The sequence below is a fragment of the Aristolochia californica genome, unplaced genomic scaffold (genome assembly GCF_029961685.1).
Source record: "Aristolochia californica isolate CCGP_79_NKW_82.1479 unplaced genomic scaffold, dmAriCali1.0.hap1 SCAF_11, whole genome shotgun sequence".
Lineage (NCBI taxonomy): Eukaryota > Viridiplantae > Streptophyta > Magnoliopsida > Piperales > Aristolochiaceae > Aristolochia > Aristolochia californica.
In genome coordinates, this window is record NW_027181782.1 from 32,057,521 (window position 1) to 32,108,085 (window position 50,565).

The 50,565-nt window shown below is 37.0% G+C and overlaps 4 protein-coding genes across 7 annotated transcripts in view; 3 read left to right on the plus strand and 1 right to left on the minus strand.

The window, feature by feature from the left end:
- The first annotated feature begins 2,300 nt into the window (after positions 1-2,300).
- On the plus strand, positions 2,301-3,365 carry LOC137944394 (auxin-induced protein 6B-like). Its single transcript, XM_068790068.1, has one exon. The coding sequence runs from the start codon at positions 2,436-2,438 to the stop codon at positions 2,904-2,906; it is 471 nt and encodes a 156-aa protein (XP_068646169.1). The 5' UTR covers positions 2,301-2,435; the 3' UTR covers positions 2,907-3,365.
- Positions 3,366-5,507: 2,142 nt separating this feature from the next.
- On the minus strand, positions 5,508-12,116 carry LOC137943789 (probable fatty acyl-CoA reductase 4). The gene is made up of 11 exons (XM_068789223.1): positions 11,795-12,116; positions 11,565-11,668; positions 11,300-11,502; positions 11,134-11,234; positions 10,849-11,041; positions 9,519-9,680; positions 8,823-8,904; positions 8,450-8,716; positions 8,229-8,356; positions 7,549-7,657; positions 5,508-5,690 (listed from the first exon to the last, which is right to left on the minus strand). The coding sequence occupies exons 1-11, from the start codon at positions 12,114-12,116 to the stop codon at positions 5,508-5,510; spliced, it is 1,854 nt and encodes a 617-aa protein (XP_068645324.1).
- Positions 12,117-21,610: 9,494 nt separating this feature from the next.
- On the plus strand, positions 21,611-30,032 carry LOC137944811 (filament-like plant protein 4). 3 transcript variants are annotated; one of them, XM_068790571.1, is made up of 8 exons: positions 21,611-21,656; positions 21,761-21,802; positions 22,390-22,510; positions 23,336-23,467; positions 24,824-25,055; positions 25,400-27,761; positions 28,187-28,247; positions 28,991-30,032. In XM_068790571.1, the coding sequence occupies exons 4-8, from the start codon at positions 23,351-23,353 to the stop codon at positions 29,381-29,383; spliced, it is 3,165 nt and encodes a 1,054-aa protein (XP_068646672.1). In that variant the 5' UTR covers positions 21,611-21,656; positions 21,761-21,802; positions 22,390-22,510; positions 23,336-23,350; the 3' UTR covers positions 29,384-30,032. The 3 variants fall into 3 exon arrangements, with proteins under 3 accessions (XP_068646672.1, XP_068646671.1, XP_068646673.1); XM_068790570.1 differs by lacking the exon at positions 21,611-21,656 and having other exon boundaries at positions 21,663-21,802; XM_068790572.1 differs by lacking the exon at positions 21,611-21,656 and having other exon boundaries at positions 21,663-21,802; positions 23,343-23,467.
- Positions 30,033-40,080: 10,048 nt separating this feature from the next.
- The window catches only part of LOC137944814 (cell division control protein 48 homolog C), a 10,521-nt gene continuing 36 nt past the window's right edge, over positions 40,081-50,565 (plus strand). The window contains exons 1-11 of one of the 2 annotated variants that reach the window (XR_011110855.1): positions 40,081-40,396; positions 45,066-46,055; positions 46,865-47,637; positions 47,735-47,851; positions 47,982-48,086; positions 48,621-48,686; positions 48,825-48,889; positions 48,980-49,181; positions 49,263-49,406; positions 49,534-49,688; positions 50,336-50,565. The exon at positions 50,336-50,565 is cut by the window's right edge and continues 36 nt beyond it. Coding sequence is in view for 1 of the 2 variants with exons in the window: in XM_068790575.1 (XP_068646676.1) it covers positions 45,143-46,055; positions 46,865-47,637; positions 47,735-47,851; positions 47,982-48,086; positions 48,621-48,686; positions 48,825-48,889; positions 48,980-49,181; positions 49,263-49,406; positions 49,534-49,581 (2,433 nt within the window). In the remaining variant the exon portion in view is untranslated. Of the gene's footprint in view, positions 40,397-45,065; positions 46,056-46,864; positions 47,638-47,734; positions 47,852-47,981; positions 48,087-48,620; positions 48,687-48,824; positions 48,890-48,979; positions 49,182-49,262; positions 49,407-49,533; positions 49,947-50,335 lie in introns of those variants that run through there. The other variant, XM_068790575.1, reaches the window with a different exon arrangement.

Genomic DNA, 50,565 nt, shown 5'->3' on the forward strand with positions numbered 1-50,565 from the left:
CATCTTAATTCTTTATGAACAAAATGAAAAAAAAAAAAAATGGAGGCGCAGAACGAAAAATAAAAGCAAGAACTGATGATCCATCAACCCAGAAAAAACACAGAATATAAGGTTTGTGGATCAATCATTCAAGAAGATTTTGGTCAGTAAAGATATTCTCCTCACCAAAGTCACCCCATGATTGCTGTAGCAAATTATTGGAGCTATGGGTCTCCGCAGGAGTTGAAACAGCAGGGGTCGGGCGGCGCGTTTACGGAGAGAATGACTGAAGACAGCCATGAAAGAGTAGCTTAAATATAGAATCCTCGTCAGGTATGGGGTTACTTTCATGGCCGTTTGGCCTCATTCAAAGCGTTTAATAAATTTAATCCGATTCCTGTTTTCAAATCTCTAATACACGAGAGAGTTGGAGAAGATGGGTCTTTCTTTTGAGGTTGGTGGATTATGCCTCACTGCATGTGCGGCTTTCTTTCTTTATCCGCTACAATCCATTCCTTCTCTTCAAAATTTTCCCTATATTCCGGTTCAGAACATGCTCCATAGAGTAGAGCCTCCTCCTTCCTCTTTCCCTCTTCTTCTCTGTCTTTTCTTTCTCTTTCGTTTTGTCCGGCCATCAAGTACGTACCATTTGGTGTATATGACACTTACCAAATAATCTAATCTTACCCACCAGCACAGATCTCTTCACTCGAATTCATCTTCTAATAAACTCAAGATTTTCGTTAATCGAGTCAAATACGAAATCTATACGACTAATGGGGAAGTAGGTTAGTCCTCAGGTTGGCCAATGATTAGATGCTGTTAATCATTGGAATTAGTAGATAATATTCATTTCGTAGTTAGCAGGAGATCTGATTTTTTTGGTTTCATATTAGGTAAGTAAACTTCAAACTCGCTAATTTGATTACAGTGGGCGGCCACTGGAATCAAATTTACGGGCACACAGATGACCTCAAGCACTGTCTTCCCTCGGGAAATGATGAACAGGCTTTTTCTTCCTTTCTTTTGTTGTGGATAAGGCGATCTTGGGCGATGTGGTGCCAATGAATGGAGACGCTCTCGTGGGATCCTCAACATTAAAAAAAGAAGAGAAAAGCCGCCTGTAATGTCTTCACTTCTGTCACTGGAAGAGTCTTCTTCTCTCCGTGTTTTCTTTTTTAATTTGTAGCAGAAGAGCTGAGTTTCTGGAGATGACAGGGGTTGCGGCGTCCACCCTGTAAAGTACAAACAGATGGTCCTCGATGTACAAACTGTTTCTAGATCAAAGTCGTCCAAATTTTCACTCCTTTACCTGGTTTTTCTCTTTCTGCTCACGGGACGAATAGTTTATAATTTGTATTCTTATAGAAGGTCTTCTTCGATCGTGACAGGTCGATTTTCTTAGAACAAAGGAAAGAGACGAAGCGGTTCGACAGTTTAAACCGGTTTGTTAAAAAAACCGGTTAACGCTTCGAGCCACAAACCGAAGCACTCTTCGACTATGGAGTACAACTAAGCACCCTCCGAATCTGGACGCTTTCGTGGACCCACCACGAGCCTTGCCGCTCGTGGCCCCGATCTCCCACGTCAGACACCCCCAGCTCTCCTCCTTTCGGTGGCGGGTCAAGGCGGGGGTTTGTACCACGTCATCCGACATGTCAGCTCCCGCTCCCCTTCCCTATTGGACGCTCCGGCTATCTATTACCCGTACGTAATTACCCCTGACCTTTATTAATAATGTCTGACAGGTCCCTCGATTTCACAGCAAGTGGGCCCAGTGCAATCGCTTCTGCTTCATGTCCTTATAATGTCTATTTTTGACCAATTATCTTCACATGCGTATATGGGACTCATTAGCCGGTAAAAAGCTACACCGAACTCGTTTTATAATTTTTAACCCTGAGAGGTCAAAATGGTCATTATCGTATTTTACTACCTTTGCACATGGGGCGTGCAACAGAGTTGCTATTTTTCTTTTCTTTTTTTTTTTAGAAAAAAGGATCTTAAATTTTATTAAAATAATAAAAGGGAATATTCTGTCAAGGCCGAGTCACTAACTACCTTTTTTAACAGCGAAGGACGTTGCTTTTTTCACCTTTGCATGTGGTGGGTTCCACTTTTGTTTACTAATCCGACCAGGATTTTTCCATACGTCATACAGTAACTGCCCCTTATTTCTTCACTAATTACGAGTTCTGCCCTACCAACCAATCTCGTCCAGGTAGGTTATAGTGTGAATATTTGGAAAGGAGAGGGTACTTTTGAGTTTCTGTGTTATAAAACCACTGCTCCGCCCTCTCAGCCACCTCCCGCCCTCTATCTCATCAGCCTTCACTTCAAAGTGAACTAGCGGAAGCTCCAGCAGCCTTTCACTAGACTCTTCACGGGTTGTTTCCTCCCCCCCCCCCCCCCCTGTGTCTCTCTCTCTCTTTATCACGTTTTGCTGTCAAAGAAAAATGTCAGGCGGCCGCGGTAAATGCTGCAGAATCCGGCATATCGTGAAGCTCCGGCAGATGCTACGGCACTGGCGGAGCAAGGCCTCTTCAGCGGCTCGGATCGCTGCCGTCGGCTCTGTTCTCGGTCGCATCCCGTCCGACGTGCCAGCAGGGCACGTCGCCGTCTGCGTGGGGTCGAGCTCTCGGCGGTTTGTTGTCCGCGCCACCTACCTGAACCACCCCGTGTTCCGGAAACTGCTAAGCGAGGCGGAGGAGGAGTTCGGGTTCACCAACTCCGGTCCCCTCGCGATCCCCTGTGACGAGTTGCTATTCGAAGAGATCCTCCGGTTCATCTCCCGGGCAGACTCCAACTCCGGTCGGTTCGTTAGTTTGGAAGATTTCAAGCGCTGCGCGCATGCCGGACCGGCCAAGGACGGGTGGCCGGAGTCCAGACCGTTGCTTCATGGGTTGGCCGAGAAATCCGTCTGGTGAAGCTTTGAACTCGGATGACACAATTGAGCCGACTCAACCGGGTCAGGACTCGGAGAACTCGGTTTCTGTCAAACAAATCAAAGAAGAAAGCGAAGATGGATGGGTTTATCAGTTTAGACTACAGCGAGTTCTCCGATCTTTTATCTCACCCCATTATTGGGTTTCTGCGTGAGCCGTTCCTTGCTCCGGCGGATCTACGGAGATGGCAAAGAGGAATTTTGCCCAAGTCGTCCCGAGTTCGTTTCGGAGGAAAGAAAGAATGAATAAAAAACCGAACCAGAGTTTCAGAGGGGAAGAAGACGAGAACAGAAACCATAAAATCGGAGAAGACGGAGATTTGGGTCTCTCTTTCTCTTGAAATCTGTAAATGCTGTGAGATTCTTATTGTTATTAGATATCATTCATCATTAAATCAATTGAAATATGTTGCTCCTGAACTCTGCCTTGTTTGTTTCACCTGGCTGGCTATCCAATCCTTTTCCTTCTTCAATTTTAATATTTAAAAAATATATATTAATTTATTGAATTAATAAACCTTTATCGAAAGTCTCAACGTCTGAGATTTGTGGGCCCACGGTGGGTTTTTTTTACCATAAACGGCGGTGATGAGGATACCAGAATATAGCATGTCGGGGTAAGGTACAAAAAGCGGAAGACCCCATGGGCCCACCGTTCATGTGCCATGTGCAATCCTGCACGGGCCTTCATGAGCACTCGAGTAGACTTTGTAGCGTGTACATGTGCAATCGTACCTCACACGGGGCCCACTGTGACCTCGAGGAAGGACAAGAGTGGAATGAGCGCGCACGTGTGGTTGGCATTGTACACGAATTAAAATTGGGCCTTATTAAACAGAAACAAGAATTAACATGAAATGTGTCACCAATAACAAAGAATATGTTTTTAATTATTTCCAAAAGTAAAAGATGGCTTAAAATGGAAATGAAAAGAGGCTTCCCCACCACTAAAGCAAAGTCTCCTAGTCAAGATTCCACATTAAAGCTACGTATGACATTGCAACTAACAAAAAGCATTCCTAACCTTGTACATCCACATGCTCTTCCTACGTACATGGACAAAAGCTGACACACTCAAAATATGTGGCTCGTGTCCTTGATTCATACCTTTCTATAAGTTAGTATCATTTGTACTATTTTCGTTACATACGTACCTAAGTGTGCCTTCTAGCTCATGTCCCATGTCAATAACTCTTATACATTACATCATTTGTACAATTGTACTCACCCTTGACATGGTGTAATTAAACTCCCGTCCCATGTGACCTACCAATTCATGTACGTGAGCCTTAAAGTCTATGTCAATCTTAGATGACTAGTGATACTTCTATTCGGCAGATATACTTTAAAAAGTTTTATACAGCAAGAATTTCTACAACTCACTTGGCAACTAATGGTTGGTGGAGAGGAGATGAAGAAAATAAAAGAGGACGGAAACTAATGAAACAACAATCTGTCATGTTAGGTTAACCAAACATGCAAATGAAGAATACAGTTTCTACACCGAACGATATTATTTCCCTGGGAGTCAAAACCCAGGGACCCATTTGCTTGCGTTTAACCAATGCTAGCACTGTGGGTAATTGAATAATAAGTGGATAGATAAAGGGAGTAGAGTGCTGATACAAAATCTGAAGAACATTGGCTAAAAACAAAACATGTCTATGTCATTATTGCACTAAACACATGGCTTACTTAATAGTGGACTTGTTTAATCCCTAACTGAGCTTGTTATGTTTGCTATTATGGGGGTGGGAAGAAGGTGAAGGCAGAGAGAATGCTTTCTGAAGCAATCGAGCGTGGTGAATAGGGATAGTATGAGGAGAAGATGGGTAGTGATTGCTTTCTTTGGAAGGATAATGATACAAAATGTTCATGTTTAGTTTGAAGGGAGATGTTAGGGAAGGAATCAAACACAGGGAGTGGAATTACTATTGAATAAGGCAACACTGTTGATCTCCTTACGGAAGATTCAGGAGAAGGAAGTATTTTCCTGTGCTTTTCATTCATGAGGAAGAAGGTATTTACAGAGACCGTAAGGTATATTTACAATAGAGACTGTAAGGTATCTTTACAATAGAGAGTGTCACGATTACAAATATTACAATTCTTCATATACGTGCCATAGTTGGATACAAGATTTACAGTTTGAGTTGGAGTCTATCTCAAACTCGATCAACCTGTATCCTTATCTCTGTCATGCCTCCGCAAGATAGAACTCATAGAGGATAGTCTAATCTTGGTCTTCAAGAGGAGGAAGCATATTTGCGGAAGCGGTTTAGTGAGAGCATCAACCAACTAATCACTAGGGGAGACATGAATAACCCAAAGAACGCTACTCTGAACTTGTTCGCGAATGAAGTGGTAATCCAAAGTACATGTTTCATGCGAGAGTGAAATACTGGATTGGAACTTTGATTTATAGCAGCGATATTGTCACAATAAAGCACTATTGTTGTAGAAGAAAAACACTTAGTTCAGTGAGAAAATAGTAGATCCACCCGATCTCAGCAGCAGTGGTTGTAACAAATTGATATTCCGTCTCAGTAAATGATTGAACCACAATCTGTTGCTTCTTAAAACTCTAAGAGATAGGATTACGACCTAGGTAAACAAGATAGACACCTAAGAAAGTGAAATCATCCTCGTTTCCTGCCCAATCAGCATCAAAAAACACATGGAGAGACAAAGAAGATTGTCGATGTAAGACAATATCATGATTGAGAGTCCCACAAAAATAGCGCAATAAGTATTTCACAACATCCCACTGATCAGTAGTAGGGCAATACATAAACTAAGATAACTTATTCACCACCTGTTATGGTCCTGGGTTAAGTACCTAAGCCTTCAGCTTCTAACAAGCCGGTCTTTTGGGTAGTATTGGCTAGGTGCTTAACATTTAGTATCAGAGCTAGCGCTTGAACGACGAGAGTCTTAATCAATGTCAAGGCACGTAAGAGACAAGTATTGAAAAATCTATTTGCAACCAACCACATTCTGCGAAGAATCCAAGGGAACAATTTCCCATGTCCCATTCCGAACAAGAGTACTAACCTGATATAACCTGACACCATTTGGGATCGGTGAGAGTTTGAATCAAGTTGCTGGTTCACGGGTCACAGATATAGAAAATTGGGTTGCGAGGTTTAATCAGAAGGAGACGACTATGCAATACTCATACTTCTAAAGTGATCTTTTTTGTTTTATTGAAAAACTAGGGGAAACTATTTGTTCTTGTGAAGTAGGGCTTTTATGAGTGCTCTTTTGTATGATTATAATGATCCTTCAAATAGGTTGACAGGTGATGTAAAAGCTTGACCACATCTGGTAAGATGAATCGAATAACTGTAACACGCTCGAGGACAAACCTTAGAAGAGACTGCCTGGCTTTTCAGTTAACTCATAAGCACTATCTTAATTTGATTTATTGACTTTCTCAACTTTTTAGCCAATAATTATCGAAAAGATTACTGCTTGTGAGGATGAGCTGCTAAGCCAACATCTCACTTCACTAAAAGATCAGAAGTGGGTTGGGGTGAACGATCTGAGACGTCTCAAGCGACTAAAATCTGGAAACATCTTCCATGACTTACAAATTTTATATGTTTATATGTTTCAATCACGTTACATTTTGTAAAATCGTAAGACATCTTGAACCAGACACCAACTCCTGGATGTGACTCGGTGCTTGACCATAGATAACTCCACTGAAGTCATCCCACCAGAGGAGGGATAAAGGAAGGTTGTGATAAGATTTTTATACGATAAAATCATTACAATATCATAGATTTGACGAATATTTGCAAGAGGCTTATCGTTGCAAGTCTAATCCAAACCAACCCCGAAACATATAAAACAAACCAGAAAAGTTTTAGAAATAAGGAAGAAAGTGATGGGATGAGAAAAAAAAAAAGAGAGATGGGAGTTAAAATATTTGTGACTGCGGATTTGATTTTCAAATCATGAGCAGAGAGGCTTGGAGCCTTTCGTATGAATTCTTTTTTTGAGGAGATATGTCTGCCTGCAGCAACGATTTGGTTCCTGCATCTGTCTTCCACCTAACCTTCCTGCATCAATGGTGGATTTTATGCTCTTTCTTATATTTCCCAGACAAGCCTCTCATCCCGTACGCATCCTACTCACTAAAGTTGCGTTTGGATTTCTGGTCAATTACGGAAGCTGATGGAACTATGAGTCTGGTAGGTGGTCTGACCCAACCTCTTCTATCCCAATTCTGAGTTTCTGATAGACTAAATGAGTCAGAAAAACATGGTCTACCTTGAGGGCCTTCACTAGGGTGGATCAAGAAGGTTTACGGTAGGTTTTTATGAACTTATCCAGCATGCAACAGGCAAGTTCAAGAAAAATGACTTTTAAGAGTTTGGTTAGAGCTGAAGATCATGTCAATAGGGGTGTGGAGGCCATGAATCTGTCGATGGGTTGGGTTTTCACCTAATTCCAAATGACATAATTCAAAAAACACACTAAGTATGGATGAAGATACCTTTTCAACGCATTATAATATTATAATTTGCTTGTGATCAAGCTTGATATTACAAATGTATAAAATTTACTACAAGGATTTTTTATTTAAGAAGATATTTTATGACACCAGGGATGTGTACATTCATAAAGTAAGAATCCCAATCCATATCTTGGATGCCATAATGGAACTTCCTCTCCGAATCTATATTCGATGCCATACGTAACCACTCGGAGTTTGAATCATCAAATCTGCAAAATAAATAATTGAAGAAGTTAATATTTTTCGGAAGGATTTATGTTGCAAATTGTTTGTGCAAGTGGTTTACATTGTTATGATCTTTAGGAAATAGTTTGTGTGGTTTTCAACTAATTAAATGGTATTCAAGATGAGAAGTGAGGATGTTATTAAAGTGAGTTAGAACTGTCACATATTCTCGACATGTCGTTCAATGTTTCGAAGGGATTAGAGTAGCCACAAGCATGGAATCCTATAACGAAATTAGTGATTGTAAAGCTAACCCATCTCATAATTTTGCTAAAGAATTATTCCATGGAAGTTTTGTGAATAAACCATCTAAAGATCTAGGCTGTTGTATAATTATGTCAAACTACCTTTAAACTATTCTCTTCTCGTCACTAATTTGCTAACTTGAGGGTAATTTTGAATACTAATGGCTTGCAAGAACTAAAACCACATAAATTTCATTTTTTTTTCAAAGAAAATAAGTAGATGAGATGATATAGATAAGGAGACAAAATAGTGGATCACATATTAGCTTGAAGATATATAAAGCTTGGGTAATAGTATTTAGCAAATTACCTTCCTTTGAATAAGATGTAAGGTTTGTATAGCAAGGCAACTCGCTTGGCGTAGTTGTATTTTTTGTTAAGCTTCTTGTACTTGTCTCCAAATAGATGGCAAGTAGCTTGATTGACAATGTAGAAAGCCTAGATAAAGCAAAGCAATAATACTAATTATGGTGGATATTGTTCTTCAACAAACAAATGAGAACCTAAGAAACACTATTGAGACACACTAACCTGTAATGGCAGCTTGTAATGTAAATTCATGAATCTGTTGAAACTCGACATGGTGTTCTTAAATGAAATTTTTTTAACCTTGATAGGCTTTCCATCTTTTCCCATGAGTGAATGTTTTGAGAAATATAGGTGGCACCAATCTCCCAATTTGTAGCAAGTGGGAGGGTTTCTCAGAGATGAGCACAAATGATATATATGTTCCGATGATTGATGGAAGTGAGCAGCTAAAAGCATGACCATGGCATTAACCACCATATCTCCTGGAATCTGTCAAAATTTTGGTTAAATATTGATTAGCTACATATATGACAAAAACTAATGGCATGATCTATGGTAGGGCCAAAACTATATATATTGAGTGATAGGGAATTACCACATCCATAATTGAGCTTGGGTCTACTATGAAGTACTTTAACTTCCCCAAAGCATATGCTACTATTAGGCTATCGACGCCTCTGCATTGAGGGGATGTTTCATATGTTAATAACAAACATATTGGAAAGTAAATTAATTTTGTTGTTCTTTCATTGATCAGGCGTGTAGTATTTATAGATTTACAACACAATCTATAGCTTTTACAACTCTTACAATTTACAATTTTTGTCTGTTTCAATCACTTCCAGTTTGAGTTTTTCTCTATTTTTAATCATTGTTTATCTTTATCTCTATCAATAACTATATATATATATATATATATATATATATATATATATATCAAGTTGTTGTAAAAAACTAGAGTCCTAGGAATATTAAACTTTGCTTTGCTCAAAGGGTTCTATTTTACTATTTTATAATTTTTAAAAAATTTACTGTCTAAAAAACTACATTTTGCTTTGAAATCAAGAAAATCTTTGGTTTCTTTGTTTTATGTTTTCTTTTTGTTGTGATTTTTGGAAGAAAATGAATCAACCCATTAAATGGAGGAAAAATTAATCTTATGGTTCTAAAGAAAAAAAGAAAAAAGTCCTTTTGTAAAAGATAGAAAAGTTCTCACCACAAATCACACTAAATTAGCCCTTATCCTTTCAATAATTATAAATGATAAAAACATAAATAAGAAGTAAAGTACCTGCAGTTTTCTATCCATCCTGGAAATGGTTCCATGTATGTTGTTGTGACAATAGTTGGTCTCACAATAACAAGAGGCACATGACCCCGTAGATGTCCAAGTAGCATCTCTCCCATTGCTTTAGTGAAGACATATGTATTCGGCCAACCAAATGATCTTGCCCTGATAATGAACCACTTAGTATAATCAAGATCCAACTTTTGAAGATAAACCCAATTTAAATATCTTACTAATTACTTCCTAAAGTCCCCCTATCAATTTCTATGAAAGTGGTTCTAAATGTTTCGTTGTGTCTAAGAATTTTCCCTAATTTTTAATTTAAAATCCATTTTGTTCTATTTATCTTCTGTTAAATATGCTATTAGTTAGGTGAAAATCATCCTTATAAGAATTACATATATGATTTCAAACTAAGAAATGAAAGTGAAAGTGAATGTGAATGAACTAGAGACAGTGAATTAATTTTTTGTGTTAGTGTATATAATAAAAAGTATAGTGTAAATTACGTTCTTGTTTTTGTGTGCACAATGAAAAATACAATAGAAAGTCGAGAATAAGTATATTAATAAAATACCGTGATAGATTTAACGTTTATAAGATGGTTTTATTTAAATTATTATTAATAAAATAAGATAGATTTTATTTTAGTCTAAATTAATAAAAAATTAATTTAATTATTTAAAAAATTAAAAAACGTAAACAAAGATGTTTACTTTTTATAATGTTCAGATGCTTGATTAAATTCTTACTTCTAAAATATCTAAATTATCACTCTTAAATTAGAAATTTAATAAAATATTAAAAATATGAATATAATAAATAAATAGGGTATTTTATTATATAAAACTACTATGATAGATTAAAATTTTATAAAATGATTTTATTTAAATTTTTATTAATAAAATAAGATAGATATTATTTTAGTCTAAACTAATGAAATAATTAATAAATAAAATAAAATATTAATTATTTAATTATGAAAATATCAATTATTTAATTATAAAAATAAAAATAAAATAACTAAACAAAGATGATAGGGTTTTGAGAGGGAGACGGCGAGAGGATGAACAAAGATGGGAACGGACCAGAAGGGTGAGAAACGTGGCTCAGAGGAAGGCATCGAGGGGGAGTTTGAGGAAGGCTCGGCCGTCCGGCGAAAGGACAGGGTCCGGAGCACGGCGAGAGGGTGGGAGAAAATGATTAACAAAGATGCGTTTGATTTAGTTATTGGATCCCTCGAGAAAGAAGTTTTTGTGGAGGGAGAGGAAGGTAAGCTAGCTAGCTTACGTCTTCTTGAATGTAACGTTGTATGTAATGAAGTATTAAGCACCTCTGTAGACCCAATTCCTTCATGAATACTCCTTTTCTTTCTTCGGTGATCCCTTTGTCATCCAATTCCTTTAATTTGCTCTCCACCAGTTTCAGCTCTTCGTCAATGTCTACAGTCGATGTTCCATTGAGTGCTTCACCCATGCGAAACGACCTTTCAGGTATGAGTCCGGCCTTCTCCCCAGCAACGAAAGCTTCAAACAAGACCAGCTACCGTGTAAACTCTCCAGAGCACGAAAGAAAGAAATAGATGGACATGGGATAGACAGAATGAACATGAATTTACCAGTTGAAACATGGAGAAGCATCCCCAGTTTGACACATTTCTTAGCAAACTCCATAACATGCTTGGCGCCAAGGGTATTGGTGCTGAAAGCAACATCGTACCTACACAAAAGTCATCCATTTCAAATCATTCATAAAAATTCCCAGTACTGGTGACCCTTGCCTACCTTTCATCAAACTTGGTGGTAGCTGCAGAGTGCACGATCACGTCGAGCTCATCCTTCAGCTGTTCCATGACAGAAGAGTCATCTATCCCGATGTTCTCATCGGCAATATTCCCTGCAATGGCTCTCAATTTGTCCGAAACGAAGGAGCTGAAGCTTGCACCATGCGCCTCTCTTAGCGCTTCAAAAAGAGCCTTACTGAGCACCTACAAATTGCAATATGTGAAGCTCTTATGAAAGAGAAAATCAAAGAAGATGTAGTCTATACTTGGGTTTCCAGCCGTTCTGCTGCTGCAGCGTTATCCGGAGCTCTCAGTAGCAGATAGATCCTCTGGACCTGAGGCTGAACCCTGAGCACCTTCTCCACAAAAACTACATCACAAACATGTTAAATGAACAATTTCCGCCATTAGCAAACCGTGCAAGCATTCAAGTAAATACAGGCATGAGAATGCGAGGCTAATTACTCTTAGCCAGATAGCCAGTTGAACCAGTAACCAGTATGCTCTTGCCATGCAAGTATTCTGCCACACTGTTGCACTCCATGAGAAAAATCTGTTCTGTAACTACGCGCACTCAGATAGCAGTTACAGAAACCTGTTCGATCATCCATTTCCGCTGTGTCTATCTTTCCATTTATAAGGAAGTCGAAGACAGACCAAAGAAGTTGTGGTCCTCCCGCAAAACCTTGTGGGTTCCGCAAAGATTCTGCAATCTGTGCTCCTGATTTTCGTCTCAAAACGAAAAAGGAGACGCGTTCAGAAAAATCTATCCATCGTCCTCTTGTTGCCGCGTTGAGTGATGAAAGGATCTTCTTCATTTATTTCAACATGACGTGAAACGATCTTCTGGCAGAAATTGAAAGAGGCTGGCTGACTAGACTTACTACTACTTGGAGTGATTCTTTCTTAACAGAAGATTAGTTTGTGAAGTCGAAGAAGACGGCTATTTTAAGTAATTAAACGTTGAAGGAGAATTTCCGTAGCTCAACGTCTCAGGCGGATCATCCTTTAATGATCGAAAACTGGACTCAATGAGAGAAGTTTATCGACGGAAGGAAGGTTGGTTTATGAACTCGACCTAAACGAAACGTTGGTAACGTCTCCTGTTGAGTCCAATTCCAGTGGATCACTGAAGAACATGTGTCAACTTCTGATTGTGGAACATGAGTAACTCTTTTGTTAATATTTCAATTAATTAATAATGTCACACACTTAGAAGTGGACACTTGTTCTTTAATGGACTGAAACCGGATAACAAGAGTTGTCTAGCTATAGAATGACTAATTTGAGTGATTGTAATTGCCATCACGTAACCAATGGATCATTAATGGACATGTTTCAACTTCTTACCATGCAATATGTTAAGTGCGGAAAGCCAAGTAACTAACCCAGGTGGACGAGGGGTGGACGGAACCTAACCCAGGTAGACCGAAACCACCTAGCTCTGACACAGTATAGATTTTTTATCATGATTTTATTTAAATAAATTCACCTTAGTTCTTTGTTGTATTTTGAAAGATTGAAGGGTTTATGTACATGAGATGTGAATAAATATGTTAGTACCTATTTAATTTAATTAGAATATTAAAGTTTTACTAGAAACAATTTTCTCAAAGGAATGAAGTCGACCTCTCTTATCAGATCGTGGATTTTGAGTTCAACAGAGAATAATCCAAATGAAAATAACAAAATTATAAATATTATATATGAACAAAATAACTTTATTTTTTTGAAATTTTACCTTTTTTTTTCTTTCTAAAATAATTAAATGTAAAAATTTCTTCATGTGATTAATTAAGTCTCCATCTATAATCGACCATGCTTTTTAATTATAAATCAGAAAAATTCATGATATGAATTAATGTTTAATGTATTCATTGTTGTTCTTTTTTAAAGAAATTTGTTAATGTAATATTATCTTTTTATAGTATTAAAAACATTAAGATCTATAAGAAAATAACTTTAAAACCCTTAAAAATAGATTAAATTAAAAAAAAATTATATGTTTATATTTATTTAAAATATTTAACTTATAGAATGTTTAGATTTTGTTCTATTATATATTTATTTTTTTATTATTAATATGTTCAATAATTTTGCTTCCAAGATTCTAGTATTCTCAATCCATGGGGAATCTAAGAAAGTCTAGACTGATTTATTAGTGAATGCAAGAGGATTTGAGTTCATCTTGGAATTTAGCATTGCACTTAGGTTTAAAAACTTTTTACCAAAAGGTTGTTTATGTCTTCTTTTAAGCCAATGGTCTTAAGATCAAACAACATGGATCAGTTTCGTGTTCCTTCTTGTGTCTTATTAAGAAAAAAGAATGATTTAAGAGTTGAGAAAAAAGAATGTAAAGGATGAGACCAAAATTTAAAGGTAACAAAAAGACCCCACCTCAAGTGCAACGATGAGGTGGTGTGCGGCGGAGCTCCGCCGAAGTCCTCCAAGGTGGCAAGGAGAGGAAGGAAGAGGGAAAGAAGAAAGGGAAAAGGCCTCATAATGTTCTTGGGCAAATGGCCCAAGACAGGGCAGGAGGGGGGGAAATGGGAGGCTGAAAAAAGAAAATGACAGAGAAGGGGAGAAAGGAAAAAAGAAAAAGGAAATAAAATAAGAGAGAGAGAGAAAGAGAGAGATTAATTTTTAAAATTTTAAAATTTTAATTAATTATTTGTTGTTAATTAATTTTTCTTGTAGTATACATCGTGGGAAAAATAAAAAAGCATACATGAATATCATAGAGAAAATTTTATTATATAAAAATAAATAAATATTAAACACATAAAATATAATGAAGCAAGAAATTTATTAATATAAAATCAAAAACAAAAAATAAAGAAAAAATTTAAATAAAGGAAACAAAAAATAGATAGCACAAAATTTAATTAATGGAAAAATATTATAAAAATAATAATAAAACGTTGAATAAACATAAATTATTGTAAAACTGAAATCACAATGAAATATAAGACAATAAAATTTGCATTTTAATAATAAGGATCATCATGAAAATACTAAATACAAAACGTAAAATGAAGGAAAATTTTGATTAAATAAAAGATTAAGATCAAACATAAGATTTAAGAAACAAGAAATTCATACTCCCTTGAAAAGTTACTTTTTAAAATAAATTAAAATTAAAATAATTATGCAATTTTTCTTCTAAAAAGTAAGAGAGCTAATTCTTTTTAGCTTATTTGTTTCAATTTGAGGCATTTATCATATAAGCAGGAGCACCAAAGACAAATGCATGCATTTTTATTTAATTGAAATACTAAATGATTAGATGTTGTATATTTAATTATTTGAATTAATAATTTAATTTTAGGTAGTTAATTATTTAATTACATGATTAATTAATTAGTATAGTTAATTACTAATTAATTTTAGTTAACTAATAAGTATTTAATTAGGTAAATAATTATTATATAAAATTTTTTACTTGACTAATTAATCCAAAAATTGGGGTTCAATAGGTGAATAAGGTGTTATACTTAATAGAATGATTTTAAATAAAATAAAATAAAAATCACATTTATTTTAATATAATTTTTTCTATAATTTTTAGTTGTAGTATAAAAAGAAAGAATAATATAAACATTGAAGTTTTTCGATGGTAAATTTTTCTAATTATACAAGTATTTTGGTTAATGGAAATCAATTTATCAAATAATTGTTTTCTATTTTAAAATTTCAATCTATATATAATATTAATTTAGTTAAAATTATTTTAAAAATACATAAAGTTTTCTCAATGGAATTAATTTCAATAAGAAATTTTTAATAAAATTTAATTTTACCTAGAAAGGTGACTTATTTTACTTAACCCCATTTTAAAAATACGTAAACTTTTCTCGATGAAATTAATTTCTCTAATAAAAGTTTCCCATTTTTGTTTAGCTTTATTTTAAAAATAAATAGGCTTTTCTCGGTGAAATTAAATTTTTCAAAGAAAAATGTGGTTTCTGCAGTTAAGCAGAAACACTTTTCTCGACAAAAAAAATTCACCGTGAAAAGTCAAATTTCTTGTAATGGTTTTAAATCCCTTACCTTTTCTTCCAATATTTGGACAATCACTTTTGCCATTAGATTTCCTAATTTGAATCCTTTAATTGGATTACAAGTTTTGCCATCATTGTTGTGCTTCTCTTAGTTCCTATTTGTTTAAAATTTTTATTTTAGATGATTTGATCATTTTATTTACTACCATGTTTGATGATAGTAGGTTGGTTTTATTAACATTTTTTTAAATGATTTTTCCTCTAATTCTAAGATTTAAAATCAATAGCATTTTGAAATGGATTTTGTAAGTGACACAAGGTCTTTCAATGACAAATTCATGTTTGGATAAACATTAAAATGGATTGGTCCATTACATAGGCTAGTCTACATAACTCTCAATAGGGTTAATGTCCAATCTAAACATCTAGAATCTCTTAAATATATTAGGATTGAGGTGTTCAACCCTTGCAAGGTTAAAGGTTTGAATGCAACTTGTACTAATCCTGTATAGATGAAGTAGTATTTTTCATTATTTTTATAATGCAACAGGATCCAATGGATGTCCCAATGGTCAAATTGGCTGAAATATATTTGGAAAATCACCCAAATCCAATCTTAATGGGAAAAGCTAGCCAATAATGAAATCGTTGTTGAAATATAAAAAATTGGTGGAGATTTCCTACCACCCCCCAAATTTGATTTTCGATTCAACCAGCTGACTTTTGCAAGGCTAGTTCTTCTATGCAATGATGAAGATCGATGAAAAAGAACATCCCCCAAATTACTAGGATTATGTCCATGAATTTATGTATGCCTTTTTCTATAAAAACAAGTAAAGAAAATACACCGAGTTCATCAAAACTTATGCCAAATTTATAAAATCTGATATCCCTTGTTGGTTTAACCATTGGTGGAAAAAAATTAGTCTTTTACTAGAAATTCTTCCAAATTGTATTAAATAACTATATCACCCTTAGGTTGAATGCCATCTTAGCCTTAACTAAAAATATCCAAAGACGATTGTTGAGGAAGAATATACTCTCCACTCTTTTTATGAAGTTGAACGTCTTTGGATTTGGAGCTGAGTTCAATGAACTCAACCTTCCACTCTTAAACAAAAATTAACATAATATGGTGAAAAAATACAACAAAGTGACTGCAATAAAAGAAAAGATCTAACATTGCAAGAAAACGAGTGAGAAAGCTGGAAAGACTAATGTCAAGAGAAAGCTAATGAGTGGAAATTTTTTATCAAAGAGTACTTGAATCAATTATTTGAAGTCTTCAAAGTCTTCCCTAATGCTTTTGCAGAAGAAGATGATGAAGTTGATAATATTAGCTAGTTTAGTCAAGCAAATGAAGTCGACATTGTTTCGAATATTTAACATTTTGTTATAGCAAGTGTTGTTACGGATCTTTGGGATTGTGACAAGTTCTGTTTTTCGATGCCATTATTGTTTCTGTGTGTGCCATCTTTCGAAGTCATTTGGTGCCCAACAAATGCACAACAAACATAGATCGAGGTTCACTTGTAACAGTTCAGACGATTTTATCTAAAACCCAAGTTCAAGGAGAAGTTGGATTTGCATCAAACTAACTCATAAAGATGATGAAACACGAAAATCAGTGGCTATATACGTTTCAATTATTTCCATGAATATGAGAGAATGTAATCCATTGTCTATTTTTCATTTGAAAGAGTAATTTACAAACAATTGGAACTTTAGAACAAAGTAAGAAAAGAAGATAAACTCTTTTTAACATATTACCTTTGGATCAACGGAGATAAAAAAAAAAAAATACTCCATGATTTTTGGTTTGTTGTCTGTATAAATAAATTATGAACAATTAATCCTAGTGCTACAGAAAAAAAAAAAAAAAAAAAAAGGGATTCAATACAACTGTTCAATCCCTTGACTTTGTTCAAAATTTGACATGGAAGTATATCTGATGAACTCTTCAAATTGCTCAATGACAATGAATGATTATTTAAACCATTACTCATTCTATTGTGTTATATGGTTTTGCTTTGCATTTTGTTATATTTGTTTTCTTTTCTTCTCCTTTACAATGCTTTGGACCCAATATTGTAATTTTTTTATGGAGCTTGTTCCTCATTGATAATAGATCAAATTGACATCAGTGTAAGTGATTTGTGGAAAGTAAGAGAGATTGTCTGGGACGCTAAGTGGTTTTGCTTTTTACCCACATCCAAACTGAATCCAAAAAATCCAATGGGCATCCACTTTCAAGAATCCAATTGATCTTGATAGAAACCTGCTAAGAACCGGTTGGCAAAGATGGGCCACATTTTTCTGGGTTGATGATGGGCCACTTTTCCTCGTCGAGATTTTTAAAGGACTACTCACGGCCGTGGGAGCGAGACTCGAGAGAAGCGCGGAATTATGCCTTCTCCACTGAATCGTCTCTGATTAGACGAAAAGAGGGATCTATCCGTCCGATCAATCAACTCAAAAAGCTGAATCGCTGAGAACTCTCTAGAGCAGAAATGGCAGAGAGGCAGTGCGCTCATCTATCGCCTCAAGGCCTAACGTTAAGGTTCTGCAAAAGCTTCTCTTCTCTTCTCGTTATCTGATCCCTTGACCGCCACCGTATCTGCTCTGAACTCTGATGATCCCTCCGCCACAGATTCACAGATTCCCTCTCCAAACTTTGGGTTTCTGCGGAAACCGCAATCCCATTAATAACTGCTTTCTTTTACATTTTCAAAGAAATTCGATTTGAGCGACCCTGTAAGTAAAAGTCTCCTTTTTCCACATCTCAAATGTCGGCAACCAGAGACGTGGGTGGGGCCTTCGATCTGTCTCGTTTAGGTCTAATCTGTTGTCAAACGTTCTTCAATTCTCTTTCTCTCTTCTCATTTGTTTAGCCATCATTGTCCAGTTCACAAGAAACCAATATCCTTCTCTTAATCTTTCCACTAATGATAGATTCCTTTTCTTTCAGCTCCCACGTGTCACAGATCCGTATGTGGTGGAGACAAAACGGCTCAAGGCCCAGGGTTTATGGGTTTAAAAGGGAAAGAAAGAGTGGAAGCGAAAAAGAAATTGGTGGGGCCCCAAACGAGAGATGATTTTGTGCGATGCTTGTCGTACAAAGAAAGCAAAGAAATTTAACTCCTCATGACGCCCATCATTCTCCTCGCTTTCACGATCTCCATTTTACTAGGCTCCACAAATCGGAGTATTTATATTGGTTGAGGACATTTGAGGGTTTCTTTTGTCTGTTAATGCCATGGGAGCTTTTGGAACTTGTCTTTTGGACCTTTTTTTTTTTTTTTTTTTATATAATTAATTACCTATAAATAATTTATAAAAATAAAAATTTGATCATTATCTTATTTTTATTAATTTTTTTAAAAATAATAATGATCAAATTCTCATTTTTTGAATCGTTTATCACCGATAGAAAAATAAGTACAAATAAGATAAACAAATTTACGACTTCTCATTCACAAATTCATTAATTTATTGACTATTATTATTTAAAAAATAGTTTATAAAAAAAATATTTTTATTAATTATTTTTTAAAATAATAATGATCAAATTCTTATTTTCTTTTCTTTTCTAAGAATTCCAAATCTGATGGAAAACCAAGTACCAACTGCCACACATAATTGTTCACTAAATTGGACCATGGCCTAATCTTTGTTTTGTGACACAAGGGATAAAATATTGTCAGAGTTTCAGTTAAAAGAGGCAGGCAATAAATAACAAAAATCATCAATGCTTGTAAGTCTTAAGTTTCAGCTGACAAAAAAATAATAATGACAGGTGCTGAAAGTTCTATTTTATCTGCCATTGCATAAAATCTTCTCTTTGCATTTTCTTTTATATAGGTTAGTTAGCCCATCACTAATAAATCTTTAAATATGTTGAAGCTGTTGGAAGCACTAAACCTAAAAAGTTTCAAATTGGAGCCTCGCAATATTATATCTCTTCAACACCCTCACTGGAGTCTTTTTTTCCCTCCTGGATTGTAATCGGCCAACTGAATTAGGGTCTATTCGGAACCCCATCCGAAAAAAAATAAAAATTAGATAATTATCTTGTTTTCATTAATTATTTTTTTAGAATAATAATGATCAAATTCTTATTTTTTTTAAGGGTTTCAAACAGACCCTCCGACGACTACACCGGTCATAATATTCACAGAGTAGGTAAAGTAATTTAAAGTTCATTTATTGAAGTGAAGTTATGAGGTTAGATATTAAAACCCCCATTTTGTACCTTAGACAATATCTTATTTTTATAAGACACATAGTGTCACAAAGATTTAGGTAAAAATATATTTGAACCATTACTTAGATTAGTAAGTAAATTCTTAACTAAGTTTAGTAATTTGTAGACTTTAAACACATCTTTCAAGTTTCAACCGTTTGGCTTCTATTTCCAAATGCGGATTGTCAAACCGATGGTTGGTTGAGACTTTTGAAGCAGCCTCACACGCTTCTCTTGATAGCTGTCTCTCCCCCTATCCGCCCGCCAAGCCTCACCTTTTCCTTCCGCTGCCGACGATCTCGGGTGGTCATCTCAGGCGCCACGTGGCTTTGTGGTCCCCAGAGGTACCGCTACTGCAAGTCTGCAACGACTGGTCCCCGCTGTCCTTCCGGTGTCGCCACTCCCTTGGACGCTCCCAGTCCGCTCTCGACGCGCATTCTCGCGGGTCCCACATGCCAGATCGTATTGGCGCGCACGTGTCGGTGCTGGCGCCTTTCTTACTTCCTTTACTTCGGCGAGGAGAAAACGAGAAAAAGGAAAGAAACTGACCAACATGGCGGCGTCCTTTTCACCCCAAACCGCCGTTTTATTCTACTGCCACTCATCTCCAAAGTCAACATAGCGTCTCATTAATTTTAATGGACTAAAATACCCTTACAGGAATTCTGCAATTGTCGGTATGGTACGCGCTTGGTGGGCCCACCGGTGAGTTTGAACGAAGGGTGAATAATTGAGGGGAGAGATGAATGTATGAATTTCTTTGTCCATGTTTTATAGGTGTATTAACATATTTGCCCTTGGGGTAGGTGTGAGTCTTAGGATTTAGGACTTTTTAGTAATATCATCGATAGAAAATTCGGAAATTTTATTTTCCACTTTTTGCGTTGCCTTGTCCGTGGTTGGTCGTGGCCGTTATATTTTTAGATCCGACACCGTTGCGAGAAGGGGCACAGCCGTCATTTCACGCGTCGAGGTTTTGGTTTTATTCAGCTCGCGGGTCGGGGGTTTATTTTGTCATTTTGCTGGTGGGATTAGTGAGGAGTCTTAATAACACCAACAGGGGTGGGTCCCAACGTCTCTAGCCTTTTTTAGGGAACAGAAATTTGTAAAACACGCATGCACTTTTTAGAATGACGGTATTGCCCCTGTTCTTGCCGAGTCTCTTTTTTGCCGCTCAGGAATCCGATGCGGTGCTGCTCTCTAGAAAGGAAAAAACTTTTTCGCATTTTTCAATAGCCTATCAAAGATCGGTTTATTCTGACAGAAACGACGAAAATACCCCTTCCTTTAGATATCATCAAATCTAACGACCATTCTCTGGCATCATCACCCTTCGGCGAAAAATGCCAACCGAGGTCGGGAATCTCCATCGAAAATTCTGCCCCCATTTTCGCAATTTTCTTCTGTAAATTAGATTTTCCTCTCCCTTTGATCGTACTGACCGGTGGAGATTCTTCTTCAGAGGTGGGTCCGGTCTTCCGTAATTCTGGTCAATCTTCTAGTACTAAAAAGTAGTTCATTAGATGGACAACTGCGGTTAACGAACAAGCTGTCACACGCCAAAATGGGCCCACGATGTATATACGAGGAGAGATGGGACCCACGGCAGACAAGAGAATACTTAGAAATTCCATTTCCAGCTCATGGAATTGAATGTGACGGACTGTCCAAAGGGAAAAGTGAATGATCTCAACTCTTCTAATTACCTACTTAGCCAAATTTACCGTAACTTTATTTTGACCCAGGCAGTAATTAATTTAATTACTGAATAATTATAAAGGTTTATTTGTTAATCAGAATCGTGGGTGGTTATTTTACTTGTTAGTGGGTATTTTGAATTTCGAAAGTAAGATGGCTGTCGAGTCAAATCGAGTAATACCAGAGGACAGAACCGTACTTTTGAGGTTTCTGAGAGCCCCTTTCGGCCATACGAGTGGGATACAGGTGGACGAACCATTTTTCTTTCTCTTAAACTCCAAAAACTAATTAACCCAAAGTAATCGAATCAAACCTTGATTAAGTGGCGAGGGAGTGTCATCTTCGAGCTTTAACTTTTTCTCATTTCTTTGTTTTTTGTTCCAGCTCCCTGCTTTAAGTGACACCTAACGCTGGAGGTAAAAAACACCCAACCCGCCTGTGTCTCTTCTTCCTTTCCCTGCAAATTCAACATCTCATAGATGAAACTGATGTTTCCTCTGTAACGTGTTTCCTTCCTTAGATCTGCTGCTCAATTTTGAGAGTTCTCCCGTAGCGTTTTCAGGTATTTCTCTTTTGTTTTACTTCTTTTTGGTACTCGTTGGTGAATGTGTTCGACTTCCGTTCGGATTTTCATTTCGTGGTTGTCGTCCAATGTGTGATGGTTTCCTGATTCTTTTGGAGTGTGAGGTTGTGGAGATTATAGACTTTTTTTTTTAATCGTCCGGTTATGGCTGACAATCGTTCTGTGTCGTCAGCCGGAAAGGAGGATCCGAGTATGAGTTCTCGATGCATGAACTCTGCTTTACGGTGCAAACTTTTTTTTTTTATTGAACTGGTTCTGATGAGGCGGCAGTTGGATTTGGTTCAAGCGTTTTTGTCTTTCAATGTTGCCATTGTTTTCTTTTTTCTGTTTCGCTTTCTGATCATTGACTTTTATACTTCTGTTGCTCATGCATTAGCGTTTTTTAGTCCAACCGAACGGCATTGGCATTTGTTTTCTTCAATCAAATGGAGCGGCATTATAATTTGGTGTTTATCCATATTTAGCGGCTTGCTTGTTCCTTTAATGAAAGGATCTGTTTCATGCTTTGTTCTTTTGTTTGTTGCCTTGCGCATTGTGATTTTCCAAGTTCATTCATATCTGTGCAGGTTTCGGATATATGTGCTTTGATTTCTGTTCTAGAGGTCTATACTCCAGTTCGACTTCTCTCTAGTGACGTCTTAGGCTGCTCTTGCTATTTCATTCTCGTACACCGGAGCTGAAAGGAAGGTGCGGAAATTTTGGTGGCAAAATATTGAATTTTTTCACTAGTTTAAAAGAATCTTGGATAACTAGCTTACACATCTAGCTACTTATGTGGTGACATTTTAAAATGGAAATTTTTGGATTTGATGGCTATAATCAATAATTCTCTTCCTGCGCCTCCTTACATGCGCTATCACATATTTGTCAGAAAGCGTGTTGAGTGCTCAGAGAAAGTGGTGGGAACTGATATATAGAGAACATATGAGAAGCATGAGTTTTTTTTTACCATCCTCGATGGTTCAGACAGAAGATGCGAAAGTAATGCAGCCAAAACACATGCGCTTTTTTAGTTTACAAATAGAGGTGGCCTGTTCAATTTATAAAAATCCTGTGCGTTTCGTTGGCCTAATTGTGATCTGTCTGCAAAATTAGGGACTGTAAGAAATGCAAATGTTTAAGTTCTTGTTTCAATTTTCTTTTTTTTTTCTTGGTGGGTCAAATCCTTTGCAAATCTAGCAAATTGACTGTTTCAGGAAGAGCCAGCTAGCTTGTTACAGGGTAGTTTGCTCTTGAAGATGAGCGGATAGAGTTTTAACAGCTTTTCTTCCGGCTATATTCCTCCTTGTGCTTTGCTCTTGTTAAATTTGTTGGTTATTTTGAAGAAGTTGTTGGTTACATAAATATGCGTTTGCGCCTATATGGACATTCATACTTAGGATGTATAACTTGTTATATGCCAATTGCTTTGTCATGCATGCTCTCGCTCTCTCTCTCTCTCTCTTCATATATATATTTATATGTATATATTATTTTATATTTCTGTCATTTGTACTGATCCATTACTTGCAGGCTACAGAGTTCAATATGGACCGCCGAAGTTGGCCATGGAAGAAGAAATCATCATCAGAAAAGGAGAAAGCAATTGCTGCTACAGAGTCTAATGCATCCTCAGCTAACTCGGCTGGAACTCATGGGAATGAGGTATTTTGCTTGCAGTTATTACTTTGGGTCTTGTTTCTTTGAGGCTTTAATTAATCTATGATCCATAGTATGACTGTGGAACAGTTGATATTCATCTTTGGGTCTTGTTTTTCTGTTTAGACTTTGAGATGAATCAATTTCTTACTCCTGTTTTTGAGACTATAAATGCTTTTTTTGGGAAGAATAAGTGCTCATGATAAAGGTCTAGTTAACGTCATCTTACACCACTCTAAATGGGATGCAAGGTCTAGTTATTTTATCCGTGTAAGTATTGCACTTTGACTGGGTAGCTTACCTTTATGATCAAGGTCCTTTTTTATGAAATTCAAAGTCTAGATTTTTTCCTGTTTCATACTTTCATTGACACAGTGTTGCTGACACCTGGTTTCAAAAGTTCATTGATTCTTATGCAATTATTATTATAATTGTTGAGGTAGGGGTTATCCCGTCATTGAAATGATTTTGAAAGGGCTTCATTTTTTTATGATGGCTTAATTCAGTGGCACTAAGTTGGTAGACAGCACATTTAAGTTGGTAATAGTTTGAATTTATTTTGCTTTTTTATTGATGTTTTAGCAGCTGCTGCTGTCAGCATTTTGTAGACCAAACTATTAAGACCTTTCTGATGTAGGTTTAAGTCCAAAGTATTATATTCTTGGTTGAATATAGGTTTTATTTTAATATGAAGAATGACAAGTTTTGGGTGATTTCTAAATATCCTTAATCAGTTTTAACCTGAGACACTGGAAAGGAGTTGAAAATAGTCTTTGATCTTGGTCAATGCAAACATACTTTTTCTTTTGAAATAAGGATGTATAAACTATTAAAAAAGGAAGAAGAGTATAAACAAATGCAAACATACTTATTCTTGAATATCCTGTTTGCCGCCTATATCAGCCATAAGCCTCTGAGGCTGTCACTTCCAATTATAGGACAAAAATGCATCATTAATTGTGACACAATAATAGCATTAACGGGCTTAAGTTTTATTTTGTTCCAACTTCTACAACCTAATTAATGACATTATCACTGCCTCTGCCAGTAAGTTGTCCCTGTTCTCTGGCAATTGCTAGGAAGGCTGGACTATTTAACCAAAGTTTATTGCAATGTGAGTCATTCTGAATCATTGATTGTTGTGAATGAATCCTACACCCCCAACCCCCTCCCAAAAAAAAAAAAAAAAGAGATAGCTGAGGCCATTGATTCAGATAGGATGTAATTATGTGAAATATCTCATTTAGTTCTTTTCTAGCTATTTTGATGGACGCTAATTGCTAACCCAATTTGTTATCTGGGCATTCTGGCCATTGGGTGTTGATTATTTACTGAGTGCATGTCCTTGGCCTGTTTTTGCAGGATATTTCCAAAAAAGTTAAATATGTTCAAATTACAGAAGAAACATATACCAAATTGAAAGATCAAGTGAAGGATTTAGAAGACCAAGTGAACGATTTGGAAAATCAAGTGAAGGATTTAAATGAAAATTTATCCTCAACCAATGAAAAACTAGCATCCGCCCTTGCAGAGAACACCACTAAGGAAAATCTTGTTAAACAGCATGCAAAAGTTGCTGAAGAGGCTGTTTCAGGTATAATTTTGCAGAGAATTCTCAAAATTTCTCCAAAAATTTTGAAGTATCTTTTTTGCAGCTTTCTAACTTCTAGTTTTCTAGAGAGCACTTTGGAATTGGAAGGTCCAAAGATATAATAAGATGCTGGTTTATTACCAGTAAGAAATTTGTAGACCGTATTAACGAAAAGGAATCTATTTTGTGAACAACAGATTCCTGAACGACATGAGAGCAAATTTGTCTATTAATAGAAAATTCATCAATAAATTGAGTTGGTCTTAGAATGTCTTTGATAACCTCCTAAGATGAAAACTGATGTAAGATCTTGCCCAGGATAGTTGTGATCAAGTTGCATGTTGCAGGTTGGGAAAAAGTCGAAGCTGAAGCTATAGCATTGAAGAGTCAACTGGAATCTGTCACATTGCTAAAGTTAACTGCAGAAGATCGGGGAGCTCATCTTGACGGGGCTCTCAAAGAATGCATGAGACAAATTCGCAATGTGAAGGAAGAAAGTGAGCAGAAGTTACATGATGTTGTTTTTGCCAAAACTAAGCAGTGGGAAAAAATCAAAGGTGAGTTTGAATCAAGAATCGTTGACTTGGAGCAAGAGCTCCTTCGGGCGTCGGCTGATAATAATACACTTTCAAGGTCTTTACAAGAACGCTCGAACTTGCTAGTGAAGATGAGTGAGGAAAAGTCTCAAGCGGATGCTCAAATTGAAGTCCTGAAAAGCAATGTGCAATCATGTGAGAAGGAAATAAATTCCTTGAAGTATGAGATCCATATTGTTTCCAAGGAGCTTGAGATTAGAAATGAAGAAAAAAATATGAATTTAAGATCTGCAGAAGTGGTTAATAAGCAACACCTAGAGGGTGTAAAAAAGATAACCAAGTTAGAAGCAGAATGCCAGAGATTGCGGGGACTAGTTAGGAAAAAGTTGCCTGGGCCTGCTGCTTTGGCTCAGATGAAACTAGAGGTTGAGAGTTTGGGTCGGGATTATGGAGAAACTAGACTACGAAGATCACCTGTTAAAAGCTCGAGCCCACATATGGCACCACCCACTGAATTTTCTTTAGAAAGCATACAACAAAGTCGTAAAGAGACTGAATTTCTCACTGCTAGGTTATTGACAACGGAGGAGGAGACAAAGATGCTCAAAGAGGCTTTGTCAAAGCGTAACAGTGAACTTCAAGCTTCTAGAAACATATGCGCTAAGGCAACCAGCAAACTTCGTAGCTTGGAAGCTCAAATTCAGTTCCTAAGTCAGCAAAGGAGTCCTTCCAAACTTAACTTGGAAATCCCTCTTGAAGGTTCATTAAGCCAGAGTGCTAGTAATCCCCCAAGCACTACCTCCATGTCGGAAGATGGAGTTGATGAGGAAGCAAGTTGTGCTGATTCTTGGGCTACTGCTTTGATCTCAGAGCTCTCTCACATAAAGAAAGAAAAAAATGTTGAAAGAGCTAATAAAACTGAATCTTCTAAGCACTTGGAACTAATGGATGATTTTCTAGAAATGGAAAGATTGGCTTGTCTTTCAACAGAATCTAATGGGATTGTTTCAGTTTCTGACAATGTGATTGACAAGGGGATCCAGAAAACAAGTCCAGAATTTAAAGGTGCCAAATCATCTTCTGCTGAATCGAATAAGAAAGAAGTCACTAAGGAAAGTATTCAGTCCAGAATAACTTTAATATTTGATTCCCAAGGCAAAGACTCAGATGTATGTAAGATTTTGGAGGATATAAGAAAGGTTGTGGAGGATATGCAGGGCACTTTGCCTCATCAATCCGTCCAGTCTATTTCAGGGGAAAGCAAAGTGCCAGCTGAGGGCATGTTGGACACAGAAAATGGAATTTCTTTAAAATGTGAATATAAACCATGTATTGAAACCACACTACCCATTAACCAAGAGTTAGAAAGAGCAACATATGAGATCCAGAGGTTTATAGCATCACTTGGAAAACAAGCGAAAGAAATTCAAAGTGAGGGTCATGATGGTCAGTGTTTGATTCAAATGATTGATGAATTCTCAAATTCTGTTGATAAGGTTTTCTCTGGCGAGTTGGGGGTGGTTAACTTTATATATGAGCTGTCCTGTGTTTTGGCTAAAGCTACTGAACTGAACTTTAACATTGTGGGTATCAAAGGCAATGAAGGAGAAAACAATGTCTCTGACTGTGTAGACAAAGTAACTTTACTAGAAAATAAGGTAATTGAACCTGACCAAACAAAGGAAAGATTTTCAAGTGATTGTCCCCATGTTTCCGACTCCATTTCTCATCCTGAAATTATTCGACATGGGTGTCTGGGACCCAGCTTTGAATTAAGAGACAGGTTATGTAAATGCTCCCAGGATGAGATTGAACAGCTGAAATTAGAGAGAGAGAATTTGGCATTAGATCTGGTTAGATGTAATGAGAGTTTGGAGCAGAGAACAGTTCGATTGGATCAAACGGAGAAACTTCTGGAAGAACTCGAGTCTCAGTTAGCTTCGAGTCAGAAATCAAACAGCTTGGCAGAAACCCAATTAAAATGTATGGCAGAGTCATATAAATCACTTGAAACTCGTACACAGGATTTAGAGACAGAGATGAATCTTTTGCATGAAAGGGCAAAAGGCCTAGAGATTGAGCTTCAAGAAGAAAAGCGGAACCATTATGATGCTGTGGTCCGATGCAAAGATCTTGAAGTGAAATGTAATGATCTTGAAGAGCAGATCCAAAGGTTAGTATGTAATAAGACTTTTTAGAAATAAAACATATTAACCACTAAAACTTTGACACTCCTTTAGGTAAGGAGCTTAGGGATTTAAACTGTACTGAATATAAACTGCCCCTGGAACTTCTCTTCAGGCCCACCTACTCGATGGAAGTTTAGTAGTACCTTTCTTTTCTAATTGAATTGATTAGCATGGTTTGATAATTGCTTGGATGAGGCAGTTGTTGAAACTTATACCCTCACAATTACTGGCTCAAATTTTAAAATTTGAAACTGGCCTTTGGATAGAGGGCCTCTATTTTGTCTATGTACTATGTAGCATTGGTGGGCCTGGATAGACTTCTCATTGGTTTATGCTAAGTCTCCATCCATAGGAACATTCGTGCATGCATGCAAACTATCTTGTGACATACATGTTTTATTTTGTGTAGGACTGAAAAATGCTCAATGTGCTCACCTTCTTTGGCTGACGATTCTGAGAAGATCAAACAGGTGAAAGTCATTAACTTTTATCGGTTTGTTATTGTTGTCTCTGGCATTGCTGCGTCTTGTTTGTCTTTTTTGTCACAACCTCCTGAACTCCCCTTATTTGCGTTCACAGATTTCTCCATCCAAATGAGTTTTGGTGTCAGAATGGGTCTTCCAAGGTCTTAAATTTCGGTATCAGAATTGGTCTTTAAGGTTTTGTAGCTTATCACATGGTACTAGCCAGGCTCACAATATGCGATCTCTTCTTATAACAAAACCTAGTCAGTCGTAATGAGAGGTTTAGCTCCAATTAACTTTGCAGTCACATAAGGAAATTCTTTAGTTACTGCAGTCAACTAGTTTCTCTCAGCCCCCAATTAATCTTCTTCTTATCTAGTAGTAGTCTGAAAAAAGCATTTAGGGCAATTTATAAATATTTTTTCTTCTTTTCATTGTCCAACCAAGTTCAACTTCCCCTGAAAATTCAGCTGTTATCCTGTGTCATTCAGGATACCATCCTCAATCCCATTTTACTGAAGCCAGTGGTTTGTTACGCATTGTCTGTGATGGTCTTAATTAGTCCTAAATGGCTGGCTCCTGACAACAGTTGGAGCAGATTCCTCTTTTCAGTCCTCTATTCATGACTGGCTCATGATAAATGTTGTTTTCAATGGCTAAACTAGAATAGTCCTCCTGTGTAATCAGATAAGTTACTGAAGCTAATCAAAATTTCTAGACTAAGACAATGCTGTTTATGTGGCTTCCAGGAGAGAGATATAGCAGCTGCAGCAGAGAAACTTGCTGAGTGTCAGGAGACTATTCTTCTTCTTGGTAAGCAATTGAATGCATTGCGCTCTCCACCCAGAGGGTTAAGTACAGATATGCAAGATAATGAATCGAGCGCCAGTGGGTTGAACTCGCGTGGACCAGGCTCACAGGATTTTGATCAAACTGATAGGGTTGGAGGCGAGGCCTCTTTAAACAACTATAGTGGTACAATGAGTTCGTCAGACACAGAGCCCAGCCCTTTTACAAGATCACCCATCAATTCAAAACGACCAAAGCACAAGGCATCCAGGTCATCTTCTTCAGCGTCCTCCGTGGTCATGACACCAGAGAAAAATAGCCGTGGATTTAGCAGGTTCTTTTCAAGGGGATAGGCGACCTACTAGTTTCAAGCGAAATAAGGTGTAACTGCAACTCGTTGACAGGGCCTGCTGGAGTGTGATTAGTTGACACGCATAAAAATTACATTTGCACATTGCAATTCAACCAGATTTCTCCCTTTGCTGTCAACAAACGCTCTAGAAGAACAATTCGGAAATAGCAATCATTAACCCAATCTGCTTTATGTAATATTTAATGGTGTTCAATCAAGGCAGAGATGAAACCAGATTGGAAAAGAGCAAAAGATATTCATGTCATGTGCAGTTAACGTATGGGAGAAGATGTACAGTTTACATGAATATAAAGTCTTTCCGTTTGAAAAGTTCCTCGTCTTTTCCATCGATCTTTATTCATGTACACCAGTAGGTGAAAGCAGACGGGTAACAGATGCAAATGTTTCGTGGCTATTTTGGTGAAATTTCTCGGAAATACGACGTCTAATGGGATGGGAGGTTTGCTTTCCGGTAATTCCTCTTCTCGTTCTTCTTGTCACTTACACAATGTACTCAAGTTGAATTATGACTAGTAGAATATGATTCTTATAAATTTTTGTAGATATCTCAGCTGTTGTAGATTCAAGAACATGATTGATGCAGCTAATTAACCTACTTACAGATGTCTATTACCGAGCTCAATGGTATCTATTAGGTGAATTTTATCAGTGTATAGAGTAGTTCGTACTCAAATTACTCTTTTCGTCTATTGGCTGTACTAAGAATTTAAGAAAACGTATATGAGATCCCAACTGGTTTTAAGATAAAGCAGTACAACTGGTCAAACAGTGGCTCTTAAATTTAAACTGAACTCTGAGCAGCACAAGGAGACAGCTCTGAAAGACTGGCAGGAGTGCGCAGCTGTAGATTTTGGTGTCAGCATTTCTATCAACTGGCTCTGGCTCTGACAAGGAGCGTGACCAGCTGGTGGAATGGGTCACAGTCAGCAATATAACCCGGAAGAATGACTTTCGGAGGAAGCTCCTTGTTACCGGAGCCCAAGGAATCACATGGACCGTCCAGAACTTCACGAGGATGTCTCTGCAGTCGATAGCTGGCCTGTAGAAAAAAACTAGTGGCAGTGGCCTCACATTTCCAGCATACGGACCCACGTCTCTTGAAACATGTTCAGACTTTGCCGGTTGGTCTTGGGACCTAGCGCTCTGGACACATGAATTCCGCTGAATTATAATTTTTCAGCTTGGTAGAAAAGAATAATTTAATTTGCATGACGTCTCTATATTGTCACGGCTATAGAGCCCCCTTAAAATATACTGAATCATTATATAATCTCTGTAGTGTTATGCTTCCTCAAGAGATAAACATCTATGGTTGGCTGGGTTGTAGTTGTGGAACCAGTTTTCTATTTGTCAATTTTTCTTCCTGGAGTCCAAGCATACAGGGATGGCTTGGGGAATTGTTAAAGGTTTGAATGCTTGGATCTCTCTTCTAATTTAAAACTGTAAACCCGAAATGAAAATAACTGATAAACCTGATAGGTTTTTCACCTTACGGAGGCTTCAAATTCTGCTCGACGTTGGATTAGTACTGTTGAGGATTAAGTGAGTTTGGCTAGTTTTGCTTGGCTGCACGAAACTTGATCACGATGTGACTTGCTGTTTTTGTACGTCCAGCAATGCCCATTGGAGACCTCGACTGGACTCCCCATGTGGAATGAGGCAATCGTCTAGCATTGCCATTCATTGGCCCATTGCCTAATATGAATCGTTAAATTTGTCTATTAGAGAGGCATTTGTGAAAGGGTTGAATTTGAAAACAAATAACCCCTGCGAGCTTTAATCAAGACTCGTGTTGGCAAAACCTTTCCTCATATTAATTGATTTGAGAGGAACCTTCTGTGGGTCTGGATTAGCTGTTGCAAATTATGGGTTTAAGTTATGTTGTTTAGTTGGCTAGTATATTCTATAGGGTGAAAGTTGTGAAGTGTTGGAAGATGGGCCAAACCCACACAACCGAGGAAGGGTCATACATCATAGAGATATGGACGATGGGGATAAGGCATACTAATCAAGGAGAAGGCCCAAAGGCCCATATAGTGATGGTAGGATGGCAAATAAAGAGTCATTTCATAGAGATGACAATGATGTAATTAGGTTAAGTTTTAAGGGTATAATTATAATATTATAGTTTCAGTAATCTATAAATTAAGCTTTAGGGGGAGGGTTAGGATACAAATCCATAACCTCTTCCTCTTGTTTTTTACCAATAGGTGCCTTTTTTTTGCATGAGCTAAATCCATGGAGTCCTGAAAATCAACACAACATCAGATAATTGATTTTTAGGACTCGTAGTTATGGTTTTTTTTAGAATTCCAATTTTTTTTGTTGTTATTTTCTTCTTTCCTTAATGCAAATAGAGCATGATAGCCTTTGATCTTTGTTTTGTCCTATAACAAAACTCCCTGGATGTTGCCATGATTCGTGGGTGTGATTGTCTGGAGGTCCAGAACCAGATTTTTTTGTAGTCTTGATGCCACGTTGAGTCATTAAAAGTACTACCTTCCTTGTCTTTCTTAAACCCATTTTTCTTTTGACCGTCACCATCTTAGCTACCTCTCTCATCGTCTATTTCTTCTCCAAACAGAGTACTGTGTAGGCAAGAGTTGTATCCCAATAAATCAAAGGATTTCCTCTAATTTATAGTCTAAGAGAAATAAGAGGAGATTTCCTCAGATTTATCCTCCGAGAGATTACAGGAAAGAATCTCGTAATCAATGGACTCTTTTTTGTTGTATAAATATGTAAATCGAAGAGTGTATTTATTGAATTGAATATACGAAGAATTTTTCTTTACATGGTATCAGAGCTAGATTAACCAATTCGATGATGAATGTGGGAGGAAAATTCTTGTTCGGTGATGACGCAGGGAACTGGGAAGCGAGCAATCTGAAACCCTGGTCTTCTTGCGCCGCAGCCATAGAAGGTGAGCGGTTTGAAATCTTCTCCGGCGAACCCACATGTAACACCACTGCTTGAGGTTCGATGGATCAAACGAGAAACCTCAATCCGTCAAGATCTTTCGACCCGATGCTGAGGCCTCACCAAAGCCTCCTCTATTTTTGAGACCTTCTGTCCCGTGCAGTTCAAAAACCATTGTCGCAGGGACGATAGTTGCGTGATTTAATTTCCCAACTTAAGAAGCGGCAGTGACCCAGACTAGACTATCGGACCGAACCCGACTTAGACCTACCTCGGATTAAGACTCTACTCAAACTAGACTTGTGTCTTCGTCCATGGCTGATACAGACTTCCAGTCTAGTGAATCTCCATCCTCCTCTGCTTTGGGCGAGTTGACCACGAGAATGACTGAAGCTTTGAGCAAAACTTCAACTCCGACCCAGACCACCGATATTGCTGCACTGATTGGAATCAAGTTAAATGGCACCAACTATGCACTTTGGTCTCAGGTTGTCGAGATGTATATCTCAGGCAAAAACAAATTGGGGTATTTGAATGGAGATGTCCCTCAACCTCCTTAGATAGATCCTACTTTTAGACGATGACGCACAAAAATGCTATTGTCGAAGGGTGGTTGATTAATTCTATGGATTATTCCCTCATTAGCAATTTCATTTGATTTTCGACAACCAAATGGTATGGGATGTCATTGCTACTACATATTTTGATGGTAGAGATACCTCTCAGGTGTATGATCTTCGGAGACGTGTGACACATCTCAAACAGTCTGGTAGCTCTCTTGAAAGTTTCTACAGTAATCTCGAGTGCCTCTGACGTGAAATAGACTTTTGTCGACCAAATCCGGTGGAGTGCCCAGTCGATATACAACGATATAATACCTTGGTTCAAGAAGAGCGGATATATGTGTTCTTGGATGGTCATGATGATCAAGATTGATGTTCTCCATAAACAACATTTTCCAACCATGGAGCAAGCTTACACTCACGTCCATGGAGAGGCTATCGTTAGGCAGTGATGACGACTAGTAACTCCAATGATTCTCTTGGAGTAGTTCTAGCATCTAAAAGAGTCAAATGTGGTCCACACCCTCCAGCACACTCTGGGTCTATCTCTCTGTATAGAACTAGATGATCTAACTGTAGGAATGTGGAGTATACTCGTGAGAACTACTTCAAACTACATGGGTATCCTGATTGGTCGCACAAACTCCAGACTAGAAAGCACAGGGATGCATGTGCGAATAATGAAGGCATGGGCAAGGCTGTAGCAGAGCCGAATCTTTCCCCGGATCTTTCCTTTATTCCGGTCAGTAGTTCAAATTCTACTCCAGGTAATGTTCTCCTTGGATAGAGAGGCTGATTGCAGCACTTGGATACTTGATTCGGGAGCAACAGACCATGTGTCGTTTGATGCGAATGATTTCTCTCAGATCTCTCCTTCCCGGCTAACTAGCGTTACCAATGCCAATGGAGTTATTTCTTCTATAACAGGGGTGAGAACGATAATGTTGTCACCAACCCTACCTTTATTTAATACTTTACTTGTGTCTACTCTCTCTGACAAGTTATTATCCGTAAGTCAAATTACCAAAGATCTGAATTGTGTTGTGCTAATATATCCTGCATTTTATCTTATTCAAGTATTCTCACCAAGGATATCATTGGGAATGGTACTAAGAGAGGGGGACTCTATTACATGGAAGATTTTAGTATGGGCAGAGCATATCACATGAGCCACTCGAGTAATCACAAAGTGGAACAAATTTGGTTGTGGCATCGTCGGTTAGGTCATCCTGCGTTTGGTTATCTAAAACATGTGTTTCTTAATTTATTTTCGGACTTGTCAATTCTGGACTTTAATTTTGAAACTTGCATTCTAAATAAAAGTCATCGAGTTCATTATCCATTAATTTTGAATAAAAGTGAGGTCCATTTTGTTTTTATTCACTCTAATGTCTGGGGTCCTTCCCCTAAATCTGATTTTTGCTGGTTTGTGATATTTGTTGATGATTGCACTAGAATGACTTGGCTTTATTTGTTGAAACATATGGATGAGGTTTTCCATTGTTGAAACATATGGATGAGGTTTTCCATTGATTTCATTTTTTTCATAAAATGATTCAAACTTACTTCTCTGCTAGTGTTCAAATTCTTTGATATGATAATAGTGGTGAATATGTGAATCAACAGTTCCGTGATTATTTCCAAAATGATGAATTGATTCATGAAACCTCATTCCCCTGAACTCAACAAATTGGTGTTGTGGAGCAAAAACATCGCCATATTTTTTAAACGCTCGAGCACTTTTACTTGGAACTCATGTGCCTAGCCACCATTGGACTGATGTTATTGCTATGACAGTCCATCTTATTAACCACATGCCTTCCAAAGTACTTGAGTTCAAGACTCCACTGCAGGACCTGTCAACCTATGTTTCATTACCTACGGTGTTAATGTTTCCACCTTGAATTTTTTGTTGCGTTGTGTTTGTTAATTTCCAAAAAAACCAACGCACAAAACTTGATCCTTGTGCTATTCAATGTCTTTTTTTTGGGATATGCGGTCCATCAAAAAGGGTACTGATGCTATGATCCAACTACTCGGTGCACATATGTGACTATGGATGCCACATTCCTAGAATCCAATCTTTTTGACTCTCTTGTTGCATCTAATTCTTCTCTTCGGGGGGGGTTGCTCGTGAAGAAGAATTAAATTGGTTGGCATTTGAGTAGTTCAAAGACACTAATATAGTGACATCTCTGGAAGTTGAAGTAGTAGAGCCTAATCCAAAGCCGACATTTTTGGAAGGAAGCAGCAGTGCCCCTCTGCTCCTAAATATCAAGCGACCCATCTCCTGAGAATATCAATGACGTAAGTACTCTTGTCATACCCCAAAATTCTAATGATGCGGATATTATTGTTAGATACTATGAATTTACCTGTCAGGCAAAATCCAGGCACACCACCGAGCAGATATTCTCCTAAAGTGAAGGAACACAAATCAAGATATTCGATTGCCAATACTATATCTACAAAAGAATTGTCTAAATCCCTCAAGAACTTTGTAAGTGAACATCATATTCCGACAAGTGTTGATGAAGCTCTGAAAGTGTTAAACACTTAGCCAATACTGCCAAAAAGACTGGCCTGGTAGGTAGCAAAAAATCAAACACTTACCTAGGATCATAACAATACTCCAACCGTTATGAGTCGGCATCCACAACCCACTTTTTGAACCTACCAATAATTTTAAAATGGCCTCTAGGTCACCCCCTCTGGGATTCGAACTCGTAACAACAGTATAGATCTGATACCAAATGTTAAACACCTAACCAATATTACCCAAAAACCAGCCCTGGTAGGTAGCGAAAAACCAAACACTTAACCCAGGATCATAACAATACTCCCATCGTTATGAGCCGACATCATCGACGGCCCACTCTAGTGACACTGGCCCGACCCACTTTTTTGAACCTACCATTAATTTTAATCTGGCCTCTAGGTCGCCCCCTTCGGGATTCGAACTCGCAACAATGGTATAGTTCTGATGTTACGGTCCTAGATCTAACATAACGATTTGTAGGGAAGAAGAAGAAAAGAGAAGAAAATCAAGCCGAAAGGAAGCTTGAAAACCCTAGGTTCGTTAAGGAGAACGCACACCCCTGAGCTCGTTGAGGAGAACTCAAAACCCTTGTTTACTCTAAATCAATGCTTGCCTTTTTCTCATTACTCTTACCCCTTAAATAGGGTTCACCCTTAAAGGTTCAAGATAAAATATTACAAAAATTCTCTTGTGACCTATTAATTCTTTAACTGAAATAAAATAAATTAAAGTAAAAAAAATAATTAATTTGACTCTAAATAACTTAGCAATGTTATTGCGTGCATAACAAAAAGACCCTAGGTGGGTTCAAGCTATGAAGGAAGAAATGGAGGCATTAATGAAAAATAAGACATGGAGTCTTGTTCCATTACTTGAAGGTATAAAAATAGTTGGGTATAAATGGGTATTCTCCGTCAAATACAAATTTGATGAAACAATTGAATGGTACAAAGCAAGGCGAGTAGTAAAAGGATATACATAAACATATGACATAGATTATCAAGAGACATTCTCACTTGTGGCCAAATTAAGTACTCTGAAGGTGTTGCTATCTCTTGCAGCTAACCTTGATTGGCCATTACACTAGCTTGATGTTAAAAATATTTTTTCCATGGAGATCTTAAAGAAGAAATTTACATGGATGTTCATCCGAGATATATGGCAAATTTGGAAGGAAGAGTGGTTTGTAAGCTACAACTAACATTGTATGGTTTGAAACAAGCCCTTAGAGCTTGGTTTGGGCAATTGAGCTTGGCAATGAGAAAATATGGTTGTCGACAAAGTAACTCAAATCATACGCTATTCTTAAAGCATCAACGGGGTAAGGTAATAACTTTGATAGTTTATGTAGATGATATGATCATTACAGGAGATGACATAAAAGAAATAGCAAGACTTCAAGAACAACTGGCAACAAAATTTGAGATGAAAAATTTGGGAGGAATCAAATATTTTATGGGAATTGAAGTTGCTAGATCTAAGCAAGGGATATTCCTTTCATAACGAAAATATATCCTAAATGTATTATCTAAAGTTGGACTACTGGAGTGTAAGCATGCAGATACCCCAATAATCCAAAATCATAAGTTTGGATAATACTCAAACCAAGTGCCAACAGATAAAGGAAGGTACTGGAGGTTAGTTGGGAAACTTATGTATCTCTCCCATACACGACCTGACATCTCCTATGCAGTAAGTGTAGAAAGCCAATTCATGCACTATCCAAGTGAAGATCATATGAATGTTGTGAATTAAATTCTTTGGTATGTAAAATCTTCCCCTGAAAAAGGATTTAAGGGTTGAAGTTTATACAGATGTTGATTGGGCAGGGAGTATTTTAGATAGAAGATCCACCTCAGGCTATTTTATGTTTGTTGGTGGGAACTTAGTTACATGGAGAAATAAGAAGCAAAAGGTGGTAGCATTATCAAGCGTTGAAGCCGAGTTTCGTGGATGGCTAAGGGTCTTTGTGAGCTTCTTTGGCTTCAAAGACTGTTAACCAAAATCGGCTTTGCCCCAAACCATGAGATGAATTTATTTTGTGATAACAAGGCGGTTATTGCTATTTTGCATAATTCGATTCATCATGATCAGACTAAACATGTGGAAGTAGATCGACACTTCATCAAACAAAACCTTGAGGCCAAGATAGGAGTGTGTCCAACTCCATCTGGGTAAACTGGGGAGTCAACTTGGCTTGAGTCAACCTGACTCAGGCCAACTCACTTACTTCCTGTCTCGCTTATATGGGTCTGGATCCCGAGGTCTATACATAGTTCTTCCATAACATGACTATATTGGTCTCATATCTAATTCGACTCGGTCCCTCTATCTTTGGTTGAATTATTATTTTGAGGTATTGGCTGCTTATTACTTGATCAACATATTATTTGGTGCACAAACTTGCAACAAATTATTTTAGGGTCCTTTTTAAGGATTTTCATTATTTTGTACGTGTTATTGGGTCTAAGCCCACTTCACCTACTGCTATTGTGTCTCTTTGGCTGAGACATTATTATTGAAGGACTTCTCAATTGCTGATTTTTGTCAGCATTGGTTATTATGATGAAGAAGAAATCACTTGGTGGCCCCTAAATATTATATTCCGGGTAATTATCCATTACCCCCCTTAATTGGCATTTAATACTCCTACCATTTGAGAGTCAGTGTTTTGTGGAGGGACACGATGATGGAATTTTATTAAACTTTTGAGCACTGTTTATAGACCCATTACCTGTAAAAGATAGGAGTGTGTCCAACATCTAACATGAGTTATTTGATTGGAGTTTGGAGTGATGGAATGATTTTACTTTCACTTATATTATGTCAGATGGGCCTCTTGGAAGAGACCACCAGCTAGAGGGAGATTGTTGGAAGATATGGTGGACTGCCATTTTATACGGGAAGATCCTATACACTATTTACAGTAAGTTGGGCATTCATGATGTTATCTCACTGCCAACTTGAGGGGGAGTGTTAGAAAATGGGCCCAAACTCACACGACTAAGGAAGATCCATACATACCCAAGAGATGTGAAAGATGGGCTCAAGGCCCAAAAATCAAAGAGAAGGCCCAAAGGCCCATATAGTGATGGTAGGATGGTAAATAAAGAGTCATATCATAGATATGTCATTGATGTAATTAGGTTAAGTTTTAGGGGTATAATTATAATATTGTAGTTTAATTAATCTATAAATTGAGCTTCATGGGAAGGGTTAGGACACAAGTTCATAACCTCTTCTTCCTCCTGTTTTATCCCAATGGGTGTCTCTCTTTTTCTCTATGAGCTAAATTCATGGAGTCTTGAAAGTCAACATGAAACCTTATTATTCGCTATGTGAGGCATAAATCCTTAAATAGGCAAGCAATTTAAAAATCCTTTTGTTGGTTTAGGCTAGCATCTCTAGTGAGTTGCTACAAATTCATATGTGGGTCTAGGCCTGTGTAGCCTAGTTAGCTACTAAAAAAATGATTTTGTGGGTATACGACATGTGCATAGTGAGATATGACAAATCTTTGTATGAGTCTAGTCTTGCTTTTCCTAATTAGTTGCTAGAAAATCCTATTGTGGGTCTAGATTATGTGCCTAGTTTGCTATTAAAATTTTATATGGGGGCAAGCTTATGGAAATTAGTTGTTTTGTTGAACTAAGTCATGTAAATCCTTGTATGGGCAACTCTGTAATTGGCCTTAGAAGAAATTTGTTGTGAGTGTTGTTTGACAATACTGACATCGTAGATTAACTCTGATGTACAAACACCTTAGGAGTGGATTAGCAATCCAAGATAAGATTATGAACAACTATAATTTTTTTTTGTATGGTTGGTTGTTTGTGCTTGAACATTGAGAGTTATTATGATTGAGAGCCAGCATATATTATTTAAAAAATATTTAAAAAACGAAGTAGCAAAATTAACAAACCTAATAACCTTTCCTCCTACTACAATTGAGAGTTACAATTACTTGTGAAACATCTCAGGGTCATTTTTAGAACCAATGTCGTAGTCAGATTCTTGGAGAATAATATTAGTATAAGAAGAATAATATAATCTCTATCCTTTAAACTTTTAAACATTTCTAACAAAATTGGCACTAATTGTATCACCTCGTTAATACCACTTGTAGATAAGAGAGTGAGAAGGGGTGTTTTAGTAATTTTGAGATGAAAGGTCAAAACCAAAGAAAAAAGAGAAGAGAGGTCAGTCATCGAACTTGTAGAGAAAGGGGAACGAGAGAGAGGTGCAACAAAGGGGAGAGAAAGATATTTTCTATTGTTTGGTAGCATAGAATCGTTAAGAGAAAAATCTCTTTCTCTCTTAGTTAATATTTTTTTTTTCACAAAATAATTAATTTTGGTGAGAAAAAAAAAGAAATAGAAACTTAATAAAAAATTTTAATCATCAAAATTTCAAAATATTACTATTTTTTTATTTTTTATTTTTTATTTTCCACGTGTATCCATTTTCTCTCCCAATTTCCATGGGCATTCATAAGTTCTGATCTTTTGGATCCTATTACCCGAAACAAAAGTTTCAAATCCGAAATTTACCCGCAATAAAAAGTTTCAAATCCGAAATTTACCAGAATCCAGAGTGGGGTAAAAGGCACATCCTTCCTTCACTCAGGCTCTTCCCTAAACCTAGCCAGCAGCCTCCCTCATTGATTCCCCTCCGACGCCGGCGGCTTCGTCTCACACTCCTCTCTCCCCTTCTATCCTCTTCTCCTCTCTTGTTCTATCCTTCCCTAAACCTAGCCTGCTAGTTCGTTGGTCGAGTCGTCATCGCTGACTCCCTCAGAGCCATCTCTCATCTCATGCTTCTCTCTCCATTTAATTATCTCCCTGATCTCTCTGTTTCTCACTCAAATAACATATCGGATCTCTTCAACTGGGGATTTACAGGAGAAGCTCAAGACCTGTAAATTGCGGCTAACCTACGAATTTTTCTCTTTAGCTGGATCTAAGCAAATAAAGTGAGTTTTCTATTCCTAAAAAAGAAAATGGAAACAGAAGTCTTTGTTTTCCTGATTTTTTTTTCCTGAATTTGTGGATGTCTTGGGGATGATGCAGTATATCCCAATTTTTCAACAACTTACAATTCGTTGTCTCTCTATTGTATGTATGCGAAATAAATCTCTTGTTTGTAGGAGAAAGGATCAATGACTGAAAATTTGACTATAGGTTAATCTCCTAAAAAAATTTGACTATACAAGAGAAAAGATTAATCTCCAATATTTATTGTTTTGTCTTTCATGATTTATGTTGCAATAATTATATTTTTTTTTAGTATATCTCCGTAAAAATGGATGAAATTGGCTGAATTTGGTGGGAAACTAATGGAATGATGAATTGCATAGATAACTAGTGCATAAACGCACTGCATATTATTCACTTTGAAGGGAATGGATCTTCTATTTTTGTTTTTATTTAAAACAATTACTATACATCTTGCCAAAGTATTTATTGAGTGAAATTTTTGTCATTCTCAACCTTATAAGTAAACACAATTGCTGCTCTCTCTTTTCTTTTTTCTCTTTGGGTTACCTTCGCCTTCCCCTCTTCGATGGGCGTATATCCCAGAGTCTATGGAACCTGGTGGTTGAAAAAATGGAATCCCGTTTAGCAACTTGGAAGGGGCGTCTTCTCAGTAAAGCTGGTAGACTCATTCTTCTTAAATTAGTTATTTTAGGAATCCCAAACTATGCTTTGTCCTTTATGCCTTGCCCCTCATCGGTATGTAAAGCCATGGATAAGATGAAAAGAAGGTTTTTGTGGAGGGGATCAAGTAACACCTTTAAATATCACTTGGTCAGAGTCTATGGAACCTGGTGGTTGAAAAAATGGAATCCCGTTTAGCAACTTGGAAGGGACGTCTTCTCAGTAAAGCTGGTAGGCTCATTATTCTTAAATTAGTTATTTTAGGAATCCCAAACTATGCTTTGTCCTTTATGCCTTGCCCCTCATTGGTATGTAAAGCCATGGATAAGATGAAAAGAAGGTTTTTGTGGAGGGGATCAAGTAACACCTTTAAATATCACTTGGTCAGATTGGATGAAGTTTGTCTTCCAAAGAGATTGGGCGGTTTGGGGATTCGGAAAACAAAAGAAATAAATCAAGCCATGCTCTTGAAATGGTTATGGAAACTCAACACGAATTCTTCCAATCTCAGGAAGGACATGGTCCAAGCCAAGTTGGGTTGGAGCTCCCAATGGTGGATGTCTGGTGGAAATCGGAGAGGATTGTCCTCAATATGGAGATCATTATTCACATTGCTCCCGAAATTCTCTGTAGCAATAAGATTCAATGTCGAAAACGGTCGGTCGCTTAAATTTTGGGATGATTTATGGACAAGGCAAGAGCCTTTGAGGAGCTCCTTCAAGAATCTTCTCCTCCTCTCTACACAGAGGGAGATGTCAGTTGCTGATGCGTTTGAGGGGGGAAGGGGGAGTCTGAACCTACACCCGCGAAAGGGTCTGTCAGACTCAGAAGCTTTGGAAGCAATTTGTTTACTGGACTCATTGAAATTTGTCAGAATGAGACCTTCTGATGAGGACAAGCTTATCTGGTGGCCTGACAAAAGTGAAAAATTTTCAGTTTTATCTGCGTACAGTTTTATTAATGGCTGGGATTAGATGCTAAGGGAGCATGAAATTCACTTTGTATGGCGTCTCTGTGCACCTCCAAAGATAAAATTCTTCGTGTGGAGCGCTTGCCAAAGTAAGATTCTCACGAGTGATGCGCTTAGTAGAAGGGGCCACCCAGCTATTGACCCCTCTGTCCTCTATGCAACATTGAAGCGGAAACTTTTAGTCATATTCTCCTACATTACCCCTTTGCATGGTATGTGTGGACCTCTGTTCTAGGCAAATTGGGGCTGCAATTCTGCATATCAACTGATCTGATCTCTTTCAGCAAGTCGATAGTTGACCTACCTCTCCCGGGTCTTGGAAAAATGTTGTTATCTGCCAGTGCCAGTTTCGTACCATGGGGGCTATGGAATGAAGGCAACCGAAGGAGGTTCGAGGCTAAAAGTGAATCGGATGTAAGAGTAGCGGTAAGGGTGTCGGGGCAAATATCTTCTTGGCTCATAACTAAGAAGGCCTTTTCCTCCTTCAAAGGAGCCTCTATTCGAGATAATTGGAATATCGTGGCTAGGATGCACTTTGGGATCAAGGCTCTAGTAATGCAGGAATGGACCCCCCCGGATGAACTTTGATGACTTGTCTCTTGGCAACCCGGGGAATTATTTCGGATTCATCTAGCAATCAATGTTTTTCTTATGCTGGTCCGTTAGGCATTTCTGACTCTACAACGGCTGAGCTTAATGGCCTTCTCAATGGGCTCCGCATTTTTAGAGACAATTGCAGTGGTCCAATTCACATTGAAGGAGACTCAAAGGTGGTCATTGGATGGTGTGAACGTGCTTCCCCCCTCCATGGCGCCATTGGGATATCTTTTGGGAAATTTTAGATATTACCTTACTGTAAACTTATATTTGGTCTCACATTTCGAGATCTGCAAATTCGGCTGCAGATGTGCTAGCCAAGCAGGGAGTGTCCCTACAATCTCTGGTTGTGAGGGAGCTGTTCCCTCTTCCTGTGTAATTTTCTTGTTTATATATAAATACATTTTTATCAAAAAAAAAAAAAAACTCTCATACTAATATGCTAATATTCTCTTGCCTCAAATTTATGTCCTTTTACATTATTATAGCAAATATCTCCAAATAACATTTATAATCGAGATTCTTACTTAAAAGTAAATAACGGTGGTGTGACTAGGTTTACTTGCAACTTAAGTTTACTTTCATTTTACACCCTTAAAGGATAAATAAACATACTTATTTGAGATTCTTAAGCACAAATTTAATGGTTATTGTTACTATTGTCATAATTTGGTTATTTGATGTGAGTTATTTTTTTTATAATATGAATAATATTTATTTTTACTATTTTTTTATGTATGATAGCTTCTTGTAAGGTGCCTTCAATAGAACTAAAGAGTTTGCTTCTAAAGCATCCAAATTCTAGAGATTGTTAACTTGTTGTGATCCTTATTTATGGTACTTTTCATTTTTTTGTTATTGTTAATTTTGATTTATATGTTCTTTATAAGTAGAGTGCAACCCATCTGGTTTGCATGCGATGAGGAGCTTTGGGTTCAATGATAATCCATCGCATACTATTTTCTTTTTGTGATGTAGTTTCTATTGTGCTGGAGAATGTTGGTTTTTTATGTTTCATCTTTTATTTATTTATTTATATATTATTTCTATTTCTTTCTTTCTTTCTTCTTTTTGCCTTCTTTCTTAATTATTTATTTATTTGTTTTTTTCCATCCTTTCTTTATTCTTTTCCAATTCTTTCTTTCTTATTTCTCTTTAATTTCTCTTTTTTTATTTTTTTATTTTTTCTTTCTTTCTTTCTTCTTTTTCCATTCTTTCTTTCTCATGTCCCTTTCTCCCTTTTGCTTTTTCTTGTTTTTTTTTCTTCTTCGTCTTTCTTTGTTGTTTTCATTATTTCATTTTTTTCTTTCTCTCTTTTTCTATCTTTCCTTCTCCTTCATTTTCTTTCTTATTTCTTTCTTTCTGTCTTCTTTATCCTTTCTTTCTTTTTATTTCCCTTTTTCCCTTTGGTTTTTTTGTTAGACCATTAGTAAAATCATGGTGGTTTCCATTATTGTGATGATAACAAAGTAGGTAGTTTAAAAGTGTGCTACTAATAGAGCTATCAATGTATTTTAGACACATGCTTTACAACACAAATTTACGTTGTTTATGGCTAAAACTCAATACTAGATTATGATCAATTAAGTTGTCAAGTCAAGACTTGGAACAAAAATTCATTGAAGATTGTTGTGGATAAAAACTTCCACAAATGAGACGAACGGAGATTTGAAGAATAAAATCTAAGCATCATTAGAAAAATCTAAATAACTCTAGTCATGTAAGAGAATAGCCAGCCAAACTCCTAATTTTAAGTACAAATATATTTTGGAGCTTTAGGACATTCATATTTTCAAACCATATTCAAATTCATCATATACAGGCTATAAAAAGGTTTGAAATTATAGCATAGAAAAGTTTTCACCATATATAAACTTCGCTTAAAACTTCAATCTCATGTTTTTGTATTATACCGATCTTTGAATTTAAGAAAACAATTAGGGCATAAAATGTTTTTAATTACATATAAATATTTTAAAATTTTCAAGACCCTCAGTCATGGCCTATATTATGCTTATAAATCATTGTTGCACATTGGCAATAGGCATGATCAATTGTTGAAAGTTATTGACAAGCTTAGGTGGCATTAGTGTAAATATCTTAGTGGGTGACTTTCAAAGACTCCAAATGATGGCCTTGCAATTATCATGATTTCTCGTTTTTAAGAAGAATCTGATTTTCTTCCAATCAGTTATTTTGAAAAAAACTTCAATCAATTTAAAATATTGTACTTGATTCAAATATTTCTTGACCAGTTAAGCTATTGATACAAACTGGATAGTCCTGGTGTAAGAGCTCACTGCCTCTCATGTTTCCTGTAAATGTAGATAGTACTATCTCTTAACATTAATTTGGATATTGGAGTTAATTAATCATTTAAAGTTTTATTCAGCAGCTAAAACTTTGTTCTGTTGCAGCCAGGAATCAGTTGAGACTACGACTACTTGTTCTGATAGACAACAAGGCATTGTAATCATCTCTTTTATTGCTGAAAATGGGGAAGAAGACCAAAGGTGGCACACGCTCCCCATCTGACCGTGCCATCCTCCTTCGTCGCATTAAGTCATGCAATCTTGACATTGATAATCTCTCAGTTGATCAGATTGTTGAACACCTTCGGTCCCATTTCCCAGACTACTGCCGCATCAAACAACAGCCGTTCACCAGGCATGTCCTTCAAACCCTGCAACATCAGAAGTTAAAAAGCCCTTACCCCAAGATGAGAGGCAGAGAAGATGACGAAGATTGTGAACATGATAGACCTGGAATTAGATCATTTCAGAGTCCTGCTCGCAAGAAGATTCGGAAATCAGACCTCGATGAGGAGCGACTGGCCAAAACTGAGAGCAAGTACCTTAGGAGGAGGTTAAATAAACAGTGCATCTCATCCCAGTCAAACTCTTCCTCAGATGAAGGTGGGGTTTCAACATCAGAAGATGCAATATTTGAAGAGCCATTTGAGCCTGAGGTTGATTTGATGAAATCCCTGTTGCGAACTAATTACAGTGTTTCAAAACCTGTTTCAAGGGGAAAAGCTGATGGTGAGAAGATTCTTGAAGTGGAGATGGTGGAGAAGGCACGGAAAATTGATTCTATGGAGGTTGTCAGAGATGAGAAGAATCAAAAGGATTTGAAGGGTATTTCTGGTGGTAAATTTATGGAGGAGGGCCCAATGTTTAGGGATCTTGCTGGAATGGAGGCTATCTTGGATGAGTTATTGATGCAATTGATTTTGCCACTCATGTATCCAGAGTTGCCATCGTGGTTAGGAGTTGAACCAATGACTGGTATCTTATTGCATGGACCTCCAGGGTGCGGGAAGACAAAACTTGCACATGCTATAGCGAATGAGACAGGACTGCCATTTTATAAAATTTCATCCACAGAAGTGGTCTCTGGTGTCTCAGGTTTCTATACGTTTAGTAGTCATATTTTTATTCTTTTTGAAGGAATTTACATTAATTTTGTTTCATTTCATAGATAGGATTAGTTGCTGTCCTGTTCTTTCTTTAAGTTGTGGCTATTAGCTAAGGCTAAAAGAAAACATACTTTGTTTGACTATCAAATGTTACTAGTTTTCAAGTTAAATTAATTCACTAAAAGTCCTATTCTCTAGCGAACTTATCAAAATAGGTTAATAGATGTAATTGAATTGTGCAGTAGTAGAAGTGATAATTATGTACCGAATGATTGGTTTTTTTATAGCCTTGGCACATGGTAGCCTTTAAAATTTTGAAACCATTCTTTGTGGACTTCTCTTTGTTGCAAGCACTAGTATCAAATGTCATGTAGTAGCTTTCAGTTTATTGGTTTTATGCAGTAGTTCAGTGCACATGGACATCGCTAAGGATGAGTATTAGCATCTTTTTATTTTTTTATAGGATGAGTATTTCATCTTGCTTTTGATTGTTTGTATTTGGTATCATATATTGGGATCGGTTAATTGTCTTGCCCATTCCCTTGCTAAAGTGGGATTTTGTCTCCAATCTCACATTGTAAGTGATCCCCCTCTCTAGTTTTGTAGCTTACTGTTTTGGCCTCTTGGCCTAATATTAGCATGGATATAAAAGTTGCTATTTGTGATTAAATTTGGTTCAATTCATATAGAGGTAGTGGTATGCTTGTACCTGCAATAACCTTTGATTCTGAACCTGAAAACTTTTTTTTTTTCTAGTTGATAGATTTACTTTAGATGTAAGTGTGATCATCTTTTCAGGTGCTTCTGAAGAAAATATTCGGGATCTTTTTTCAAAAGCTTATCGAACTGCTCCATCAATTATCTTCATTGATGAGATTGATGCCATTGCATCAAAGAGAGAAAATTTACAGAGAGAGATGGAGCGACGAATTGTGACAGAATTGATGACATGCATGGATGAATCAAATAGAAAATTTAGTCAGGCTGTCCACACACAGACAAATTCAGAACAATCTGATAGAAAACCTGGTTATGTTCTTGTGATTGGAGCTACAAACAGACCTGATGCAGTTGATCCTGCTCTTCGAAGACCTGGAAGATTTGATCGAGAAATTGTACTTGGTGTTCCAGATGAGAATGCTCGTATGGAGATTTTGTCAGTTATCACAAGGAAGCTTAGACTTGAAGGTGCATTTGATTTGAGGAAAATAGCTAGGTTGACACCCGGCTTTGTTGGAGCTGATTTGGTTGCTTTAGCAAAAAATGCAGGATATCTTTGTATGGAGAGAATCTTTAAAGGAAGGAAAACTGACTTTACTGCAGTTTTGAAAAGTGAGGAAAATAACAAAGAGCGGAGGAAGCACCCATTGATCCCTGAAGAGATGGAGAGGCTTAGTATAATAATGGCTGATTTTGAAGAAGCAGCAAAGCTGGTTCAACCGTCTTTAAGAAGAGAAGGGTTTACCAGTATTCCTAATGTCAAATGGGATGATGTTGGAGGACTCAGTTTGTTGAGGCAAGATTTTGATTATTACATTGTCAGTCGTATAAAGCACCCTGAAGACTATGCGGTGAGATATGGTTTTTTTTTTCATATATGTAGACAAATCGAAAAGTGGTTTGAAAATGTTACAAGTGTTACTGTTTTTGGTTTTTTTTTTTTTTCAGGCATTTCCCGTGGAATTAGAGACCAGCTTTTTACTATATGGACCTCCAGGATGTGGCAAAACCTTGATTGCCAAGGCTGTTGCAAATGAGGCAGGTGCAAATTTTATACATATTAAGGTATAGTTTTCAGTGCCCCCTCTATCTGATCATTTGTAATTAACTGGTTTCTTATTTACATATTTTTTATGTATATATACTTTTTTACATTCGAATAAGATAATTGTTCATCTATTTAACCTTGTTATAGGGCCCTGAAATTTTGAACAAATATGTTGGTGAAAGCGAATTGGCAATTCGGACTATGTTTGCTCGGGCACGTTCATGTGCACCTTGTATTGTTTTCTTTGATGAGGTAGGGTCAAAACTCCACCTTATCTTTGGATTTGAAGCTCTATTTTCAATGTTTTCAACAAATAAACTATGTATGATCCCATTTTTTTAATGTCACTTAGGGATATTTTTCTAAGAAATAACCTTTTACTGTGCACATGATGATCATGCATGAATTCTTACGCTTGTGTGGATAGCTATGTAGCCATTTGGACATTGAAGCCTGTTATGTTGCTTCTGCCTATAGACTTGTTGTTGTCTCCTGAAATCTACTGCTTCACAAATAATGGATTAGCAATAGCTTAACCTTTGACATTAAAGTATCGTCTTAATCTTGAGATAGTACCTATCATTTCAAGCCAATGTGAAATACTTTTCCATCACTTCCAAGCCAATGCAACATACTTTTCCATCACTACAACTACTGAAAGAGAGAGAAAAGGTGTCATTGCTAGAGTTTAGACGTTTTATATTCAACATTACGTGTTAGATCTAGCTTCTCACGGAAGCTTAATGTTTGACATGACAAACACTATTGAACTTTTTCATTTTTTAGATTGATGCTTTAACCACAGAGCGTGGAAAAGATGGAGGATGGGTTACAGAGCGGGTTTTAAACCAGGTCAAGAGCTAATCTTTCTGTTTTTTGGAGCACGTGCATGTGCTTGCAAATACACATAGTTGTGTTTGTTTTACTGTGGGAATCAGAGTTTGTAAGGACATGTTACTTACCAAGTCTCAAATTGAACTATCATTTCAGCTGCTCATAGAGTTGGATGGTGGTGAACGTAGGAAAGGTGTTTTTGTCATTGGCGCTACAAACAGGTTAAGAAGAATTTTCAAAATCTTTAATATCCGGCATTTATTTACTACATCTATCTCTTGTGAAATAATGTTTTACATATCAATTGGCAGACTAGAGGTGATTGATCGAGCTATATTACGTCCGGGCAGACTAGGGAAGCTTCTGTATGTTCCTCTGCCTAGTCCTGATGAGCGTGGATTAATTCTCAAAGCCAAATGTAGGAAAATGCCTGTAGCCGCAGATGTAGATTTGGATGGCATTGGTCGGAGTGATTCATGCAACAACCTAAGTGGAGCTGATCTTGCTGTTGTGGTACTTCCTGATCTCATTTCCAGTCAGATGTTTTAAATCTATTTACTGGATCCACGAATCATTTCTTGTTCCATTTGGCAGGTTAATGAAGCTGCTATGGCTGCCATGAAAGAGAGAAAGACGGCCATTTCTGAGGGCATTATTTCAGCTGCAGAATCATTGACTATTAGAAGAACACATTTTGAGAATGCACTGAAGAAAATAACTCCATCTGTCACGGATGAGGTATGTGTGAGTGAATGATATTTGGAAATTAAACATTGAAGTTTTTTTTTTTATTCTAGGTAACTTTCTATCTGGTCATAATCCATATATTTGACTTTTTCATGTCTTTTCTTTTATTAAAAAACAGCAAAAGAGACACTACGAGTTCAAATTTCAAAGTTTCATGATGGGATGATAAGTTTCATTTCATGTGGGGGTACCACAAACGCTTTTCTTCATGCAAGTTGACAACCTGTCCACTGCAGTCTCCAGGATCTGCCATTTTTGGGAGCAAATTCTCTGGTATGATTGATAAGGTTCTATTCGCTTGATGAGTTTTTTGTTTTATTTCCCATTTTGTTTATAAGTTTTGGTAAACGGGCAAGTTTAATTTCTGCTCAGATGGGTTCAAGATAGTTGAAAGCAGTATTTTGCCTTCTTCTATTTATTCATTGTTATCGACGTTTTTCGTTTTGGAAAGGGTGAGTTACCTTTGTTTTGTAATAATAATACGTTTGAGCAAAACATCTGGGTTCAACTATATTTGTCTCGTTCAACAGTATATCTATACAACCAGAGCAAAAGATAAACATTTCACTCAAGTAGAAAGTGACAAATCCGAATTGTCCCACTCGGGTGATATGATCCTTAAAACAACTTTGGTGGCATGTTTTTCGTTAGAAGATCAATAATCCTTCCATTAGTGGGAATGTGTTCAGTGAGTTCTTCACTAGACCTAACATGCTGCTTTTTAATGCCCAAGTACTTTTATGTCAATATTAAGCTTACTTCAATTGCCACTTTTATTATTTTTAGCCAAGAAACAATTATTGAATTGTCTCAGTAAATCCTCAATGACCTCAAAACACATTGAAGTTGCCTTTAAACAAAAAATAATTTTGGCTTTTACTATGGATGTAACAATTAAGGATTCCTTTGTACTTTTACAGCTCTTCCAGAAAACATGAAGATGTATCTTGATGCTGACTTACAAGAGTTAACAAACCAACAACCTCTAAACTGTTGAACCTTCAATCTGTCGGCATGAAATCCTTAGTCCCTTCAAGGTAACTCATAACCTTTTTTGTAGCTCTCTTATGATCCAACCCTAAGTGCTTTGATATTTTTCCAACATTCTTATTGCAAATGCAATATCTTATTTGGTACAAACATGACATAC

Coding starts and splice junctions, on each gene's coding strand:
- LOC137944394 (XM_068790068.1), top strand. CDS start 2,436: ATGTCAGGCGGCCGCGGTAAATGCTGCAGAATCCGGCATATCGTGAAG.
- LOC137943789 (XM_068789223.1), bottom strand. CDS start 12,116: ATGAAGAAGATCCTTTCATCACTCAACGCGGCAACAAGAGGACGATGG. Junction 8,905..9,518: donor GGATGGATAGAAAACTGCAG/GTACTTTACTTC, acceptor CCCTCAATGCAG/AGGCGTCGATAGCCTAATAG. Junction 8,717..8,822: donor CAAGCTCAATTATGGATGTG/GTAATTCCCTAT, acceptor AAATTTTGACAG/ATTCCAGGAGATATGGTGGT.
- LOC137944811 (XM_068790571.1), top strand. CDS start 23,351: ATGGACCGCCGAAGTTGGCCATGGAAGAAGAAATCATCATCAGAAAAG. Junction 23,468..24,823: donor CTGGAACTCATGGGAATGAG/GTATTTTGCTTG, acceptor CTGTTTTTGCAG/GATATTTCCAAAAAAGTTAA. Junction 28,248..28,990: donor ATTCTGAGAAGATCAAACAG/GTGAAAGTCATT, acceptor TGTGGCTTCCAG/GAGAGAGATATAGCAGCTGC.